Below are 58,779 nucleotides of genomic sequence, written 5' to 3'. Positions count from 1 at the left end.
GAGGAAAAAAGCTCCCACATCATAAGCAGGTACAAGCTATGTACTGGATGTGCAGACTGCATTTATTTATCACTTGAATTTTCTGTCTCCTCTCACCCTCCACCCAGCTGCATAACCTCTGTCTCAGTCTCTGTTTTATCCTCCCCTCTTTTTCCTATCAGATTATCTTTCTTTCTGCCGCTTTTCCCATTTACTGTGCTAAGGGAAGCAGGAACCTTTTATTAGCTTGTTAGTTAACTTCTAACCAAAGGTGTTTTTGGAGATGCAGAAAATGAGTTTATTCTACTCTAGCATAGATTTACTTTCTATTTTTAATGTCCCTTGAGAGTTTTCCATAGCTCCTCACTTGCTGACCCATGTGCAGCCTGTCTGCCTACTCTTTCTGTTGTTTGGACGGTACAGGTTGAATGTACCTTTTTTTATGAAAATGTCTCCTGTATATCACTTGAGATTGCTTCTTCCTTGCGCAGTTTTCACTCTTCCAGTATATTACTTCCTGTTTGACTATTGCATTGTCTCCAGCCTCTTCCAATTTGAATGAGAAATTCTCTTCTTTCTGATACACAACCTTCTGGTGAATCAAAGAACTATTAAAGAAACAGTCCTTTAAAACCATGTCCACCCTCCTGTTTCAGATGGAGAATACTATCAAGCAGTCAGAGAATGACCTCAACAAGCTATTGGAATCTACTCGTCGCCTGCATGAGGAGTACAAACCCCTGAAGGAGCACGTAGATGCTTTAAGGATGACTCTGGGGTTGCAGAGGCTGCCAGATCTTTGTGAGGAGGAGGAGAAACTGTCCCTTGAGTAAGTCTCCAAAGCAAACCTTATCTGGCCTTATACCTTCTCATGATTCTACTGGTTATTTTGTCATTTTATTACTGTTGGCAGGTGGAAGAAAGACGAGAGATGCATGAAAAGCAAAAGTTAACAAAAAGGGGATGTGGGAGCACATGTATTTGTTAACATTCAGTTTGAATTTGTTGGAAGTTAAATTTAGATTATTCTAAGTTGCAGACTCCAAATCTGACATGCAAACATTCAAGGGTGTTTGGTTCTACTGGTTCTATAGCTTTTTGTATCTTATGCTGCTTTTTCTAAAAGTGCTTTTTTTTTCCCCCCCCTGAAAATAATCATCTGAATTGCTTGTTTAGCAAGCAGAGGTATGAGGCAGTACGAGAAAGGGATACAAAAGAATCAACCTTCTGTTGGTTTGTGCTACTCTGAGTCAGAATTTTTCTTTGTGCTGCATACATGTGGTAGTACCACTTAGCACTGTTTAGTCATATACCTCTGACTGACAGCAAGTGACAAGTTACCCTGGATGTTTAATAGATTTGGATTATGGCCAGGTTTCATTTTTAGGGCATAACCTAGGTAGGGTAGGATAGCAGAAATAGCTACTAGTCAAAGAATAGTGTCCTTGGTTTAACAGAACTGTTTCAAATGCAAGTGATGTTTTTAGAAAGCTACATTTCTCTTAATGTCCAACACATTTGCCATCATTTTAACTAATACACAATTTTAAAGTTTTCTTTTGCATTTCTTACGAAATTCTATTTTCCATCCTAAGTAGCTTGGTACTACAAGGAATGTATTAATCCACTTCATTAAAAAGTTAGTAATTTTTAATAAAATAAAATGTAAAAATTAAGAGTTTTACAGAAAGCTGTTATAGATTACATGAATACATAGTGTATTTTCCAGGCTATCAGATTTGTATTTAGTTGTAAATCAACATGTCTTAGAAGCCAACAAGCATTGACATTCGTCTGGAATCTGGCTGAAGTGTACAAATGCAGAGGAAAATACCAGCAATTCTGTTTAAGAAGTAGTCCAAGACTTAAGTGTAGGTCATTTGACTCTAGTGGGGAACATGATAGGGAAATATGATCCATTATTTTTTAACACAAAATACCTCTTACAAGCTAACAGAATAGTCCAAAAAATGGTTATATTTTTGGTTTGTTTTTTTTCTAGTTACTTCGAAAAGCAGAAAGCAGAATGGCAGACAGAACCACAGGAGCCTCCCATCCCAGAGTCTCTGGCTGCAGCTGCAGCTGCTGCCCAACAGCTGCAAGTGGCTAGGAAACAAGATACCAGACAGACAGCAACTTTTAGACAACAGCCACCTCCAATGAAGGTCAGGAGATGGAACGTGCTGGCTTTTCTCTTGTGTCATTAGAATATACTATGTTTATAAAGTTGCTCAGTAGTTACAAAAAGAAAAAATGATTTTGATTTTCCTGTAATGGTTCAAATCAAGAGCAGCCCCAGTAAACTTAAACTAGTAGCACCAGTCATCAAGCGTTGAGGATAAGGCTCTGTTTCTTATTTGACTCCCTTATGACTTACAAATCCCTGTCAGCAGAGATGCAGCCAGTTTTTGGCCCTCTTGTGTTTCACATGGGAGAAAGGCACAGAAGTAAGAAAACACTGGACCAACCCCCCCCCCCCCAAAAAAAAAAAAAAAAAGGTAGCTGGGAGTTGATCCCAAATGGATTCATATTAGAAGCAATGCATGTATTCTATGAGGAGGAGTGACTATCGGTGTTATAGATTACCAAGAAAGGTGATAGGCTCTGCACTTCTTGGTGTCTTCAAATCAAAGCTAATATAAGGATTTTTACCTAACTGTAGGCACTTAAGTGAGATGTACTACTTAAACAGTTATACTCAGCTCCTTCTGTAGTTAGCAGAAAGAGCTAAATAATTCCAGGGGGGAGATTCATCACACTTATGTTCCAAAGATTCACTGATTGGAGAGGCAAACTGAGGCAAGTATACCCCTTACTTAGTTGCTTACTTAGTATCTTGAGATAGGTGAGATGAAAAGCCTTTCTGAAAGCAATACATTTCAGTCAAATGGAAGTTAAAGGGCACAGTGTGGAGAAAAGGATGGAGTTCAGTATCTTATGTTCAGTATGTGGGATTCATCTAAACGCCGTTCCTGCCTTAAATTCTGTGAAATCTCCTCGCTATAACTTCATGCCTTCACTATAACTTCTCCGATCCAGTGAAGTATTCCCCATGTAAACATTTTCAAAACATGTGAAAAAATAACAAATGGAATTTAATATCAAAGTTATTGATACAGGCCTGAACCATCTGTTTGCTGAATGTAATTTTAACTCAATGAGATATTCTGTTTTTTCAGTTGGTCTGAAGCTACTGTACAATCCAGAGACTTAGATATAAAATTTAGCACCAGTTTGCCTTTGAAGGCAAGCGGCCTTGGTTATTTTTCCTGTACTGGAAGTTAGAATATGATATTCAATAACCCATGTGTCAACAGCACTTAAATGCTTTTAACAAGGGGTTGCAATGTTGCATTTCAGGCATGTTTATCGTGTCACCAACAAATTCATCGGAATGCACCCATATGTCCACTCTGCAAAGCAAAAAGCCGATCTCGGAATCCCAAAAAGCCCAAGAGGAAACAGGATGAATGAAGAAGGACAGAAGATTGAGAACCACACATGTGACCAGTCCCAATACCTTTCCAGTAGAACTGTAAATGTAGCCAGATTTTATTAAGTGCAGACTCAAGTACGACCTACCCATTGTTTTCTATTTAATGTTATGTAAGCACAACGTTTCTGTTCTATCTTAATTTCCCTCCAGTCCTTGAGATTTGGTTTTAGGAAAAGAAATATTAATGGTGCTATGGTTTAACATTTCAAACATTGCACCTTTTGGAGTCCTAAAGAAAACAGAAGTCTAATGCGAGTATCCTAAATGTCAGACTATTCCTATATGCCAAATGTAATTACCACAAATTCTTTTATGTCCTCTTTTTTAAGCAGATGTTACTAAAAGATTATTCTAATTTTCTCCTGATAACAGGAGACTACTTGAAGTGCAGAAACAGCAGATTGTCTCTGTTTCACTAAAGAACAACTTGTTTACCTGGCTAGTAATACTACATAGGCTTGAGTATCAAGTAGAACTGTTTTTATAATGGACATGTTCATGAAAAAAAGATTTGGATATACAGGAAATCAGTGTATTAAGGACACAAGTGATTTTTGATTATTTACTGGAGTTTGACTGTACTATTCTTTCAAACTTGGCTTAAAATTTGGAAGGCGGATCAAGTTGTAGGATGTGTATGAATTACTAAAAATTACATAATTTATGATGCTTTACCATCTTAATGTTGTATTATTTTCAGCAGTCAGAAGACTAACTGACTTAAGTATAAGGCTCAAATGAACTGCATTAGTGGTCTTCCTAGGATCTAAGGCCAACAAGCTCACTATGGTTCTCCAGGGATCACACATCAAATAACCAACATTTCTTTGCCTCTGTGACAGCAATATTAGCCATTCTGCATGTCTTCTCTTCCTGGTTTCTACTGCCAAAATCTCCCTTAGCAGACTTATCCTCCAGTAGATCACAGGGAAATTCAATAGCACGCACCAGAAGCAATGTTAACTGAAAATTATACCTTTCACCAGAATTGCCTGTTTTGGGTTTTGGGGGGTTTTTTTGTTTTTTTGTTTTTTCCCTAAGGAAAACTTACTAGTTGTTTGTCTTTTTGTAAGTCATTTTCAAGCTAGTTTTATTGTAGCCCAAGCTAGTTTTGTGCTCTGTACACGGGCCAAAAGTACCCTGATTAGAGGATCCTTCAGACTTCTCACTGTATCTGCGTCCTCCCATTGTTTCCTCTCATGTAACAACGGCTCCTCCAAAGGGGAAGATGGTGGTGATTCAACTACAGAACTGGGGCTTAAAACTTACTGGCTTCTAATTCCAGTTTTATCATTGGTTTTGTTGTCTGAACTGATACTAAGTCTTAAATATTCTTTCCACTAACTTTAGGAGGCAGGGACTGCCTGTCTAGACTCTTCCTCTCTTTTTAGCCCAATTCTTTCCTCTACTATTATGCTACAGTGGTTATAGTGAGAATTTTGCTTGTTAAAAAGAACAGGGAAGCCCCAAATCTCTGATCAGAAGACTTTATCAAATACTGGGGACTATCCAAATCCACATAAAAAGATTTTTTGGCCAAATCACATACATCACCACAAATTTCCCAACTCTACCATAAAGCACATGAGTATTTTATCAAAGATAGTCCTATAATTTATGGCAAGTTCAGTTGGAATTGTTCCATTTTAATGTTTCACAGTCAAATAAACATCTCTCAACAGCAGAGACAGAACACGGACCATGTGCCCCTGAAAACAGGTAAAGAGCAGTTTCTGTTAGCTGCATTACTGGGACTCAATCTCTGTATTATGGAGAGGCTAGTCTGACCCCAGGCTCTCTTCACCAGATGGCAGCAGTGCTCTAACTCTGTATCCTTACACATATTTCCTGACACAAATACTGGATTCTATCTTCGACTATCAGAGTGGCCATATGGTGTCTGCCCTGCTCAGAGCATTTTATTGGGCTTAAGGAAAAATGTGCACAGTTAAGAGGATAGCACATAGGCTCCTCCTAATTGCAAGCATGAGAACAGAATACTTCTGATAATGGAGGTACATAAATTTAAAAAGGAGTGACAGTGCACAGTGGGTGAATGGTCTGCAGTGAAGTAGTGTGTAGAAAAGGATAGATTTGTAGAAACTTGGATTTATAGACCTGAAGGTCCTAAAATAGATGGGGTTAGTCCTGGCTGCTCTCACCTCATTGCTGCTTTCCAAGGTTACTTATTTCTTGGGGATCTCTAGAGCTCTAAACTGAAGCATGCTTGAGGATTGACCATTTTCTAATTCAGTATGTCCATTTTGTATTTTTACTTTTTAAAAATAGTTTTTTTGTGCCCTTATGTTTTATAAGGTTTTGCTTTTTTTAAAAAAGAAAGAATCTAACAGCCTGTGTTTGTATCAGTCATGGATTAGTATTTACATATCTGTTTTCATGAAGCTGTGCCATATGAATTGTGTGCATTGCTGAGAATCAAACTATTTCAAGGAGGCAAAATCTGTATTATACATTAAGGGATCCTGGGTGGGGGGGGGGGGGGAGCAGAATCCTTTTTAGGGAAATGGTATTTCTCTTTTCTCTCACAGATTAATTAAGCAAGTTTACATGAACAGTTTTTCACATGACAGCCCTCAGCCCTTTTCTCCCTGTCGTCCTTCTCAAAAGACTACAGAGATAATACTGATTTTTGTTCTTTTAGGCATACAAGGAAGCTGTCTGAAGTACAGCTTTTATCACAAAACTTCTGCATTTCTGATCCTTGGAGAACCAATGGTGTTTCCCTTTGTACCTAAGGTTCTTTGAGGTTATTTCATCACTAAGTTCAGTTTAACAGTTTTACTTGGGTTAAATTCTCTTAATAGTCACACAGAGACCCTTCTCATGTACCCTGAGAGGCTGTTCAAGCCCAAATAGCTTACAAGACTTTATATTACTGAAGTCTGGTGTAACTCTGGCTTTGTCATCCCCTTTGCAATCAGTATTCAAGCAACAGCAAAATCACTGAATTCTTTTGTTGCAGTTACTCACTTGCCTGAAAGGACAGTCCTGTTTTTCTGCAACTGAATAGCAAAGAATACACAAGCATCTCCCTCCTCTCCCCGTCCCCCGCCAAAGCACATTGAAAAAGCAAGAACACTGTACTGTGCGTAAAGGCTTTGCTATGGAAATATTCATATCTAAGCTGGGGTAACTCAGTTGCTCAGACTTTAGTGCCAAGCACCTCATTAACAAAATAGAGAAATCATAAGCCAAATTCTAATACTTGCACTTAATGAGTTCAACTTTAGCTTTCTAAACAGCACACTCGTGATTGACTGAACCTGCCAGTGGCTTCGAGTTGGAGAATTAGATCCACTTTTGAAAGAATAGCCATTGCTGTGTTACTGTAAATACCAGACTACTCAAGAAGTTAAGACTTTACCAGCATTTTAAATAAAGTGCTTTCCTTTATTTTACAGTTTTCTAATTCCAACTTCATGGCTTTTATTTTAGCATTTAGAAATTTTAGCAATACCTTGAGTTTCATTGGCTTCTGTGTTCTGAATATTTTACTCCTGTGCCCAGTCGGAGTAACAGTGTGCTACCTGTTTAACTTGTCTGTACAGTCCTTTTTAATAAACATTTGTTTCATGTTAAACTTTCTTCCTGAAGGATATTTTCACATCTGTTACTTGCTTATGTTACTGACAAGCAGCCATACCCTGAAAGGTAAAACCTAGTTCTTTAATTTTATATTATGCAATTAGACACACTTCTGTTATATCTTTATAGCAACTTTATGAGGCTAAATATGGTGAAAGGAATACCTGTTTTAATGAGCTTTGTAAAGTGGCAAGTGGAAAGGAAAAGAAGATAGCAAGATCAGGGTTAACCTAGCCAAACTTCTCAGTCACATTTCTGGAACACAAATTACTATGTGCTTAAGCACCATGATTTCTGCATCTGCGAAAGAGTCACAGAAACAGTGTCTAATTCCCCAAACCAGGTATTTCAGCAGTGAAACTATCCTCTGCTACTACTGGCTACTAACACCTGAACTGGACAGTTTGTGTGAATATAAACACTTAACTTGCACTTGCAGGCATGCAGTTGTGAAAAGTCAAACAGAACTAGAAAAATAACAAGGAAATCATTTTCTGCAGTGATACGACTTTACATATCTCTGCTGCAGTTCAGCCACTGAAAAGCTCCTGCTGGGGTATTTATTTCAGTTTGTGTCTGATTTACTGAGCTTCAGCTTGAATCAGCTCCCAGTCAATACAAACTAATTCAAAATAAGCCACTCTTAAATGAACGCATTCCAAACTCAGCTTAAAAAAAAAAATAAAAAAGGAAAAGTCTTCTTCAGACTGGTTTCAGTTTAAAGAAGTCATACCAAAAGCTTATTTTCAGGTGCCATTTTACCAAGGGGCCAAGAAAAGGGCATATTCTGCACAGTTCCTCACTGCTGAGGAATCTCCTGTTTTGTTTTGCTTTCTAAAAGAAGAAAGAGGCATGATTCCCTCCTTGCTTGAAGGCAGGGGATAGATGTCTTCCAAAAAGTCCTGCTTTGCCATTAGGAGATGGTATCTTCCAACAGTGCTTGCTGCAAGTTCCTTCTCTCATTAAACTGGTGACAGAGGAGCTTATGGGAGCACTCCCTTACCCAACTGAATCGGGAAAGCTCACAGATGACATACACTGTGAGCAAGGGAGGTAACCTGCTACATGGGAACAAAAACAGCTCTGGGAAATAACCTATTGCATTGGCACACCTGGATTCAGAAGAGAATGTCTGTCCCAGACCTCACAGAGCTCAGACCCTGAGCTTGCTTAAATATAAGGAAAATGAGTTTTCCATAGGTACTAAGCGTCTTCAAACACACAGAAGCCACAAAACCTAACCATTGCCCTAATCTTCCTTTGTACCATGACAGACATCCCAAGAAAAAAGTGACTTCTATTCATACTTACTGACATCTGAATTGTTCAAGCTTTGAAACATCCTGCACTAATCTCAGCTCATCCAACTGCTCTTTCCAGTTCCCTAATCCTAACCGCAACTATAACTCCACTTATAACATTAGTCATAAAGCTAATGCACTCATACCTTCCTGAAAACTAACATCGAAGTATCCCTCATAACTGACACCGGCCTCCATTTTATTTTCTTGAGCTTAGCAAGATCCTGTACCAAAATGAGCTCCCAAATTCCTGATCGTCTTAACTCAAAAATTCAAGTGTGGCATTAAGTATTGCCTACTAATATATTTCAAGGCAAAAAGTCAATAGCTGAAGCTTGTCCCAGCTTTAAATCCACTCCTTCGAGATTTCTACTATACAACAATCAATTGGGCTCCTCAGCCTTTATTCTCACTAACCTTAACTGTAACTTCCCTCTCTTCCCAGGAGCCAGTAAGAGAATGAAAGATCAGTGATATTTACTCATTTGTGATACACTAAAGATCTTCAGTGTCTTCTAGTACCTGAGTTGTTCTGCTTAGTCTTTCCCAATTCCTAATTTTAATTCCCAAATCTGACCCTCAGTATGATGCTAATCATGAAAAAGTGTTTTGCCCTTCTTTAACTGATACTATGTTTTACTTGCTTGCCACTGACACAAAAATTGTCCTGTGTAACAGCAACTGATGAGGAGGAAAGGAGATTATTAGCAATACAGCCTTTTTTAGTTACAGTCAGAATGGTAATTTGTACCAACAACTATTTTAAAGTCTCATTTTCTGAAAGGAAACAGAGCTTTAAAGGGGCTTTTTCTTCTGTTCCTGATACACACAAACTTTTATTACTGTATAGACATTACATATATGCAGTTAAAAAAAATAATTTCTTATATAGGCTTTCTCTAAGACGGCCACAGCATCTCAGTTCTTTCAGTTTGCTATTGAGTCAAGTAGACAGACTGAAGTAACATTCCAGTGGACTAAGCTTCAAAATTAATTCCACTTAATATAAACATCATCAAATACAAATTCTCATCACTCATTTAAACCCCATTTAATTCAGCCAAACAGAAGTACACTCATCTCTGTTGATGCTCTGACTAATGCATGAAGACTGCAGCAGTTTCTGTGTCCATTTTCTTCCTTAACACTTAACCAAGACATACTTTTCTAAGTCATGCCTTCCCTGCACAGTCCCCAATGTACAGTGCAGTTTCAAATTCTTTTACTGAATCAGAGCAGCAAGGCTTAATGAATCCTTTTTAAAATGGAGTAGAGCATCTTGAAGAATTACAACATCCACAAAGTGACAAGGCTCACTCCAGAGAAAGAAGCACGTTACCATTCACTGGAAAACTTTTGAAAACAGTAAGAAATATTGCTCAGTGGTTCCCCCTGAGATAAATCACCTTTATAAAATAGGCAGATCAGCTCAACATGCAACAGTTTCATACAGGAAACCTAATTCCACCATTTGCAGAACAAGATGTGACTGTATTACAAATACATCAACAAAAGCTCACTTGGGTACCAAAACCCTTGAAACCCCAGCAGTACGGGCCTCAGTATTGAATGAGTGGCAACTTTGATTGTTGAGCATCATAGGTTTGGCTCTGAGCCACACTGGCCTCTGGATGTTCCATTTCCATAGCTTTATTAACCACTAGTAATTTTCACATCATTTTGAAAAAAGAAGTAGCATAATGATCTAAAATATTTAGTTCAGCAGCAGACTTTTCTGCTTCTGCTTATCTGCTAAATCTGCTAAATGATCCCATGAAGGACATGAAGCTCAAAAAATGTGCACGTAAAATAACTGACTTTTTTTGTTGTTCTTGCAAAACCCCTTCTCTTGTTTCCATCCTTAAAAGGTCCCTCTCTGAAATGAAGCCAGTGGAAGTTGGGCTTAAAAAAGATCTACCATCTTATATTATTCTGTGCTGGAGACTTACCCAATACTATCTGAAAGACCTTTGTCCAGCTTTACTGTTTCAAGGTAACTTGTCCATTAGCAATAGAAGCTGCAACTATAGTTAAACAAAAATAAAGAAAATATGACATTCTAGTATTCTAACAAGGGTATCAACCAGATCTTCAGATGGCAAAAGCTTTTTTTTTCTTCATAAACCAGAGTGTTTCTACAGATATTTATTATAATAGGCTGGGCCCTTTTTATAATCCAACGGGATAGTTATTAATTTCTATTTAGCATTTTTGAACCATCAGTACAAATGTAACATATTTCAAAATATAATCCTTGAAAAGCTCTAGGCTTTATGCCTACTATTAAAAATTAAATTAAGAAAAACAGATATAAATGGATTATCTCATTTGCAGTGAAAGGGAGAACCTAACTCTTCAACACAGATGAGTTAGCTCTGAAACCCAACACTGATATGCTAAGTGTCAATACTAACAATCATTTCACAATTCAGAAATGCAGCAGAATTACAAAAGCAGTCATGTGCTTTTGTTAAGGCATGCAGCACAATAAACACTGATCAGAATAATCTGAATTTAACAGCAAAATAAAGACCAAAGAGACACTGCCTTTGGCTGCAGTATACTGAAAAAGGAGAGGGATATTGCCACACTATAACAGGGCATATGCTGCATGGAACATGAACTCTCAATTATGTTCCCTTACACAGATTAGTAACTGTTGAAAAGTCACAATTAAGCTCTTTGGCATTCAATATACGGCTTTTGCTCTACAGGAGCCCAAGAGCTAAGAGAATTCTTCCGACTTCCAGTGTAACCTTGTGTAACTGTAAAATGTCGACTACAACAAACTCAGAACATAGCCCTAGAAGTTTGTAGCTCAATACCACCAGCAATCCTATTGATTTCAAAGCATCAGGACCAACTGGGTTTTGAGGACTGGCATCTTTAAATCTTACTTATGGCACATACACTTGTCCCTAGAGAGCTTTGCAGGGACCCTCAGAATTCAGACTTCCCAAGGGTGGCCTGTTACTCTTGTTCTGCCTTAAACACAGTGCACCTAATGATCAGCTCAGAGTTCACAGTCCTGCAGCAAACTGGGGCTTCTCCTTAAACCATATTTTCCAAGACTACAAAAAACAGAGTAGTGCCTTGTCCTGTATAAGCAGGTATGGTGCCTTCCTCCCCTGTCCTTAAGACAGAAATCTGGCACTGCTGATACTTCAGATCTTGAGATATGGAAGGATAAGGCACTTGGCTTTTTCTACGTGGGGGCGGAAAAAGCCCAGCACTTCCCTATTAAATACTGCAGAACATCAAACACAGAGAGGTGGCACTAGGTGACCTGTATCTCAGCTCAGGAAATGGCAGTTAGCCTCCATTCTCTCATGAGGCCATATTCCTTTATGACGACTGTTTCTATCTAATACAGAACCTTATTTCAGCCTCTCCCACAGATCTAATTTTCTAGTTTTATTCTGTCCTCAGGAACACCATTCTTTCTTCTCTTATGACACTGACCTCTGACACATACTCTGCCTTATACCACATGATTTCCTCATCAACAGCTTGTAACTCTACACTGGCCTCTTCATAAATAAGACTGTGAAAGTCTTGCTTCACCTGCCTATTGTTTTTCCCCACTCTCAAGGATGTTTATCCTCTCGTTCCCTCCATATCCCCCCTCAAAACAGTAAGCAATTAGTTTTAAGAGATATGGAGAATTTTACTGCTGGGAAATGAGCTGTGAAACTGAATGATGGAAATACTTGAATCATTTATATCTATTTTAAAATAAACTTCAGCCATTGGACAGCCTTTAAAATCTCTTTCTTTATTTCTCTTTGGTCTCTTATGACATCTAATTCTGACCAAAGAGCACTGAAGGGATAAAGACGACGAGAATAATAATAATAATTTTAAAAAATACAAAGAAAATAACCGAGTATCCCAGGCTGAGGAGATCTGAGGAGAATATGAAGAGACGGGACTGGCTCCTTTTAAATCACATTCCCTTTCAATTAAGAAACCTCACTAGTCTGAGATCAGCTTTGAAGCTTCATTGTAGAGAATGAGTCCTTTGAACTGGGACATGGTTCTATTTTATCCACTCTGAACCATGCATTTGAGAATAAAATTTCTGAAGAGCTTTTACTTTTCTATCTGCTTTTCTGTTCTTTTTTTTATTACTTTAGATGATTGAGCTTCTCCCAATCCACATTCACAATTAAAGGGTAACAACTTCTTTAGCATGAGGAACTTACTGAGACTGGTTTACATGTAAAAGAATGCTGAGATATGAAAACTTAGCCCTATTTAGAATACTAATTCTTAAGTTTAGTGGTTTCCGTTTTGTTTTCTGGTATTTTCAGAGCCTGCAACAAATTCAAAGTTTAGCAGGCATGGTAGTTTTTTTCTAAGGGTGGTTGTAGGCAAACATATCCCAAAACCGTATGAGCTAGTGATTTGATGGAATACATTGGAGCAAAAGGTAATACATCCCAGATGCAAATATACTACAAAGTATTTTGCCAAAGTGAGATTTCTGAGCTGAAAGAAAAGAATCTTTGCACATGCACAAAAATTACAGCCTGATCCAGGAGAAGCGGCCATTCATTAACTGAGTAGATTTGGAGATCAGAACACAAAAGTCATGGCAAAAGAAAGAATTTTAGGATGCAATGTCTGTTGAAACAAAATGAAGAATTTCCTAGCTCAGCCACTGGCAAAGATGGTAAATAATCCTAAAAGCTTGTTTGTGGAGTGTTAAAGATTTCAGCTGTTTAAAATGAAGCAACTGGGCTCTTGGACAAACAAATTCCATATAGCAGCACCCAAAAACTCACTGTTGAAACAGCACTGTCTTATCCTGTCTTGCACATTATCTTCAACATATTGCAGAGTTCAGCTTACAAATATTATATTACTAACTTTATTTTATTTAGCTCTGTTAAACTATAACAATACCTCATATCTGAGCTAGGGAATTGAGAGGAAGTTTAGTGAAGCACTGAAGCAAAGAGGTATATTAAAAGGTCAAAATAACCCCCAATTGTCATGGCTACAGATTCTAACAGTATTTTAATTTTATTTCATAGAATCATAGAACAGTTGATGTTAGAAGGGACCTCTGCAGACTGTCTAGTCCAACCCCCCTGCTCAAAGCAGGATCAACTGGAGCAGGTTGCTCAGGACCTTGTTCAGTCTCTGGGAAACCTGTTCCAGTTCCAGTTACCCTTACAGTAAAAAAGTTTTTTCTTATGTTTAAATGGAATTTCTTGTATTTCAATTTGTGACCTCTGGAGTCTGGCTCCGTCTTCTTTACTCCCCACCACCAGGCATTTATACACATTGATAAGATCCCTCCTGAGCCTTCTCTTCTCCAAGCTAACCAGTCCCAGCTCTCTCAGCCTCTCCTCGTATGAGATGCTCCAGTTCTTTAGTCATCTTTGTAGCCCTTCGCTGGACTTGCTCCAGTACATCCACGTCTCTCTTTTACTAGGGAGTCAAGAACTGGACACAGTAGTCCATATGTGGTCTCACCAGTACTGAGCATAGGGGAAGGATTACCTCCCTGACCTGCTGAAGATGTTCCTCCTAATGCAGCCCAGGATGCTGTTGGCCTTCTTTGCCACAGGACACATTGCTGGCTCCTGCTCAACTTGCTTACATCAGAACCCTCAGGTCCTTTTCTGCCAAACTGCTTTCCAGCCTGTCACTCCCCAGCCTGTACTGGTGTACAGGGTTATTCCTTCCCAGATGCAAGACTCCGCACTTCCCTTTGTCTTACTTCATCAGATTCCTGTCTACCCATTTCTCCAGTCTGTTGAGGTCTTACTGGATGGCAATACACCTATCTGATCTATCAACCACTCCTCCCAGTTTTGTATCATCTGCAAACTTGCTGAAGGCACACTCTGTTCTATTGTCTAGGTCATTAATTAAGATGTTAAACAGTACTGGACCCAGTACCAAACCCGGAGGGACATGGCTGGTGACTGGCTTCCAGCTGGACTTTGCATCACCAATCACAACCCTTTGAGCCTTGCAGTTCTGCCAGTTTCAATCCACCTCATGATCCACTTATCTAGCCCATACTTCAACCTCTTGTCTATTAGCATGCTATGTGAGACAGTGCTGAAAGCCTTATTAAAGTTGAGATAAACTACATCCACTGCTCTCCCCTCATCCACCAAGCCAGTCACCTCATCATAGAAGGTTACAAGGTTGGTCAGGCATGATTTTCACTCCATAAATCTATGCTCACTACTCCCAAACACCTTTCTTACTCTTCATATGTTTGGAAATGGTTTCCAGAATTAATTGTTCCATCATCTTCCCAGGGACTGATGCGAGGTTGACTCGCCTGTAGTTCCCCAGATCCTCCTAGCTTCCCAGAACCTCCTTTTGGCCCTTCCTGAAGACAGGAGTTACATTTGCTCTCTTCCAGTCCTTAGGAACCTCCTCCGATTACCATGACCAAGTAGTGACAGAATTGCCATACATTGAAATAAAACAGTTCCCACTGAAAACCATTCTTAGACAGTTTGTTCTTGGTGCAGGCATGATGGAAAAAAGGAAGGGAGAACAAGGGAGCAGTGCTGTACTTTCCAAAGCTGATAAGAGAACCATAGCAGAAGCACTACTCAATATGAAGAAAGTCTCTTGTTCTTGTTAACTTCACTCTTTTTCCAGCTCTTGGCTTCAGCGCCCTTTCTGCTGTCAACAAACTAAGGCTAAATCCTGCTATTTTTCTTAACTAGCAGTTTCAGGTCTTCTTTGCTCTTCCCCTTTCCCTACAAAGGCGCATGACGTCCTGTATCAGTCTTGCCTTGGTAAGTGCAATCTCTGGCCTTTCTAAATGAGCTTTGCTCCCTCTAAGTTTTGTAGAAAACTCTGCTACCATAGTTATTTTTCTTGCTCGCAACTGTGCCCACTTTTCTATCTTTTTCCAGCCCCTTCAATGAAAATTGATCCTAAATATTGTCAGCCCATGAAACCAATGAGAAACAAAAAAGCATTTAGTTGCCGTGGAGGCATTTTTTAGTTTGAGGTTCTGAAATATTTTGCTAACAGTTAACTGCATCTCACAGCGCTGCTTTAAAAGTAGCTAGGGGTTATGATTTTTATTGCACAGATGAGGCGGAAACAAAGGTAAATAAAGATCAAGTCACATCCCAGATTCACATGCTCAGGGTCCATGATTCAAAGGCCCTTAATTTTATCTACTAGAGCAAATAAAGAGCTCAGAATCCTGAAGATGGAAGAGGTAAACACTATTTGGAATTTGGATTATATAGGAAGAAAGCTTGTGCAGAAAAACTCTTCACTGTACAAGCAGAAAAGTACTGGGACATCAGTAGGAAGATGTAGAACATGAAGGTAATGCTAAGGCAGCTTTACAAAACAAAGCACGGAAGTGATTGTACCTGAGATGAAAGATAAATTCAAAATTCATGCAAATTAGGCAGATTGTGTACTATCCATTACAGAACACAGTACACACAACAGCAAATCTTCTAAAAGTGACTATAAATAAACCTTACTGATCATATATTTATCACATACCAAATTATAGGGGGACTATAGTGCAGAAGAACAGCAATATAGTACCTAAGAGCTGAAACAGCCCTATTCTGATGAAGAAGGATCTCTAGCCTTGTAGCCAGAACAACACTAAATGACATGGAAGTCTGTTACATCTTAGCTAGTGTTAAAAGATAAAGGTTTATCAGCTTTTCTGAGAAATCCATGCCTGGTATTACCTATGTAAAAGAAAAGGAAAAACAAAAAATCCCTGATCTTACTGGGACTTTCATACTATGCAAGGTGTTAGGACAAATTCTTAAGGAAAGAATAGTTAACGACAAGGAGGTAAATGGAAAATGGGATAAAATGAAAGACAAGTTTAACAAAAATAAATTATCCCAGACTAACCCAATACATTCTTTGATAAGAGACCTGATTGTCCAGACAAGGAAAACGCAGTGAATTCCATCTATCTACATTTCAATAAAACACTTGAAACCGTATCGTACGGGGAATTATTAGGTAAATTGGGCAGATAGGACAAGAGTTTCTGCTAAATGCTGGGATCTATTAGTTGAAATTACCGAGCAGGAGAAAGACCTGAACAAGCTACTTAATCTCAGAGGACCTTGAGATAGTTATATAGTGCAACTGTGAAAAAGAAATGTGATCCTAGAGCATATCTGGTAAGGTATTTTCAAGAGAAATAATGAAGCATTAATACCATTGTTCAAGGCTCTGTAAGATATCATTTGCGTAATAGTGCACAACTCCAGTCATCCAGGTTCAAGACAGATGATTTCTAACTGGAACAGATGAACGGAAGGGCTACTACGACCATGGGACCGGAGATCTTGTGTACAAAAGGAGACTAAAAGTCTGGATTGCTTTGACAAGAAAACTGGAAGTTAGGACATGACTGCTCTTCCAAACACACTAGCGGAATATGTATCAGCGAGAGAAAAGATCAATTTTATCTAAAGGAACGTCAGCACAAGCACAAATATAAATTTTCACTGAAAATTGGAAGAATATTTGTACTAGTGAGAGGCCTTCTAATAGCACAAGGGATACAACATGTAACGCCTTAGAAATGGTGCTTGATAAATTTATGAAAGATTACAGTATAGCATGCTTTAACTGAAATACAATGTTTTGGACACGATGACCACAGAAGTTTCTTCTAGCCTTGTGCTCTTGTGCAGCTAATACAGTTCTTTGCCACAGCTGTAAGATATTAGCACAGCTTTCCTCTTACAATGTAGATTCATTTCTTAAGCAGCCACTTTAAAATATCCCAAAGGTTTCCAAACCAATTTAGCTAGATTTTGTTAGCAACCCTTTCTGACATTAATCTGAATTTTGTTGATCTTGCAGGTTTTCCCTTAGGACAGGTTTCATTATATTGTAGAAGAATTAATGGAAACTACTGTAGTTAAGGTAGCAAAGCAGTTAATGAAATTTTGGTTAGCAACTGAAACATGAGGATTTTTAATGTCTTGATCTAAAATTTTCAACATTTATTGTCAGCCCAGTAAAATTAATTCAACTATTTCCAAGCTTGGAGTTTGTGTGCATTTTAACTGCATGCAAGGGAAGAACCTTGTCCCTCTTGATTCTGAACCCCCTCAGGTCTTAAGGGTGACAGAATCCATTGTTGAAAGGAAAAGCCTACCTTCTAAGTAAATGAAGTCTATAAAACAAGCAACAGTTGCAGAAATTAAATCAGATGGAGAAAAAAAGCAACCTGAAGAGAGAGAGCAGAAGGACGTCAGAGGACAGTTTACAGGAATGCGTAGAGCTGGTACTAGCATAAGGAACAGAGAGCACAACATTTGCACCATGCTTGTTTGTAGGCATTTACAGATAATTTCCTCACCATAGACACAATTCTAAAAGTGACTGCAAGAACTGCAATAAGTTTCAGTGAAATGGGATGAAAGGACTGCAAACAGTCACGTTTTTGTCTTCTTAGAGAGAGACCAAACATTTCAGGAGAAAAAGAAGGGGAGAGAACTTGAAAAGTGAAGGAAATTGTTAGCATCAAAGTATCACACGTATGGGGGAGAAAAGGTGACAAGAAAGGAGACAGATAAATAAAGAAGAATCAGAGCTGAAGAAACAAATGAGCAGCCCATACAGGGGAAATGTTTACAGTGGCAACAGAAGCACAGAAGTTCAACACATATCAGTGTGGCACTGACACTAGAGGAGATGGAGTCTGAGGTTCTGAAGGCTCCAGGGATTAGTAGTGTGATGGGTTGTACTTGATTATGTTGCTACCCTATGATACAGGCAAATAATATAAACCACATTTTGCAGATGAAAAAATGGAAACTCAGGAGGAGTGATATGAACAAGATCACACAGCAAGGCGATGTCAGTGCACAGACTTAGCCACAATTCTTTTGACTTCATCTCAAGTTCTTTCTGGAAATTAATAATTAATAATACTCTTGTAAATTTTGTGTGGAATTGCTATACAAATCCAGACTGACATGGAAGCAAAATGATATTTGACAACATTCAGGAAAATATAAATAATACTGAAATTCAATGAACTGTAAATCACTTGTTTAAGCTCAAGGAAGGTGGTGATCAAACATTATTTGATTATATTATACTCCAGTAAGAAAAAGCCCTTTTCTAACAGCAGACTTCTTTTAAACAAGCTCTCTCTCAGTTTACTTGTTCTTTGTCTTGCACTAGTTTCAGGTCACCTTTAATAATTCCTCAGTAGTACACATAGGATACTCATAACTGCTTGCTCTGATGTTGATTTTTTTTTTAATGTAAAATAATGTAGGAAATTGGCAAATCAAATTACTTTGATAAGATATTTTGCTTCTTCTTTCATTCTCCTTCATAAATACACTTCCTCCCAGTGGAAAATAACTTATCCTTTCCTGCTCATGTATATTCCAGAGACTTTTGATTGACAAAGTGGAGAATATAAAGGAAAACATATCTAAAATCTGTGTGACATGACATTCAGAATAAAATACATCTGGATGCAGAGTTGATCAGTGATCCTGGAGATCAAAGTGAAATTCCGGCTGAACTGATTGGTTAAATAGTTTATTAGAACATCTGGATGTCATATAGTACTGTGAAACACTGTTTTATACTATTGTGAGGAGTAAAGTTCAACTTAGTGTATACTTTTAAACTGATACTAGAGCAGGAAGGACCACAGGACTTCTAACTTTCTGTTCCTCTGCCCTAATTATTATCAGGCTGCTCACTACGCACAAACATAAGCAGACTACTGCAGCGTAAGGAAAGTGCAGGTAAGGCTTGAACTGACAAAAGAAAGGAAGGAAAGCTCTTTCTTGAGAACTCTTCTGCCACTTTTCACATCAAACTGATTTGTAACCTCTATGCAATCCACTTTTCAGCTTTGTTGTTTCATGTCTAGTCTGTCATCACCTAAAATGATAAAGTGGTAAGTGGGGGGTGAAGCAAACCATAATGAATGATTAGACATGTGTAATGGTGGATTGCATAGAGGTATAAATTATATTGTAGACAGTCTTCCAGATGTATCCTCTGGCTTCATGCTGAGATCTCCCCTTCTATTAGCTTTTTTTTGAAGTCTCAACATTGCCTGTGCTTTGAAAGTTATGCACTCTGTCTCCATACTGAGACTTGCTCTTAGATTCTTGGCTGCAATCACATTTCCCTTTTCTGCAATATTCCTTTCCTACCTTCCACTTTGAAGACAAGAACTACCCCAGAACCATTTCTTAAAGCGGACACAGTCACACAGAGGAAATGGTCAAACTATAAAGAGCTTGCAGAACTGTGAACACAAACTGGGATGCCGAGTGTCTCTGCTTTAGCTCACAGATGTGTATTTAGCTTTAAATCAATACAATATTCACATTCAAACGGATGGGCAAAAATGAGATGAACTATTCCTACAGGAGTCATTCCTACTCTATTGATGCAACTGTCCTGGGAAATCTGGTGGGTCTGTAAAAGTGAGTGCTGAACTGTCGGTGTTTTTATCTCTTTAAAGATGAAACTAGCAAAGATTTTGGGGAACCTAATCTAATGTCACTGCTGTCTCTAGCAATATCTTAACAGAAAAAAAAAAAGTGTGCTGACAGTAGTCTAGGAACAGAAATGTCTTTGCTCAATAGCACTAAGATCCACACACACCATACAAATAAATCACAACTTGAGGCAGTTCTTTTCAGTTGGGCCAGTAAGCCAAGATTTTAGAACTGGCTGCATTACATTGAGGCTTTTATAGTGAATGATTTTTTACCAGGATTGTCACAGTCCTTTAGATTAGACCCTCTCCATCTTCTACACATTAAAGACTATTTTGAACATGGTGCTTGTCATTTCACCATGGCCACTTCAGCTCTTCCCCTTCTCCAGCTGCTACCTTTGAGCTCTGTAATAGAAATGAAATTGCACTCTGAAACACCTAAGAAGCCACCTTGCGCACATCCCTTGTCCAGATCTATTAAAGTTACAACCAGAGCCAACCCAAGACAACACACAGACCACATGTTTAAAAATACAAAAAGAAGTTGTGCTGTGAGCAAGAAACCTAACAAAATGCAATGCCTATGCCTCCTGTAATCCACTGCTCTCACTAGGCATCTCCCACATTCCAAGTTATAAACCAAGGCTACCAGCATATCCTCTAACTCCGCTCTGCAACAAGATCTATGGGAAAGGACACAAAAGCACATTATGTATTAGCCAAAAACAAGATAAAGACGCACCTGAAATCAGAGATTGTGTTTTAAGATGTTTAGGGCACAGTAATGAGGGAGCAACGGTGTGGCTTAAGAAATGATGAGGTAGTGCCAAGCTCGTGGGGAAACACTAGACAAAATAGTTACATGGTCAACACTGTCATGAAGGTGATTTCAGAGGGATTCAATTACAAAAAAATACAGGAACAACTATAAAAATACCTGTAGATTTTCTAATCTTTACAAGAGAGGCAGCAACTGCCAAAATCTAAACAACACATTTTGTATATATCCAAGCTCCTGCCAGATGTAATCCCCCCCTGCATCCCTCACCTCCAAAAACAAACAAACAAACAAAACCTTACCATGAATTTGGTTTCATCTTTAGACAGCATATCTGTGACAAAGTGGAATTTTCCAGTTGTTCTACAACTTGATGCAAAAGTTTTGGCTATGCACAGTGACAACACAAAAAAGAAGAAATTACAAATAACAGGAATATCTTACTTGTTAACCAGTGACTCGTGTAAGTACTGTACATCACTGTTATTGCTACATGACATCTAACTGGGGGAAAATATTACAACACTACTGAGAAAAGCTAACAAAATTACAACTGTGAAGATGTAAGAAAATTTTTCACTGCAATCTGTATCATCAGATTACTTTCATCAGAAATGACAAAACTTGTTTCCTAGTTTGAGTTTTGAACTTTCAAAGTCATGAATCTGCAGAAATAACACAAATGCAAAATGTCATGAGGAACTTTCCCAGTTAGCCCAGAAATATTACAAACCATAGTAGGATATTTGCTTTGCCTTCAAAGGATTTCAACTACATAAAGAGACACTGAGTTTGCCTTTAATCACTGTTTTATTTGGCTAGTTGTTACAATTAGAGGTTGTAAAAACAATACAAATTAATGGAGGTGGGGAGGAGGTTAAAGGAAGGGAAGGATAAGACTAAACATACTATATATTTCTGCAAGAAGAACATAACATAAAATACACAGACATGACAAGTGAGTATGTCCTCAAACTAAACACGTTGATCAAAGAGAATAGCTTACTATTACAGTAACAAAAAGAGATGCAAGAAAGTACAACACAATTCTGAGACTTATCTTCTGCTGAATTTAAAAAGCACACACTGTTCTGACAGTAAGACATAGTAGTAATCCATAGTAACGCAAAGATGTGTACCTGTTTAGATGATTCTGACATGAAACTTGGATGGGTTAGGAGAACATCCATATCCCCTGGCTTCACTCTGCACCTGGGAAAGTAAGAAGCAAAGAAAATCCTTCTGTGCGAACCTTGCTATTTGTTTTAACAAGACCAGCTAAAGTAAGGCTTTGTGTCTGAAATTTGGTTCTCATCACTGACAGAAACTACACTAACACTGACAAACATTCATCAAACTGTTCTCCCAGCAGAAAACACTCAGTGACTATCCAAGAAACTAGTGAAAAATTAATCTTTAAGTAAGAGAACACTGCTAAAACAAAAAGACTTGGCATCACCCTGCATCTCAGAAATACCAAAGAACTTCCTGCAATACTCTATAGTAATGAATGCTACTAAGGTAAAACAAAGTGAACAATTCATATTTTGTAATACACTAATCTCAGGGGAAGGGGGGGCAGGAAAGGGAGAGCAATGATGTTTGTGGGTGCTTCATCACTGAACCCACCAGTTCAGTTAATACTAAACAGAGCAGGGTTCTAATATAAACTGACTCTCTAGAAGAACGGCATGTATTAAAACAAAGAGTCAAACTATCAAATACCAACTACCATGTCTCATAAACATCAGTAAATTCTACATCTTATTAGCCCAAAATAAACACAACAAGATCACAGAGCACCAGTCTTGTCTAAAACTACTACAGACTGCACCAATAATAGTTTGGATCCAGTTTCTTTACCTCCTTTAGCACAATTTCCTGAAGAAAGAGGGAAGATTAGTCATTTGAGATGTCAGCTGCTCATTTGCCTTCACTGCCTTATGTCCTTGATAAAGATTTTCTTGTGTGCATTTTCAGCATTTCTTCCCCTGGGATTCTTTTCTCAAAATCTTTAAAATATCAGCATATATAAAAATAAAATCATCTGAAACAGTGGTAAGGGCAGCATCTTAAAACTGTAGTCAACTAAATGTATATCAGAAATAACAATACAATTTATATTACTGTCATGTTGCAAATAAAGCTCCCCTTTCTCACCACCAACACCTTAGAAAACAGCATCTCGCAGAGTAATGGCAAACCTCACAGTTGCAATTTTGGCAGATCTTAGAAGATGGCTTCATTGCATATTCTGAAGAGCTGCTATGAGGTGGGAGTAATATTATCATTTGACCAACTGATTTATATTTACAGAGCCCTCCAAAAATACAAAAGGTACTCGACAGAACTCAGTCCATCAGCAATCAGGAGGAAAAGGTCCCTGACCCATGGTCAGAGGTGCCAAAAACCAAACAGAGGCTGCATTGCCAAAAACCAAACAGAGGCTCACAAGCCTGTCAAATACAGCTCCTGAAGTGTCTATGCAGAGAGCTGTAGAAAAGACAGGCTGCCAGCACGCTGCTTGACTGCAGAGGGTAAAAGGCCACGTGAAATGGTGATGCACCGCCTGCCTGAGCAGCTGGCACATTCATCACACCTCCTGCCCCAGAACCATTGATAGGAAGCATTGGCAGCAGTACAATGGCCTGGGAACGCCACGTATACGGTGACACTCTGACCCAGCCAGCCCAAGCCCTGTAGACAGGGGTGCTGGATACAAGACACGAAACTACTTTTTTCAGGTGAGCTGTAATGGAACTGAGAACAAGAAAAGCACATTGCACTGAAACCATTCTTACAGTTCAGCACTTCCTGATGGCTCCGAAACAAGATCTGAACACAATGCCAGGAGCAGACCCAAGGGCCAGGCATGCACTAACAAGGTGCAGGAAACCTGGATATATAGGCTGGATTATCTCATATTGACTTTATAATGAAAAGTTTTCCCTTAAATGCTCACACATACATAAAGGCAGTGATGAACACCAGGTATGGGGCTCAGAGATGAGCAATGGTAAGACGACGATCATCGTGTACCCTTTCTGACTCACTGGCAGCCAGTTTGCTCAGGTCACACACCCTGCATTTTTACTACTGATGCAGAAACTCTAAAGCTGACCCCATGCAGAACCAATTCATATGTATCAGGATTGAGCAGTTCATTTGCAGCTTCTTGCAGACACCTTTAGTTCTTCCAGGACACCACCAGCACAGTGCAACAGCCACTTGGCAAGCAGCATTCAAACTAGCAAGTACCAAGGGAAAGGTGTGCACTCTGCATGGCATTCTCAAGCTTAGCTGTCACAAAGGCCTTATCTTGCATGCAGCACATGACAAAAATGGGTTGGGGCAATTCTGTAGCGCATGCTGAGAGGGCAGGCCCTTTCAGAAACAGATTGCCAAGGAACACAATGCAACCTTGCTAAAGCAATCCTCCATGAGCGAACTGAAAAGTCAGTTGGAAATAATTCATTTCTGGATGGAGACTAAGCCTACTGAATTTCAAACCCAAGGACACACAAGTTCTGAACTGCTGAAGAAAGCACAAAGCATATAGAATTGGAACTTATTTGGCCTCTTTAACCTCACATTGCATCCTGGTGTCAAAAGGAATCATTAGAAAAGCCAAACATTTGCACCCAGGAAAACTTACTTCAGCCCAATTTGCTGTCAATGGGTCAAGCTTACATTCATTATTTCTTAGAGCCAGAATAAGAAAAAAAAAAAAGTTACTCGAAAACTAAAATTCATACAGTAAATTTCTTATACTAAAAAATGATGCAACTGAAGAACATGCAACAAAACAGCAACCTCAAAGTCAAAGGCTAAGGAAGGCATTTTAAGCAGAGCCTGGTCAATATCTGGCTGTAAAAGTCAAAACACATACAGCAATGTCTGACAAAACCCTAAGACTTCAACAGACCTTCCACCTCTACAACAAAATCCATGTTATTTCCCAAGTACTCTGCAAGCATCTTACTCTAGAAATGTATACAATGCATTTACTTCATCTTTTTAATTTGAAAAGTTTCCTCAAAAACCTAGGCACAACTGCTATCACGGTATCACTGAGAAATAGGTAGCTTCACAGAAGAAGAATTATTTGAAGTGTGAATTGAGGACCCAAAGTCTGTGCAGCATATGACACGCTCACCTTCTAACATCTTAATTCTTTTCTCCAAAAACTTCCCAGCAGCAGCAGGACTGCAAAGGGACAAGGCAATCTGCAAGCAGAAACAGCAAAAAAAATCTCATGACACTAAAAAGCAACCTCCAGGCAAATTCTGGACCAGGAGAGGCATCTTTCACTTTCCTGAGACAGACACCTAAACTTCTCCCACTGCATCTGATCCTGATTTCTCACAGGTAATCTCAAACCACAGTACAACTTTAAACAAATCTTCAAATCACTTACGAACCATCATGGTCCCTTCTCTCATCCTCAAGATCCTCATAAACATTTTGTTCTCTGTAGCAACATTTTACCCAACATTTACCAGCTTTGTTTCTAAGCACAAATTAATCCCACAGTCTCTTTATTCAGCCAAACCTTCTTAGCAACCAGTATCACTGCCCTCCTCACTCCCAAGGGATCCATTTCAACCTCTGCTGCCTGTGATGAGCCTGCTACGTCCCCATCTGCAGGCTCAACTCTTCTCTGTTGGGGATTCACTAGGAACGGGACAGAAAATGGAACAAGCCTGGGACCTTCTAAAGCCCCTTCCTGAAGAGCTTTGGTGGTTTGGGTTTTTTTTTCCTTTCCCCCTCCTACTTCAGGGACCTCCTGCTCTACTTACAAACACTCCATGGAATAACATAATCCCTGGGCTAATTGCCCACCATATGTCCAAAGGCTCCCACTCCATCTTCCCCGTTACTCTTCTCAGTGCTTCATGGCTGTTTTTGATCAGCTCCTCTCTCCTTCCCCTCTCAGCTTGCACGCACAAGCTTGCCACTTCCATTTCCCTACCACAAAGCCCATAATGGGCAACCCTCTACCCTTTCCTCTCAGACAATTCACATCTTTGGTGTCTCCGTTTGGGCACTACGGCATCAGCCCAAACTCACTCTTCTCACAATCACTAGTCTCCTGGTTTCTGCTCATAACTTCACCAAATAAACAGAGCAGGATAACAAAGATTTTACCCAACGCCAGTAACTCACGTCAGGACCTTGGCTGATACACTAATATCACCCCGACAAATCTGCAGAAACAAGCAAACACCACAAATCCTTCCTCACCTCACTTGCAATAAAGAACTGGAGTGACCGCTCCCGCCCGCTGGTCACCGCACAACGGTACTGTGAGCGGCAGCAAGTGCATGCGCATGCGCGCCGAGACCAGCCCTGCGCACCACCCGCCCGCCTCCGCTCGCAGAGCGCTACTGCAGGCGAAAGGCGCGCGCATGCGCAGGGAGAACAGTGGCGCCCTCCACCGAGCAGGAAATGGGCTGTAGCCGAAAACGCCGCGTGTGCGCAGGGAGAACAGCGCCGCCCAGCGGTGCCCTCCACCGAGCATGAAATGGGCCTGCTGCCGAAAACGCCGCCCGTGCGCAGGGAGAACAGCGGTGCCCTCCACCGAGCAGGAAATGGGCTGCAGCCGAAAATGCCGCGCATGCGCAGGGAGAATAGCGCCGCCCAGCGGTGTCCTCCACCGAGCATGGACCTACTGTACAGCTGCCAGTCTCTACGGGAGGTTGTTAGTGAGAAGGAGAATGCTGTATTTCAACTCGTGACTGCCAAAGAGGTTCCTTTATGCCCACTTTCAGAATTATGACCTACTTCATCAGTCTGCTTTGACATTATTTCTTGGCAGGAATGCTAGTGCTTTAACTGTGCAGTGGCCAAAACCAGTAGTTTATAGGCCAGAGCAGTTATGCTGTACCTGTCTTTGATATGCATTTCATCCTTGTCTCAGGCTTCTGGGAAAATAAATTGTACAGAATTCCAGAAGGTGCGCCTTTAAAATAGGCGGTAAATCTAGAAGCATGTCTGAATTGCAAGGGGCTTGTAACTTCATATTTGTCTTCAATGTGTACTTTTCTTTCACTCTTATTCCGGGCTTACCTCCAACAGTCAGTATTACTGTGGTGTATTGTGTTTCACCAGCAGCAATATATTCAAGAAGAACATGAGAACTCCTGCACTCCCAGAGACCGCGGGATCCATGCTCTGGGCTGGTCATTTTAGGCCTTTGTGCAGAGTTTTCTTTCCAGTTACACACCCTGTGTGAGCCTCTGCTTCAGCTGTTTTCTCAAGGTATTGGAAATGCTTCTGGTAAATACTGTAGTTCCTGACATTTTTCACTGTGTCCTCGCTGGTATGGGATACCGTGAGAGCAGGGAGAGGCAGCCTACGTATATGCGAGGAACATTGTGGCACAGAGAAGTTACCTCTTTGGCCCACCTGACCTATTTTAGAGAGTTTTATTTTTGACCTAAAGATTGAGTGCCATGCACAGCATGCATTGGTTTCCCCATTCTTTTCACAAGATTATCTCTGTCCTTCAGTTGTTTCTTCTGAGGGGGGAGTTGCTGCAGGAACTGCTGGGGAGGCCCTGACAGTGGGACGTGAAAAAGATGCCTTTGACTACATTCAGCTGAAGAAATGTAAGCCGAAGGATCAGAGTAAAGAACTGCTTGTCTAGGCTTGTTACCCAGCAACACGTTGTCAGAGGTTTTTTTTTTTATGAACAATCCTACTTGATCAGGTGCCTATTCATTCCGTGAATGTTAGCGCAAAAACGTGTACGTTACCGATCCTTTAAACCGAGTCCATGGCACTGGGGTAGCATGTGCAGTGAAGACTAAATCCCATAATAACTCATTTTGATGGTGTTCTCTTATATGAAAGCACTTAGAGCAGATTAAAACATTTATCGTACTCTTTTGTTTGTTGAATGGACCATGATACTAAGAGAGACCTGCAGTGAAGGAGACGTAGCAGCCAGTTTCCTTAGAGAAGGCCTCTTGTCCTGTACTTTAGGGCTTACTGTACACTTTGACAGGTAGTAGTGAATGACAGGTTGCCTTTTAACCCCTGGGGAGCAGAAAGTTGTGACTTGGAGGCAAATTGCTTCTTGCAGCTGGGTTAGAAGAAGCTGGCTACCAGTCAAAAGTAATGACAATTCTGTGGAGTCACAGGAAGTGTTTAAAAGACTGTATTTACCTTTTATAGAAGGCTATGCACTTTCATTACTAATCCCTGTAGTAATCAAGCCAGGTAAGTGGTACACAGGTGATCGGACCATTAGTCTTTTTCACATAGTAATAGCCTTTAGGCTGTGATTGCTGTTAGAAAAGTCCAGCTATTTTAGAAATGGAACAAGCCTTTTTAGCTTGTTACCTGTAGTACTGCAAAAGGTGATCAGCATACTAATGTTTTCATGCTTTAACGTGGTGGACGTACTCTGTGCAAACATCTCTTACTGTTTAATGATAAAAACTGAGCAGTCTGTCAAGAAAATAGCGCAGCTTGCTTTTGGCTATTTATTTTGTTTAACACTCAATAAAGGCAAGAGGTTGAAAGTCCTAAAGAAGAGCGCTGCTAGTTTAATGGTTGCAAATTGTCCCATTAAGTAGGTTGTGTTTTTTTTAATGCAGCCTCTGAGTATTTTTTGCCTGTAGAGTATTTTGCAATGATGTTCAAATGAAAGCTGTTACTGAAGCCTCTAGGAGAAATGGCTTGAGTATGAAATACAGAGACTCTGTGCCTCACAGCAGGCACCGTAAATAACAGTAGATCAGATTAGGCAACAGCAGTGAAATATCTCCAAAGGCCAGTGCTGAAGTTGCATGTTGGCACGTAGTTATAGGATGCGAAATTGTCATCACAGCTGCTATCGAAGTATACAGCCATTCTGTGCTCGCACAGAAGAGCTAACGCGACTCGGTGCTGCCCTCGCCCGATTACAAACCGGTACTGCAGCCGAGCGAACAGCGCATGCGCGGTGCCCCCCCGACGCGCTCACTGCTGCCCAGGGTTGATGACCAGACAGCACTGCGGGAGAGGAACCGCGCGCATGCGCAGTAGTTCACAGCCGCGCTCACCGCTGCCCTCAGGACAGGCAAGTGCTGCACACAGCGGCTCGCGCATGCGCACTGGCTTAACATTGCTCACTGCCGCCCTCGGTTGTCAAAAAAGCAAGACGGCACGCAGCGGGGGGGGGGGAGGCGCATGCGCACTGCTTCCCGCCGTGCTCACAGCTGCCGTCGCGTTCCGAAAAAAATCAGTCCCTCCGTGGACAGTGTCGGGGGAGTCCCGGTCCGGTGTCGGGGATCGCGGGGCCGCGCTCCAGGTTCCGCGGCGGTATCCGGGTCCCGAGCGCGGGCGTGCGGCGGACAGAGGGGCGGGACGGAACGGAATCGCCAGAGGCTCAAACTCACAGAACGGTGCGGCACCCACCCCCACCCCGGGCATGCCGGGAGCAGTAGTCTTCGACACCGGGCTTCGGGGCGGCCATGTTGGCTTTTGCGTGGCATGCCGGGAGCAGTAGTCTTCCGGCACTGGACTTCCGGGGGGCCATGACGTTATTTTGCGCGGCATGCCGGGAGTAGTAGTCTTCCGGCACTGGGCTTCCGGGCGGCCATGTTAATCTGCACGGCATGCTGGGAGGTATAGTTTTCTGGCACACGAAACGCGCGCGCACCGCTGCCCTCGCGTGTCCAATAGGCAGTATTGCACCCGTAAGGCGCACGCATGCGCACTGTTTTTCCCATGCTCACTGCTGCCCTCGGGTGTCGACACGCCAGTACTGCAGCCACGACTGCCCTCCCCGCGTACAAATACTGCAGCCAGCCGGCGCGCACACGCGTGTGCCGGTCGCCGTGTTCGCCGCTACTCTCCGCTGTTTCGGTAACGGGTAAGCGAATGGGCCGTGCTCGTCGCCCCTCCCCGATGCTCGTAGATCGGTAGCACAGAAAGCTGTTCCTTGTCGGTGCTTCCTGCCGTCGCGGGGACGGGTGGTGGTGTCTCGGAGCTGCTCCGTGGTGCCCTCTCACCGGGGCATCACCAGAGCCTGTTCGCTGATCCCCGCCGCTCTCTCGGGTACGGGCAGCCTCGGGGCGCTTGCTGCTCGGTGGGAGCCCCGCGGGGCCGCGGCGGGCTACGGTTCGCACGCGTGAGCCGGTCGGCTGCAGCGCCGCGCCGCAAGCACGCGAGGGCGCCATTGCGGGTCTCGCCTCCCTCCCGCTCCCCCCCCCCGCTCCCGCGGCCCCTCCCTCTCGAGCCGGTCCATGCGCGGCGGCGGGGAGCAGCATGGCGGCGAGCAGGGTCGGTGTTTTCGTTCGGCAGCGGCGGGTTGAGGGCCGAGGCCGCCCGGAGTCAAGGATCTGGGGGCCCCGGTGAGGCGAGCGGGGGACGTCGGGTTGTGTCCTGCCCGCTGCAGCCGTTGGTGCGTGGAGGCGGTGGTGCGGGGTGAGGGGGCGGGGGGCTGGGGCCCGGGGCCCGGCTCGGCGCTGCGCCAGGAGCGCGGGGCCAGGTGTGCCGGAGCGGGGGTCTGACTTTCCCTCTTCCGTGTGTCGCCTTTAGGGCCCTGGTTCCTCCCTAGCGCGGGCTGGGGCGCGCGCTCGCCCCTGTGGACGCGACCCGGAGGAACGGGGAGGCAGGCGGGCTCCGAAGTGGGCTTGTGGCGCGGCGTCCACGGGCGGACGGCTCCTGTTATGGCAGGCACACCCGAGAGTGCTGGTAAGTCCCGAGGAGGTTTAAAACCTCTGGACCGAGCAGGTTGAGTGTCAGTTTGAGTCAGGTACGATTAGTACGGCCCCATGTTATTTCCTTGAGACTTGTGGCTAGGCAAGCAAGAAGAGGGATAGAGGAACGACACTCCCAGGCACCCGGAGGCCTCCCCCACCCCCAGGCACAGAGTGTGGGCGCCAGCCAACGCAGGTACCAACTGACTGAAAACCCCGCTGAGCCCTGCTCCCTCCTGTCTGGCTGCCCCAAAGCCACGGGCTTCCCCAGTGCGGTATGTGGTGACGGGTCCTCCGTTGCCTCTGACGTCTCCCCAGGCAGAGGGCAGCTGCACGTATGCTGCACAGGGGTCTGGATGTCTCCAGCGGTAGCACAGCAGCCTGATGTCCCAAAGCCCCAAACAATCTTAAAACCACTCCCAGACCCAGTGCCCACAGCAGTGAGGTGTTCTCATAAATATGGGGGGTGATCTGTGTCTCCCCTTTGACTCAGTCCCACTTTAGAGAAAAGGGAATTTACAGCACTTCTCGGTGAAGAATGTTGGCGGGTGGGTGCACAGATGACAAACAGACTTTTCTCTCTTTTCTTCTGAGCCACCTTTTAGAAGCCTCTGTGCATGCAAGAGGACTCTGTTAATGCGACTAGTCTGGGATAATTGTGCTGTGCACAGTGCTTAAGGAGAACATTAACATAAAATTGCAGGCTAAGGAATAACCTTAAAAAAATACAAGGCTTGGGAAGAGCCTAAGAAAACACTGGTGGGCTATGGGAAGCCCCAGTGATGCTACTTCAGAAAACAGCATGGCTTTTAGGCACCTCCTCAGAGCAGGAGAAATGACTTCCTCCAGCCCATAGGACAATGGGTGCTTTTAATTCCCGCCTTTAATTACCGAAAGTATTGTGAAAGCAGAAGGGGCTAGAGATGATGCGTAGCGGGTTATGGACTATGTGTAAAGTTTCAGCAAACAGCAATCCCCTCTTAAAATAGAAACAGTTTAGTCTTAGGTAATAGATGAATGTGACTTTGAGTAACGTGAAGAGAAGCGGTTACGTCAATCACCCAGAAAGCCTTGGAGAAGTGATCCAAAGATGTGATACCCTCACGGCCTCATCAGTCGTCTTGGTTTATTTGGCAGGGTAGCCCACCGAGGGGGGACATCTTGAAGAGAAGCAGCTAGACCTGGTGATCCAGTTGTTCATTTTGGCCATCACTTGTGAGGCCAGCATCTGAGCATAAGGGGAATCTAGGAGCTGTATCAAAAAGGTGATAGTTTTGAAACAGAGAGAGGCAAATCAAGTGCTATCATTCTTCCATGTAGTTAAAAACTGAGGGAATTGTTGGTTAAGCATGTGTATGTAAGGGTTTGAAAAAGGATACTGAACAGTAACAGTAATACCGAAGCAGAATAAAAATCAGGTTTCATGGAAGATGGCATAGGTAAGTATTAAATGATGTGTTTGCCTGTCTAATAACCTAGCCCTAATTGCTGTATGTAATGTTTCCAAACTGTTTACCCTGTAGTGTATGATGCAAAGTGGTGTATTAAGACCTTTCCTTAAAGGAAAAGGAAAAAAAAAAAAGAAAACATGGTAAAGAGAAAAAGAATACGCATGAATCTAAGGGTTTCATTGAAAGTAAAATGCAAGTTTCTCTCTTTGTTACAGAGATGGAACCAATGATAGCAAATGCTGACAGAGAGAAGCTGGACAAACAATTTTTTTGTCATTAGTACCTAGGGGACAGGATGAAACAAGGAAGCAAAAATGCAGTGGACCTTGATATCACCAGAAACTGCTACAGAAGGAGGTGTTCTGGCATGGGTAACTAAGGTAACTATTGATAATGACTGTTAGTTATTTTGGACTCCCACAGGCAGCACTGAGGACTAAGTAACCCATTCCTACCCTGTGGATAGTGTTAACTGTATCTGCTTTAGTTTTGCTTTGGTTGTTTCTATTTTGTTTTGTTATCATATATGCATATATAAAAAGGGAAAGATATAATACTTACTTTTTACATTAATTGCCATGGCTGAAGTAGAAGAGACCAGAAAAATGTAAGCAAGCTGAAGTAATGAAATCAAATGGAAGCAACTGAGAGCTGTCTCCATCGCCCAAAAAGGGAAAGCCCATTCCTCCTGGTGAGGAAAGATCACCATTAATAGTGATTGGAATAATAGATCACCAACATATAACGGAAGGTCTGTATGCATTACAAAAAGTATGCTACGTACGTATAGTTCTGCGCATGTGACTTTATGTGTATACAAGGCATCATACTTTAAGAGCTACAAGACAGCAAACTATTATCTTAGGGTAATGGTGGTCAAGTGGCCAGAGTTACTGAAGAGACAGAGAGACAGAAGTGTGCGAACTGTAAAATTAAGAGATCGCTTTCAGGAAGGCTTGGTTAGCATGCCCCCAGGTTAATTAATCCTCACATCCCCTTTGGGGCCACAACAGAAATTCTCCGGCTGTGAGAAAGACTGTTTAGCAGCAACGTGGTCTGTAACTGTCTTTGAGACTTTTGCCTTTGAGAGCACCGAGGCAATCCCATCTGCTCAATTCCCTCTGTAGTAGCTAATGTCAGGGAAGCAAATAGACAGCGGAGTATCATCTATCCAAGTGGCACAGGGGGCACTAATCTTAACGAGCGGGGTGGGGGGGTTACTGTGCAAACATTACAAGAAGTGGATCTTCTTGTGCGCATCTGAATTGACAGAGCACGGTTGTGCCAAAAACGTGGACGTGGAAGGTTTCCGAAAGATTAATCTCTAGCGGCTACTTAGTCTAACTTCCCTTTCACAGCAAGCGCGACTGTCATCATAGCTTCCAAAACAGGGTTGGGGGAAGCGGTATTTGTGGCTTGCGTATTCTCATTTACCTTGCTTGTGTGCGTGTATAGAGATCCATTTTTTGTGCTTATAAACACTTTTGGATTCTTATTATTTTCTGCAGAGCTTTAAATGTTTTATTTTGTTTTGTGCTTTGCTTTATACTTTTGTAGGGCAATGGATTTTACTATGTCTCCATCAAAAAGCACTGGCTGACAAAGTTGTTATATCCCAACGGAGACTCTTAGGCAAGACAGAGGAGTTCAGGTACGCAGCCTGCCAAAAGAATGTTGCCCAGGAGGGGTTGCTACCCTTGAGCTATAGGCGCTGATGCACACGGCTCGTTCTGTCAGACGTGAAGAGGTTTTCTTTGGTTGCGGAAATTTTAGCTTGGCTTTACACCCTATAGCGGTGGTATTTTTGTATTTATGAACTGTGTTAATCCTAGGCGTTCAGAACATCGGGGAACGACTATGTGCTGCCATGAAGAACTACAGGCTACTGTCCTCAGCCCTTTGTTAAGTTATCAGGCATCAAGAGCGGCCAGGAGACTCCAAATGCCAGCGGAAAGGTTCTCTGCCCGGTCCTGACGAGGAGTCTTCGGCTGTAGGAGGGTCGGCCGTGTCCTTACCGGACTCGTGAGTAATAAGCCGCAATTCACGGACCAGCAAAGGAGGGGGGGAACAGCGACTGGTAGCCCAGTGGCTACGGCATTGCTGTTGCTAGCAGGGCCCCAAGGCCCGTGTGAAGCCTCAGCTGCCTCTTTGGGGCTTTATTTTGGTCTGTTTATCTGGAAAAAGCAGCGAGGCCTCAAATAAGAATTTTCGTGGCTAGATGGGTAAGCCGTGACCCCAGCTGTCTTTGCCTTGCTTTGCTGCTTAATGTCGTAACAGCAACTCAGGACCCCGGAATAAAAACTGTTACAGTGCTTAAGGGAGGATCTGTGTTTGCCCGGGTTAGGGGACCATCGTTAAAGCTTTGGGGGGGGGGGATGGAGCTCCAAAACGAGACTCTCCCGGTGACCTTGGTGGTTTGATTCATTTGCAGGCTAACGTTCTGAGGGCCGGCAACTTGAAGAGGAGCAGCTCAGCCCGTTTTGTTGATTTTGGTGATACTGTTTTAAGGAAGCACGTAAGTACAGATGGGGTCTGGGAGGGTTTTTGAGCAACACATGAAAGAGCAAGGAAGATTGGAGAGTGTGGAAAAACTAGGTGCTGTGAACGTACTGAAGTTGTTAAGGGCTGAGAGAATTTGGGGTTAAGCCCCTGAAAGGGGCTAAGGCGCAAGGAGCAGTGAAGTACCGTCACTGAACACAAGGTTCCTCCCCAGTCTGGACCTGTGCGCGCACCCTCGCTCTGGCAGACGCAGGCACCCTGGAGCTGTAGGGAAACAGGCTAGCAGGCCCGCAAGTGGACTTTGGGCACAGTGGTGTGGAGAGAGCTCTGCGTGCTCGGCAGGCGAGTGGGGTTGGAGCGTGGTGAGAGCTGTTCTGGGCTGACAGGATCCATCCGGTTCTGCTCCGTGTCCCTCTGTCCAGCTCACCACCATTCTCTTTCTTTCCCTGTCACTCAGTCCGGTGCCAGCAGCGACCAGTGGGTCCCATTGATCTGCCTGGCTCGGGTCACGTTAGACACCTCTGCAGGGACTCTGCGGGCAGAGGGCTGTGGATGTGCAGTGGGGGGGCTCTAATGGGCCAGAGATGTGGTGGGGGAGGTAGTAGGCAGTGAAGAGGCTCCTGGGGAAGGAAGGTGTCACAGAGGCAGAGAGCAGCAGAGGCTCTGAGTACTCGGGTGTTAGGACAGGTGCTTGTGGTAGGGCGGTCTGGAGCTGCTGTTGTCGTCTGTCCTACTCGTCAGTGCGGCCTGCAGTTACTGCGTCTTGTCTGCCTGTGCGCAGACAGGGCTGCCGCATGGCGCAGCTCGAGTTGTGGTCGTGGCGCTGGCATTGAGCCTGCTTTTCTGTCAGGTCTGCCTTTATGCAAACTGGTGTCTTCTCTACATCAGCCTTGCTCTGCTCCTCTTCCAGGAGCCTGTGCTTGACTCTGCTTTCTGGCACACTGTTATGTCATAGGGCTTTCCAGCAGTATCTGTCTGACTTGGGCCACTTTTGTTGTCCACTAGGCAGCCTGAGCGAGTGAAGCAAAATCCTCCTCCTGTCACTGTCCCGGCCAGAGTCAGTTTCCCATTAGCTCAGTCTCTCCAGAGTTTGGAGTTTTTGGAGGCCTTAGTTTTTATCCTGCCTTGGCTGGACAGCACTTTCTGAGAGTGTCTGTCAGTGGCAGTTTCCCTGAGGCGTATCATCTACTGAAGGCTGGAGGTGGCCAGGTGCCTGACCGAGCCTGACTGTACGTGAGGGTTGCTGTGACATCCCTGCGATGAAATGGAGCCAGAGAGGGTGAGTGAAGCAGCACAGAGGGTCAGTCGTAATTGTGGAAACAATTATGGGCCTTGGACTAGGGAGTAGTTCTAGGAGGGCTGTGCCTCTCAGTAACTGTTCTGGCCGCTTTGCAGTTGCTGAAGCATAGTCCGGCAGTTGAAGGAGTGTTGTCACAGCTGGGAGCTCTGTGGAGATCTGCGGCTGGCCATGGAGGATGAGCTCTGACTTGCAGCGTGGACACGGCTAAGTCCTGGGACTGCACTGTATGTGAGCAGGGCTGGGAGGTGGAAGCTGGTTTTGCCCTAGGTGGTTACTGGTGTCATTGGCTGTGGATGTTTGCCCATGGAGCTGGGAGGACCAAAAATGTAATTGTCTGTAACACAGATGAATTAGTGCTTGTGGTGTTTCAGGTAGGTTCAGTGGAAGTGCAGCTTAGTACAGTTCAGTGGCATGATTCTTGCACATGCTCACATTTGAACGGTGGCTAAAACCAAGCCTATAAACAGCAACTGTCACATGATTTTTGTGCGTGTCTTCCTGTTCTGCTGCCATTCTAAATGAAGGGGAAACTTCTTAAACTGTGGGCAAAACCCCATGGCTTCTCTGTACTGTTCTCATGCTCATGGGTGCTTTGGTGTTTCTTGCTTAAAACTGAGGGTTTGAAGTTTTTCACTTAAGGTTTATTGTTTAGTTTGTTGCTGAGGGTCTGTCACTCAGGGGTTATGGTGTATTACTTCATTTTGTGGGGCTCAGTCTTTATCAGTCAGAGTTTACAGTTTGTTCATTTAGCGATCAGGGCGCAGAATTTAAAATCCAACCTCATCCCTAAATTTTAAAGCTTTGGCAACCATTTGGATTCCAAGATTTGCAGTTTGTCACTTAGGGTGCAGGGTTTACAGCTTACTGATAAACAAAAAGGGCTAAATCCTTGGATAATAAACTGTAAGCCCTGAAGCCTAAGCAGCAAGCTGCGAACCCTCCTTTGAGGTTTGTAACCTTCCCCTGTACCCAGCGTTCAGCTCTGTGCGCTGACCTGAGGTCTGGGTTTCACGCGGCGCAGGCCCATCACACCGAGACTGGCGATGCGACGGGTGAGCTGAGCGCTGTGAAAGTGTCCTGCAGGGCTCTAGTCTGGGGTAGGGCAGAAGCGCAGGCAGGCGAGATCAGGCATTTTCCTGTCAACTCTCAGAGCTGGATCTTATCCCTGAAGGAAAAAGCAGAGGGGGTAGGTTGTTGACTACTCAGAAACCTGCCACGTCAGGGGCAGCAGCAGGAGCTGACCCTTCCCTGACGGATGGATGAACGCTGGTGTGGTCATGACTCTTCAGGTGTCACAGGATAAGGGGAAGCATGGCAGACTCGCGCCCAGGTGTTGTTTCTGTTCAGTAAAACAATAAACAGTTGCTTTATTCTTTGCACTCATGTCTGTGGTTCCTGCCATCACTTTGCCTGAAGATGATGCCCAGGGGAGGAGGTTACACATTGTGTGTGGTGCTGGGAGCTGGTCCCCGAGTCCCTCGTACTTTGGTGTCCCTGCGGTTCCCAGGGAACCCAGTGCTGTTCGCAGGGCTGTGGGGAATTTCCCTTGCATTGCCTGGACCTTGGGGCAGTGTCGGTGGCGTTTCTCATCATCCTGGGGGCAGCCAGGGCCCCTCCAGGGCTGCGTGAGGTCCCCAGGCTGCTTCCGGATTTGCTTTCAGCACTTCGCCATGTCCCTCGTGTGTCTGGGGATGAGGCCTATGTGCCTGGAGCTGGGAGATAGTTTCTGTGGGGAAAGGGGGAGCCTGCAGGCACCGTCCCATCAGCCACTTCGAGCCGTGTGATGTGCCTTATGGCCCCTTTTGTGTGCACCAAGGCCCTTCGTTTGTATTTTGGTTTGCCCCAGAGCCCTGTGTTTGCCCTCTGATGCCCTCAGGAGCCCTCAATTCACATTTTGGGTTGCCCTCCAGCCCCCTGTGTGCCTTTTGGTGTGCCCCAGGGCCCTGTGTTTGCTTTGCAGCACGCCCCAAAGTTCTCCATTTAGCTTTCTCCCCTGTCCCAGAGTTTTCTGCCGTGCTTCTTGGTGTGCCCCAGGGCCCTCCCTTTGCTTTTTGGTGCACCCAGAGTCACTGTTTGCTCTATCATTGCCTTTTTTTACTTTTGTTGCACCCACAGCTCTGGATTTGTTCTCTTGTCCCCTGAATACTTCCTTTTCCTCTCTGTACACCCCAGGGGTCTCCCTTCAGCTTTCAGCAAGCTGCTCTCAGGAGTGGGGGTGCCTCTGCTACCCTGGGTGCCCCAGCTGTCTGTGATGGGGCTGATAGCCATTCCCCCTCCCCAGTTCCTGATGGGCTGCAGCTGTGGGCCCTAGGGCTGGGACGATCCCCAGGTGGGGCTGGGGGGACAGGATGAGTCCCAGGTGGAGCTGATGGCAACAGTGGGTACGCACCGGGGTTGGGGTGCAGTTGGGGGAAGCCTGTGCTGGGGCCAGTCCGGGACAATGGAGCTGCTGCCGAGCACCGCCCGCTGGGACCGGCAGGGCGGCTGCACCACGGAGGAGGTGAGCAGGGCGAGGGTGTCCACACTCGGGGCTGCGGGTCCCCCACGTGCCGAGGGTCCCGGCAGATGGGAGCGTCCCGGGCAACGCGGCACAACCAGGGTGCACCGGGGCTGGGGATGGCGGTGTACCGGGGCAGTGGGGGCCGGCCGAGGACGTGGTGGGGAAGAGCGGTGCACTGAGACCATGGAGAGTGGGGAGGGAGGGTGTACGCCAGGGTTTTGGTAGTGCGGGGGGGTAGGAAGGGGGTGCGCTGAGACTGTGGTGGGGTGGGGGGGTAGGAAGGGGGCGCGCCGGGTTTGTGCTGGTGCTGGGGGGGGGGGGAGGGAGAGAGGAAGGGGGTGCGCCGGGGCTGTGGTGGGGTTTATTGCGCGGTCGGGGGGGGGGTGGTCCTGGGTCAGACTGGGAGCGTGTCGGGGAGGGGGGGGAGGGATCTCAAGAGAATCCCTGGGGAGGATTGCGGGGGGGGGGGCCAGAGGCAATGTCGGAGTTGACCCGGGGCCGGTCGCGGCGGTGTCGTGGGAATCCGGTGCTGGGGATCGCGGGGCCGCGCTCCCGGCTTTGCGGTGGTATGCGGGTCCCGAGGGGGGGGGGAATAGGGGCGGATCGGAACGGAATCGCCAGACGGTCAAACCTCACGAAGCGCTGCACAACCCCCCCCACGGCATGCCGGGAGCAGTAGTCTTCCGTCACGGGGCTTCCGGGCGGCCATGTTGCTTTTCGCGGCATGCCGGGAGCAGTAGTCTTCCGGCACTGGGCTTCCGGGCGGCCATGTTGCTTTTCGCGGCATGCCGGGAGAAGTAGTCTTCCGGCACTGGGCTTCCGGGCGGCCATGTTGGTTTGCGCGGCATGCCGGGAGCAGTAGTCTTCCGGCACTGGGCTTCCGGGCGGCCATGTTGCTTTGCGCGGCATGCCGGGAGCAGTAGTCTTCCGGCACTGGGCTTCCGGGCGGCCATGTTGCTTTGCGCGGCATGCCGGGAGAAGTAGTCTTCCGGCACTGGGCTTCCGGGCGGCCATGTTGGTTTGCGCGGCATGCCGGGAGCAGTAGTCTTCCGGCACGGGGCTTCCGGGCGGCCATGTTGGTTTGCGCGGCATGCCGGGAGCAGTAGTCTTCCGGCACGGGGCTTCCGGGCGGCCATGTTGCTTTGCGCGGCATGCCGGGAGCAGTAGTCTTCCGGCACGGGGCTTCCGGGCGGCCATGTTGGTTTGCGCGGCATGCCGGGAGCAGTAGTCTTCCGACACGGGGCTTCCGGGAGGCCATTTTAGCCTGCACGGCATGCTGGGAGGCATAGTCTTTTAACAATGGTTTTCTTGGTGGCCATTTTACTCTGTAGGGCATGCCGGGAGGTGTAGTCTTCCTATATTGGCCTTCTGGGAGACCATGTTGCGCCTCTCGAGGTGGCAGGAGGTGCAGTTCTCTGTCAGCGGGATTCCCAGCAGCCCTCCGCGTTGTGCTCTGTGGCAGGCCAGCAGCTGTAGTTCCAGATGCCTGTGCCTTTTCTGCCCTGCAGCAGTGGCCTGCTGTGTCTGGTCCTTACTGGACATGTGCCACTCACGTGAGAGTCCCCATAGGTCATCAGGGACAGTGGAATTTCCCAGTTTTTCCCTCGTACAGGTCAGGAAATGTTTTCCATCTCTGGTGTGACCAGGCAGGGTTGTCCCCAGGGGCTGGGGCTGTCCCTCTTGGCAATGGGGAGGGCAAGGAGAGTGCGAGGGGCTGTGTGGACTGGTAGTCATAGCTTTGCTCAGAACTGAGGCTAGTTAGGCATCAGCTATGAGGAGCAGCGGTGCTGGGAGGGCTCAGTGCAGAGCTATCCTGTTATGCAGCACAAGAGAAAGTCCTCAAGGAAACGTGATCAGCACTGTTTCTGTCCAAGGAGCCTAGAACAGCCTGAGAGACCCTGGAACAGCCACAGGTACCTTACAGCAGCCCCAGGGACACTGTGTCACTGCCTCCCAAGGTCATTACATTCAGGTACCTTTAACTGTGCAGAAGGAGCCTGTAGGAGGCCTGGGCATGCATACAGAGAATCCCCAGTTGCCTCTAAAGACCTGGAACTATAAGTATTTTCTTTACAAAGATGTGATCTCTTTGATGCCTTGCTGCTGCTTCTGTGTTGCTGGGTGCCCAGGTCTACTATGTTCAGAGCCACCCTTCTTGCTGCCCTCTGCTCTGTCTCAGCTGCTGGCCAGACGAAAAGGGATGTGTGTCTAAACACCAGGCCAGGGTGTCTCGGCTGCCTGCTATAGGACAAACAGGAAGGGTAATCGGTGACCGGAAATGAAAGTACATGTGGATGAGAAACAGCTGCTTTAGAGGACTAAGATGCAACTGAGATGCAACAGGGGCAACGGAGAAGAGTAGAAGTAGCAGGGGAAAATGGTGATGAGGAAGGTGCGTTGTTAGATGCAGTACAGTGGAGAAGAGAGGGAAAAATTGCTCCTATGATGAAATGAAAACTGTGCTTAAGAGATATTTGCTTTTGCTCTTCAGGTTATGAATCTGCATGACTTCCTGAGAACTGTTCTGAGCATGTGGTGTTGCGGGTCACGACTGCCTGGGCAGTGGTCCTCAACTTGTCTGCCAAGACTACGCAACAGCTGACAGCTGCCTGTAGAATAAAAGCAAAGGCCAACCTCTCAGAGGTAAGAGACAGGGTCCAAGCAGGAAGATTATGGCGGGTGACTTAATGCCCCAGAATCTTCAGTTTTGCCTGTTGTCTCCCCAGCACTCTCATATTTGCTCCCTAGTTCCCTCAGGACCTATCCACTTGCCTTTAGGTGTGCTCCAGGGCACTGCATTTGTTCTCTTGTCCCTTAAGAAGTCTTTGTTTCTCTCTAGATCGTGCAGGATTACAAGGATCCTTCTGGAGCCCTTCTTCATGCTCTGGAGCCCTCTGTTGGCCATCCAGTCCCTTTAGCAGCCCTCTGTTCTGCTTTGGCCCCCTCCTTTGGCCTTTCAGTTTACACCCACAGACCTCCATTGTCCCTCTAGACCCCTCTAGCACCACTCTAGTCCCCTTAGAAACCCTTCTAAAGGCTTCTGTCATGCCCCAAAGCTGTCTTGTGGCCCCCCAGACCCCTGAGGACCCATCTAGTCCACTCAGAACCCCTCCTGACATCTTTGTTGTGCCTCGGAGCCTTCTTTTGGCCATTTGCATTCCATCGGACCTCTCCTGTCTCCTCAGAGCACCTCCGGAGGTCTTTCTTGTTGCACTGTTTTTATTTCTTGGCCGTGTAATCTCCTTAGAAGCCCTCTGGTCTGCTCAGAACCCCTCGTGGGGTGCTTGTTGTGCCCCAGAGCTGTCCGCTGGCCCCCCCCAGCCCCCTTCGTAACCCTCTAGTCTCCTCAGAAGCCCTCCAGATGTCTTCCTTGTTCCCCAGAGTCATGTTTTGGCCATGTAGAGCGCTTAGCACACCCCTAGTGCGTTCTGGACTGCTCTTTCAGCTTCCTTCTGTCCCCGAGCTCTCTCTTGGCCCTCTAGACCCCTTAGGACCCCTCTTGTTCCCCCAGAACCCGACCGGAGACCTTGGTTGTGCCCCAGAGCTGCCTTCTGGCCCTCCACACCCTGCACAACCTCTCTTGTCCCCTCAGACCACCTCCGCAGGTCTTCCTTGCTCCCCTGTTTTTACTTTTTGCCTATCTGGTCCCCCTAGGACTCCTCTAGCATGTTCTGGACTACTCTTTTGGCCTTTCTTGTTTCCTAGAGTTGTCTTTTGGCTCTCTAGCTCCTTTAGGATTTCTGCAGTGTTCTCAGAACTCTTCCTGCAGCCTTTTTTATGCCCTAGAGTGCTCTTTTCATTGTTCAGCTGCCTGAGCACCCTGTTTTCCTCTGGACCCTTTGGGAGACCTTGGTTGTTCTCTTCTGGTTTCTTTTAGTTCTTCTCTAGTTTCTATAAGAGATGTCTAATCTGTTCTGGATTCCTCTTTAGAACTTTGTTGTTTTGCATAGATCTCTGTTTGTCCTGTATAGCTCTGAGGAACCCCTTTCTTTTACTTTGGACTATTCTTTCAGCCTTCCTTTTGTTCCCAAGCTCTGTTTTGGCCCTTTAGACCTTGTAGGACCCCTCTAGTGATTTCAGAACCTCTTTTGGAAGCCTTTTTTGTGCCCTAGAGCCCCGTGTTGGTTCTCCAGTCCTCTTAGCACCCCTCTTGTCTCCTTGTGTGTCTCATTCATCTAGAGAAACAGAGCTCGTGTTCCCCTGGAGATCTACCCATTCTGCCCACTGACCCCTTTTTCTAATTACTCTAGGTACTATATAGGAAACATCTCTCTTTGGAAGTACTCACATTACAGAAGCACACATGTTCCAGGAGTTTATTTTGATAACTTGCTTCACCCTACAGGAAATGCTGCCCTGCTAGAACAGCTGTACTATCTGCAGGCCTGAACCAATCACAGGAGTGTGGTATAGTGTGCCCTTTATAGGTTATGTGGAATGTTGGAGCTTTCTTCCTAAGCATAAGCAGAAGTGATTTCTAGTTTTTAATGCAAAGGCTAGTGTAGTTAGGGTAAAAAGAGAACATACCTCCTGATATTATGGATAGAGTACATGAAGTCTCAGTAACCAAGTAGATGGTCCGTTTCATCAAAGAGGTCTGTTTATCCTTTCTGTGCTCTCCTTTCTAGATACCGAGCGGAAGAAAAAGCCTTGCTTCTGCCTAGCCCTGTGTATTTATGGCTGCCGGTGGTTTGCCCCTCCCCTTCCAAGGGCTTGTGGGTGGGTCAGTGGGTGGGATTAGTGTTACATAAAGCCAGGGTCTCGGGCCAGGGAGTTCATTCCGCTTTTGTTCTCCTATGGGAGCAGTGGTCTGGAATTGCCTTGGCAAATAACAGCATTTGAGGAAGTAAAGCTACTCAGGAAGATTTATTGCTGTGTTTGGAGAAGCAAAGGTTGTTCCTTGATGTAAGAGCAAGGGAATGGCTCAAGCTGGAGCTGTGAGCATGCCAGAAAGCTGCTTATGGCAGACAGTTTTTTTCTTGGGTCAGTATCTCGGTGTGGGGTGTTCAGGGGTGGAAGAGGGCTTCTGAGTCTCCAGTTGTATCTTCTGTTACCTGTCAGTATTGTTTTCTGGTGTTTCTGTGTTTACCGTGGAAGGGATGGAGCTTCACCACTGGACTCTTTCAAGAGGATCACACTTGAGGAATTGTTGTTCCTCTCCTGGACTGCAGACAAGAGGAGACAGCAGAGGTCCTGGGAAAACATTTCCTCCTACATTTACACCCTAGAGGGGTGTGTGTATGTGTTTTTATTTGTTTGTTTGTTTTTGTAGCATTTCTAGTAATTGGGATGTGTGTGAGGTATCGCTCTCATCAGCTAGTCTGGTTTCTGGCTCGCTTGCTGGATGTTTTGCTGCTCCTCAGAAATATTGTCAGCCCTGTTCAGGGAGAAACCATGTGGGATTTTTGTGGTATGTAGACTTGCAGAAGAGTCCCGACTTTATCTGAAGAGGGAAGGAAGCGTCCTCCCACCCTGCAAGTGCAGTATGATGAGAAAAGAAGTCACATCATTGGACACTAAACCCAACTGTAAGCACATGTGCCCCAAAGGCTCAGAAACTATCCTACACACAACTAACGAGCTCCCCTCTTTTCCTGCCCAAGCCTCGGCGCTGAGAGGGAAGAAACTGTTGGACTCCTCTGGACCACGAGGAAACCATCGGCAGTCTTGCCTGCCAACTCCTCTGTTCCGTCCGTGCCCCTGAACCCACTGCCACGTGCTCTTTTGTGGGTCTGCTTCTGACCCCTACCCTGGGTTCTGGGGCTGTATGCTTTGCTTTTTCAGGTAGCGTGTGGGCCTTTTGCAGGAATGGTTGAGGATTTCAGGTGAGGTAGAATGGGCGATCAGAATGGTGTTTTAGTTGTTCTAGGGCCGGTCAGTGCTGCCTGGCAGCATAGAAACTTTGTTTTGGTTTTCCAGGTGCTGTGGGTGTCCCTCCAGCCTCAATTTCGGAGTTTAGAATTGGCACGGCGCAGGCGAGCGGAGCGCCCGTGGGGCTTTGACGGAGGAGTCTTGTCTTGCGGACAAGACTGGAGCCGACCGGCCCGGGGGTGACCGCTCGCGCTCTGGGTTGGCAGGCGATGATGGCAAACGAGGTGACCGGAGGAAGATCAGAGAGGATGCGGCTGCCATTGAGGATGCCTGTTGAGGATGTCTGGTGACCCAGAGCACTGCAGAAGCTAAGTTGAGGGGCCACGGGTGTTGGTGTGTCTCGGCTGTGTGTGCGCTGACATAGCATAGTATGGGCTCTTCCGGATGAGTGCTGTGAGGCAGAGACAGTGGGTGTGCATGGCAGAAGGTGAGGGTGTGCTAGGCAGGGCAGCTCCAGCCTGTCTGTGTTGTTGCGTAGTCTATGTGGTGTGTGTTGTAGCTGTGCTATCTTTTGCTCGGGTCTTGACGCTGCTCTGCTCCTTTGTGCTCAAGGAGCACAGTCCACGCTGCGCAGTACTAATGCGGTAGGCATCCGTTGTCTTTTGCTTGGCCTGACTCATCAGCTTTGTGCTAATGGATCATGTCTCTTTCTGTGCAGTCAAGTAAAAGCGGTAGTCTGTCGCACTGGCTTTGCATCGTAGCCATTTGTTGCCGGTCATCTTTGCGGCCATCTTTGAGATCTTGTCGGCCATTCTTCTTCCGTGTGTTTCTCACGTTCTTTCAGGGTTTTCTTCCCTGCGTTGTCATGAACTCAGGTCTTTCTTGCCGGCCTCTTCTGCATCAATATTCCCGACTTTGCCAGCCCCTTTCCATCACGGGCGGTGGCGTTTGACTCTCTTCTGGGCTCGTCCAGAGCGTCAGAGCCGCACGGTTGTGGCATCATAGGGCTTTCTGGCCGGCAGCGTCTTATGCGTGGGAATAGTTCTTTTTGCGTAGGGCTCTCCTCCATGTTTGTGTCTGATATTTGTGTGTATGTCTGTCTGTGTGGGGCTGGAGCTGCCGTGCTTGTGGGTGTTAGCAATGGTAGCGTGCAGAGTGTGGCAGTGATGAACTGGAATGGTGATTGGTCAGCTTCTGCGTGCACCTTATGTTGTTGTTTTTGTAGATGTGGTGCAGCATTCCCAGCGGGCCCGAGGGAGATGGAGGAAGAAAGGGTCACGCCCCTAGGAAGGTGAGCTAGAGATTTGTTGCTGGAAGCGGAGTGTTGCGGTCAGCGGTTCTCTGGTTAATTTTTGCTTTGTGCTTATAGGTGTGGAGCAATGTGGAGAGTAGGTTGCTTGCATGCAGGAGGAGCACAGCAAGGTGAGTGTCAGTCCGATAGTGGAAGTAGAGCCTAGGGTAGGGCTGTTGTCTCGTTGGCGCTGTCTGTGTTGCCCACCACTGTTTTGGTTTTACAGGTGGGTGGCAGGCCTCGGCCTGGCGACCCGTAGCATGGTGTTCGGGATGGGTGAGCAGAGCAGGTGAAGGTGTGGGAGCAAATGCTTGATGTGGGTGGGCTGTGGTTTTGCAGGCATGATCTGAGCGCTTGCTTTCTGTTTGTGTTTGCAGGTTTTGCTGGAAGTTGTGGAGAGGAGAAGTTGAGTGCTGACAAGAGCCTGAGCAGATGAGAGGGGGAGCTTGTCGGGTCAGAGGTTTATTGTGCGGTGGGTGGTGTTGGGCTGCCTGTTGGTGATGTCTTTTGCTCTGCTTTTTCAGGTACCGTGTGGGCCTTTTCCAGGCATGGCTGAGCATGTCAGGTGAGTGGATTGGTGTTGGGTGTTGTAGGGCTGGTGAGCACTGCCTGGCAGAGGAGTAATTTTGTTTTGTTCTTTCCAGGTGCTGTGGGCTCCCCCCAGCCACAGTGTTGGAGTTTGGAATTGACACAGTGCAGGTAAGCGGAGTGCCCATGGCACTTTGTGAAGGGTATTTTTGTGGATGAGGCTGGAGCTGCCTGGCCTGGGGGTGACTGCTTGTGCTCTGGTTTCGCAGATGATGGCGAATGAGGCGATGGGAGGAAGATCAGAGAGGATGCAGCTGCCATTGAGGATGTGTCTTGAAGACAGATGGTGACCCAGAGCACTGTAGAAGCTAAGTTGAGAGGCCAGGGGTGTTGGTGTGTCTTGACTCTGTGTGCGTGAGTGTAGTGTGGAGGGCTCTTCTGGATGAGTGCTGTGTGAGAGGCAGAGGCGGTGGGTGTACATGGCAGAAGGTGAGGGTGTACTAGGCAGGGCAGCTCTAGCCTGTGTCTGTGTTGTTGCATAGTCTATGTGGTGTGTGTTGTAGCTGTGCTATCTCTTGCTCAGGTCTTGATGTTGCTCTTGTTCCTTGTGCTCAAGGAGTACAGCCCACACTGTACAGCGCTAGTGTGGTAGGCATCCGTTGTCTTTTGCTTGGCCTGACTCATCAGCTTTGTGCCAATGGATGGCATCTTGTTCTGTGCAGCCCGCTAAAAGGGGCCATCCGTCACTCCGTCTTTGCATCGTGGCCGTTTGTGGCCGGTCATCTCCGTGGCCCTCATCGAGGCCTCGTCGACCGCTCTTCTTCTGAGGCCGCCCTCGTTTTGCATCTTCCCAGCCTCCTTTCAGGGTTTTCTTCCCTGCGTTGTCACGTCCTTAGGTCTTTCTTGCCGGCCTCTTCCGCATCGATCTGCCTGGCTTTGTCGGGCCCTTTCCGTCACGGGCAGTGGCGTTTGACTCTCTTCTGGGCTTGCCCAGAGCATCAGAGCCATGCAGTTGTGGCCTCATAGGGCTTTCTGGCTGGCAGTGTCTTATGCATAGGAATAGTTCTTTTTGTGTAGGGCTTTCCTTCATGTCTGTGTCTGTGTCTGATGTTTCTGTCTGTCTGTTTGGGGCTGGAGCTGCCTTGGCTGTGGGTTTTAGCTATGGCAGTGTGCAGAGGAGAGTAGTGGTGGACTGGAACGTTGACTGGTGTTGGGTGTTGTGGGGTTGGTGAGTGTTGCCTGGCGGAGGAGAAATGTTGTTTTGTTTTGTTTTTTGCAGGTGCCGTCGGTGCCCCCCCAGCCACAATGTTGGAGTTTGGGATTGGTGCAATGCAGGTGAGCGCAGTGCCAGCGGGGCTTTGGCGTGGAGGGTGCTCTTGCAGATGAGGCTGGAGCTGACTGGCATGGGGGTGACCGCTTGCGCTCTGTTTTGACAGGTGATGAAGGCGAATGTGGTGACCGGAGGAAGATCAGAGAGGATGCGGCTGCTGTTGAGGATGGATGGTGACCCAGAGCACTGCAGAAGCTAAGTTGAGGGGCAAAGGGTGTTGGTGTGTCTTGACTCTGTGTGTGTGTGTGTGTGTGTGTGTGTGTGTGCGTGCGCTGACAGTGAGTGTAGTGTGGAGGGCTCTGTGGTGGTGTGCTCCTTCCCCCCCCCCCCCAGCACTGATGTGCTCTGTCCCCCTCAACCTGATTTCCCTGTAAACAGCACGTATGTAGGGGCTAGTTGAGCATGTGCCGACTAAGGCCTGTCTAGTATGCCAATGTGACTATGAGTCAATCATCTCCCCCCCCCCCCAATAAATAGGGGGCAGCCCAGAGCCCATTGAGCCCTCCTGCAGGGCAGCGGACTGCACTGCAGAACCTCCTCTTGAGCAGGGACGCCTCTCCAGGTTACTTCTCGAGGTTGAGAGAGATTCCTTGCCTGTGACAGATCCTCAGCAAGTGATTAATAGCATACTGAACTTTTGTGAACTTTGTGAAACTTTCCTGAGTTATAGCTCTGACTAATTGCGTGCATAATTCCTTAGACATAAACTGTTGACCAAGTCTGGGAGTAGGACTGGATCCAGCCGCACCTAGGCTCCTCTCGGAAGGAGTTTAGAAAGCAAGGGGGTCCAGTCTGAACCTCGTGACTCAACGGGAGTGTTCTCTTTGCACTCACCCCTTTAGACATAAACTGTTGACCAAGTCTGGGAGTAGGACTGGATCCAGCCGCACCTAGGCTCCTCTCTGAAGGAGTTTAGAAAGCAAGGGGGTCCAGTCTGAACCTCATGACTCAATGAGAGGGTTCCCTTCGCACTCACTCCTTTAGACATAAACCATTGACCAAGTCTGGGACTAGGACTGGATCCAGCCGCACCTAGGCTCCTCTCGAAAGGAGTTTAGAAAGCAAGGGGGTCCAGTCTGAACCTCATGACTCAACGGGAGGGTCTCTGTTGCACATGCATCTGACCCTGTCCTTCATGCAGTAAATAACTGAGTGAACCTTGCCAATTGAACCTCATTAAATTGTTCTTATTTAATTGTAAACTTTGTTAAGTTGCTGTCTTACTGCAATAAATGTAGTGCTGCTTCCCTCTTAGGAGTGAAGTGCATTGCTCCTTTGGTGACAGGCTCTTCTGGATGAGTGCTGCGTGTGAGGCAGAGGCGGTGGGGTGTGCAAGGCAGAAGGTGAGTGTGTGCTAGGCAGGGCAGCTCCAGCCTGTGTCTGTGTTGTTGTGTAGTTTATGTGGTGTGCGTTGTAGCTGTGCTATCTTTTGCTCAGGTCTTGATGTTGCTCTTGTTCCTTGTGCTCAAGGAGCATGCTGTGCAGCACTAGTGCAGTAGACATCTGTCTTTTGAGTGGTCTGACGCATCAGTTTTGTGCCCATGGATGGCATCTTGTTCTGTGCAGCCAGCTAAAAGGGGCTGATGGTTGCTCCGTCTTTGCATCAAGGCCGTTTGTGGCCGGTCATCTCTGTGGCCCTCATCAAGGCCTCGTCAGCCGCTCCTCTTCTGAGGCCTCTCTCGTTTTGCATCTTCCTGGCCTCCTTTCAGGGTTTTCTTCCCTGCATCGTCATGTCCTTAGGTCTTTCTTGCCGGCCTCTTCTGCATCGATCTGCCTGGCTTTGCCAGGCCCTTTCCATCAGGGGCAGTGGCATTTGACTCTTTTCTGGGCTCATCCAGAGCATCCGAGCCATGTGGTTGTGGCCTCATAGGGCTTTCCGGCCGGCAGTGTCTTACGTGTAGGAATAGTTCTTTTTGTGTAGGGCTTTCCTTCATGTCTGTCTGATGTTTGTGTGTGTCTGTCTTTTTGGGGCTGGAGCTGCCTTGCTTGTGGGTTTTAGCTATGGTAGTGTGCAGAGGAAAGTAGTGCTGGCCTGGAATGTTGACTGGTGTTGGGTGTTGTGGGGTTGGTGAGTGTTGCCTGGCGGAGGAGAAATGTTGTTTTGTTTTGTTTTTTGCAGGTGCCGTGGGTGTCCCGCCAGCCACAACGTTGGAGTTTGGGATTGGCGCAGTGCAGGCGAGCGCAGTGCCAGCGGGGCTTTGGCGTGGAGGGTGCTCTGGCGGACGAGGCTGGAGCTGACCGGCGTGGGGGTGACCGCTTGCGCTCTGTTTTGGCAGGTGATGAAGGTGAATGTGGCAACTGGAGGAAGATCAGAGAGGATGTGGCTGCCATTGAGGATGCCTCTTGAAGACAGATGGTGACCCAGAGCAGTGCGAAGGCTAAGCTGAGGGGCAAAGGGTGTTGGTGTGTCTTGGTGGTGTGTCTGTGTGTGTGCTGACAGTGAGTACAGTGTGGAGCGCTGTTCTGGATGAGTGCTGTGTGTGAGGCAGAGGCGGTGGGGTGTGCGTGGCAGAAGGTGAGTGTGTTCTAGGCAGGGCAGCTCCAGCCTCTGTCTGTGATGTTGTGTAGTCTATGTGGTGTGCGTTGTAGCTGTGCTATCTTTTGCTCAGGTCTTGATGTTGCTCTTGTTCCTTGTGCTCGAGGAGCATGCTGTGCAGCACTAGTGCGGTAGGCATCTGTTGTCTTTTGAGTGGTCTGATGCATCAGTTTTGTGCCCATGGATGGCATCTTGTTCTGTGCAGCCAGCTAAAAGGGGTTGTCTATTGCTCCATCTTTGCACCGTGACTGTTTGTGGCCGGTCATCTCCGTGGCCCTCATCGAGGCCTTGTCGGCCGCTCCTCTTCCGAGGCCTCCCTCGTTTTGCGTCTTCCTGGCCTCCTTTCAGGGTTTTCTTCCCTGCATCGTCATGTCCTTAGGCCTTTCTTGCTGGCCTCTTCTGCATCGATCTGCCTGGCTTTGCCAGGCCCTTTCCATCAGGGGCAGTGGCATTTGACTCTTTTCTGGGCTCATCCAGAGCATCAGAGCCACATGGTTGTGGCCTCATAGGGCTTTCTGGCTGGCAGTGTCTTCTGTGTCTGTGTGCCCGTGTCTGTGTGCCCGTGTCTGTGTGCCCGTGTCTGTGTGCCCGTGTCTGTGTGCCCGTGTCTGTGTGCCCGTGTCTGTGTGCCCGTGTCTGTGTGCCCGTGTCTGTGTGCCCGTGTCTGTGGTTGGAGCTGCCTTTTTTGTGGGTGTAGTAATGGTTGTGGCCAGAGCAGAGTAATGTATCCATGAAACTTTTTGAGGGGTTTCAGTAAGGTGTAAAAATATTGTTTTCTTTAAAAAAAAAAAAAAAAAGAAAAAAGAAAATTTGCCTTGATTGGTGTGGGCATTTTGGGGGATTCTTATTCATGTTGATACAGTGTTGTGTTTAAAAAAGGGATGGAAGGTGGTGGTTATCTTATTAGCAGTGATGGTGGGAATGAGTGGGCAGTTGTGTGGTTGTTGGGTGGGCTGGGTATTGAATGTGTCTAACTTTGTATGCATGTGTGTTGTTTTTATTCTATTTTATTTTCCTCTAGGGTGGAGTTAGCATTTAGAATTTTTTAACTATTTAAAAAAAAAACCCCAGCCGGGGGATTTTTTTTTTTTCCCCTGGCTGGGTTTTTTTTTCCTGGTCCCGGCCACTCTGTGAGGCGATGATCATCGCCAATAGTGCTGCAGAGTTTTGGCTTGGGGCTGGGTTTTTCTAGGCAGGATGGTTTTTGGAGGCACTCGGTAACCCTGTTACTGGGGGCTGTCTAAAAAACCTGTGGTGCTTGCTTGTTACTGTAGGAAGGTAGAGTATGTGTGGGTGGATGTGAGTGGTAGTGGTGAGATTGTAGAGATGGATGCTGAAGAGTATGGGCAGCTGATGCAGAGTGTGGGCTTGTTTGTGATGTTTTGTCTGTTGCTTTGTAATGGATTGTGTAACTGAAATGTAACTTTGTTGTGCTCGTGCAGATGCTGAGTTCCGGTAGGGGGAAGGGAAGGCTGCTGGTTTTGTGGTGATGGAAGGCCAAGATTTGTTTATGATGTTGTAATAAAGAGATTGTTGTGTATTTTTTTGAGCAATAAAGATGTTCAAGATGCCTGAGTTTGTGTCTGCTTTCAAATAAAGATGGCTTTGTTGTTTGTTTCTGTTGTGTTATTTGAAGTACCTGCGCCACACATTTGCTCTTGCTGTTTTCCCCTTTGCTCTTGGTCCTTTCTACTTTTAGAATAAGAGGAAGACAGATTTTTTTTTTTTTGTCATCCTCTTATTTTAATCTTGGTCCTCCTCTGTCCTCTTTTTTTCTTAAGGAAAAGATTTCTTTTTTTTTAATTTTTGTTATTTCTTTGTGTCTCTTATTTTGTCTCTTTCTTCTGTTCTCCCAGTTTCTTTGCTTTACCCCTGTTTTTCTCTACTTTTCTGTCTTTAGTCTTTACTGTTTAGTCTTCCACTCTACCTTACTTTAGTTTAGTGCTTTGCTCTTTATTCTTTGCTTTGTGCTATCCTGCTTTACATTTTTTGCTTTGCTCATTGCTTTCATCTCTTTGCTGTTTGCTCTTTCCTCTCTGCCTAATTGCCTGCTTCCCGCTCTGTGCTTTGCCCTTTGTTCTGTTTTCTGCTCTTTGCCTTGCCCTTTGCCCTTTGTTTAGCTTTGCTTAGCTTTGCTTTCTGCTCTTTATTCTCTGCTTTGTTCTCTGCTCTTTGCTTTTTATTCTTTCTTTTCTGCTTTTTTCTCCTTTATTTCTGCTGTTTTCTGCTTTCTGCTCTCTGCTGGTTTTGCCTTGCTCTTTGTGCTCTGCTCTCTGCTCCTTCTTGTTTTTCTCTATATTTTCTGTTGTTTGCTGTTTTTCTACTCCCTCCTCTCTTCTCCTTTTTTCCCCTCTTTCCTCTCTCTTTTTAGTCTTTCCTTTCTTCTCTTAGCTTTTTATTCTCTGCTTTTTTTTCTCAGCTGAGAATAAAAAGCATTTCCTTTGTTCTTTCCTTACTTTACTTTTCTGTCTGCTTTTTTTCTAGCATACTGGCTGGGAGTAAACAATTTTACTATACAATTTAAAATAAAAAAAAAATTATTTACTCCCAGCCAGTATCCTACTTCTGCTAATGAATTCATTAAATATGCAAATTATTTCTTCCTATACTTATTATTTTTCTTTCTTTTTAAATATACTACTCACACAAAACACATTACTGCATGCATGTACAGCATAACATACAGACACATGACAGACTACAGAAACTACAGACCACAAACTAAGACTACAGCCAGCACTCCACACAGCAGTACACAGGTTAGACACCCATTAGGACCTCAAACCCAGGGAGGGTGCAGTCACCTGAAGCTGTGATCATCCAGACATACAGACCCATGCACTGCCCAAAACATGAGAACAAACACAAGACCTAGGACTTACAAATACAGGCCTAGGACTAATTCCATTAAGGACAAAAGGGTAGGGCTAGCAGCAGGACTACAGGCACGGATAGGGGTAGGGGTAGGGGTAGGGCTGGGGGTAGGGGTAGGGGTAGGGGTAGGGCTGGGGGTAGGGGTAGGGGTAGGGCTGGGGGTAGGGGTAGGGGTAGGGGTAGGGCTGGGGGTAGGGGTAGGGGTGGGGGTAGGGGTAGGGCTGGGGGTAGGGGTAGGGGTAGGGCTGGGGGTAGGGGTAGGGGTAGGGCTGGGGGTAGGGGTAGGGGTAGGGCTGGGGGTAGGGGTAGGGGTAGGGCTGGGGGTAGGGGTAGGGGTAGGGCTGGGGGTAGGGGTAGGGGTAGGGCTGGGGGTAGGGGTAGGGGTAGGGCTGGGGGTAGGGGTAGGGGTAGGGCTGGGGGTAGGGGTAGGGGTAGGGGTAGGGGTAGGGCTGGGGGTAGGGGTAGGGGTAGGGGTAGGGCTGGGGGTAGGGGTAGGGGTAGGGGTAGGGCTGGGGGTAGGGGTAGGGGTAGGGGTAGGGGTAGGGCTGGGGGTAGGGGTAGGGGTAGGGGTAGGGGTAGGGGTAGGGCTGGGGGTAGGGGTAGGGGTAGGGGTAGGGGTAGGGGTAGGGCTGGGGGTAGGGGTAGGGGTAGGGGTAGGGGTAGGGCTGGGGGTAGGGGTAGGGGTAGGGGTAGGGGTAGGGCTGGGGTAGGGGTAGGGGTAGGGGTAGGGGTAGGGCTGGGGGTAGGGGTAGGGGTAGGGGTAGGGGTAGGGCTGGGGGTAGGGCTGGGGGTAGGGGTAGGGCTGGGGGTAGGGGTAGGGGTAGGGGTAGGGCTGGGGGTAGGGGTAGGGGTAGGGGTAGGGGTAGGGCTGGGGGTAGGGGTAGGGGTAGGGGTAGGGGTAGGGGTAGGGCTGGGGGTAGGGGTAGGGGTAGGGGTAGGGCTGGGGTAGGGGTAGGGGTAGGGGTAGGGCTGGGGGTAGGGTAGGGGTAGGGGTAGGGGTAGGGGTAGGGGTTAGGGTTAGGGTTAGGGGTAGGGGTAGGGGTTAGGGTTAGGGTTAGGGTTAGGGTTAGGGTTAGGGTTAGGGTTAGGGTTAGGGTTAGGGTTAGGGTTAGGGTTAGGGTTAGGGTTAGGGTTAGGGTTAGGGTTAGGGTTAGGGTTAGGGTTAGGGTTAGGGTTAGGGTTAGGGTTAGGGTTAGGGTTAGGGTTAGGGTTAGGGTTAGGGTTAGGGTTAGGGTTAGGGTTAGGGTTAGGGTTAGGGTTAGGGTTAGGGTTAGGGTTAGGGTTAGGGTTAGGGTTAGGGTTAGGGTTAGGGTTAGGGTTAGGGTTAGGGTTAGGGTTAGGGTTAGGGTTAGGGTTAGGGTTAGGGTTAGGGTTAGGGTTAGGGTTAGGGTTAGGGTTAGGGTTAGGGTTAGGGTTAGGGTTAGGGTTAGGGTTAGGTTAGGGTTAGGGTTAGGGTTAGGGTTAGGGTTAGGGTTAGGGTTAGGGTTAGGGTTAGGGTTAGGGTTAGGGTTAGGGTTAGGGTTAGGGTTAGGGTTAGGGTTAGGGTTAGGGTTAGGGTTAGGGTTAGGGTTAGGGTTAGGGTTAGGGTTAGGGTTAGGGTTAGGGTTAGGGTTAGGGTTAGGGTTAGGGTTAGGGTTAGGGTTAGGGTTAGGGTTAGGGTTAGGGTTAGGGTTAGGGTTAGGGTTAGGGTTAGGGTTAGGGTTAGGGTTAGGGTTAGGGTTAGGGTTAGGGTTAGGGTTAGGGTTAGGGTTAGGGTTAGGGTTAGGGTTAGGGTTAGGGTTAGGGTTAGGGTTAGGGTTAGGGTTAGGGTTAGGGTTAGGGTTAGGGTTAGGGTTAGGGTTAGGGTTAGGGTTAGGGTTAGGGTTAGGGTTAGGGTTAGGGTTAGGGTTAGGGTTAGGGTTAGGGTTAGGGTTAGGGTTAGGGTTAGGGTTAGGGTTAGGGTTAGGGTTAGGGTTAGGGTTAGGGTTAGGGTTAGGGTTAGGGTTAGGGTTAGGGTTAGGGTTAGGGTTAGGGTTAGGGTTAGGGTTAGGGTTAGGGTTAGGGTTAGGGTTAGGGTTAGGGTTAGGGTTAGGGTTAGGGTTAGGGTTAGGGTTAGGGTTAGGGTTAGGGTTAGGGTTAGGGTTAGGGTTAGGGTTAGGGTTAGGGTTAGGGTTAGGGTTAGGGTTAGGGTTAGGGTTAGGGTTAGGGTTAGGGTTAGGGTTAGGGTTAGGGTTAGGGTTAGGGTTAGGGTTAGGGTTAGGGTTAGGGTTAGGGTTAGGGTTAGGGTTAGGGTTAGGGTTAGGGTTAGGGTTAGGGTTAGGGTTAGGGTTAGGGTTAGGGTTAGGGTTAGGGTTAGGGTTAGGGTTAGGGTTAGGGTTAGGGTTAGGGTTAGGGTTAGGGTTAGGGTTAGGGTTAGGGTTAGGGTTAGGGTTAGGGTTAGGGTTAGGGTTAGGGTTAGGGTTAGGGTTAGGGTTAGGGTTAGGGTTAGGGTTAGGGTTAGGGTTAGGGTTAGGGTTAGGGTTAGGGTTAGGGTTAGGGTTAGGGTTAGGGTTAGGGTTAGGGTTAGGGTTAGGGTTAGGGTTAGGGTTAGGGTTAGGGTTAGGGTTAGGGTTAGGGTTAGGGTTAGGGTTAGGGTTAGGGTTAGGGTTAGGGTTAGGGTTAGGGTTAGGGTTAGGGTTAGGGTTAGGGTTAGGGTTAGGGTTAGGGTTAGGGTTAGGGTTAGGGTTAGGGTTAGGGTTAGGGTTAGGGTTAGGGTTAGGGTTAGGGTTAGGGTTAGGGTTAGGGTTAGGGTTAGGGTTAGGGTTAGGGTTAGGGTTAGGGTTAGGGTTAGGGTTAGGGTTAGGGTTAGGGTTAGGGTTAGGGTTAGGGTTAGGGTTAGGGTTAGGGTTAGGGTTAGGGTTAGGGTTAGGGTTAGGGTTAGGGTTAGGGTTAGGGTTAGGGTTAGGGTTAGGGTTAGGGTTAGGGTTAGGGTTAGGGTTAGGGTTAGGGTTAGGGTTAGGGTTAGGGTTAGGGTTAGGGTTAGGGTTAGGGTTAGGGTTAGGGTTAGGGTTAGGGTTAGGGTTAGGGTTAGGGTTAGGGTTAGGGTTAGGGTTAGGGTTAGGGTTAGGGTTAGGGTTAGGGTTAGGGTTAGGGTTAGGGTTAGGGTTAGGGTTAGGGTTAGGGTTAGGGTTAGGGTTAGGGTTAGGGTTAGGGTTAGGGTTAGGGTTAGGGTTAGGGTTAGGGTTAGGGTTAGGGTTAGGGTTAGGGTTAGGGTTAGGGTTAGGGTTAGGGTTAGGGTTAGGGTTAGGGTTAGGGTTAGGGTTAGGGTTAGGGTTAGGGTTAGGGTTAGGGTTAGGGTTAGGGTTAGGGTTAGGGTTAGGGTTAGGGTTAGGGTTAGGGTTAGGGTTAGGGTTAGGGTTAGGGTTAGGGTTAGGGTTAGGGTTAGGGTTAGGGTTAGGGTTAGGGTTAGGGTTAGGGTTAGGGTTAGGGTTAGGGTTAGGGTTAGGGTTAGGGTTAGGGTTAGGGTTAGGGTTAGGGTTAGGGTTAGGGTTAGGGTTAGGGTTAGGGTTAGGGTTAGGGTTAGGGTTAGGGTTAGGGTTAGGGTTAGGGTTAGGGTTAGGGTTAGGGTTAGGGTTAGGGTTAGGGTTAGGGTTAGGGTTAGGGTTAGGGTTAGGGTTAGGGTTAGGGTTAGGGTTAGGGTTAGGGTTAGGGTTAGGGTTAGGGTTAGGGTTAGGGTTAGGGTTAGGGTTAGGGTTAGGGTTAGGGTTAGGGTTAGGGTTAGGGTTAGGGTTAGGGTTAGGGTTAGGGTTAGGGTTAGGGTTAGGGTTAGGGTTAGGGTTAGGGTTAGGGTTAGGGTTAGGGTTAGGGTTAGGGTTAGGGTTAGGGTTAGGGTTAGGGTTAGGGTTAGGGTTAGGGTTAGGGTTAGGGTTAGGGTTAGGGTTAGGGTTAGGGTTAGGGTTAGGGTTAGGGTTAGGGTTAGGGTTAGGGTTAGGGTTAGGGTTAGGGTTAGGGTTAGGGTTAGGGTTAGGGTTAGGGTTAGGGTTAGGGTTAGGGTTAGGGTTAGGGTTAGGGTTAGGGTTAGGGTTAGGGTTAGGGTTAGGGTTAGGGTTAGGGTTAGGGTTAGGGTTAGGGTTAGGGTTAGGGTTAGGGTTAGGGTTAGGGTTAGGGTTAGGGTTAGGGTTAGGGTTAGGGTTAGGGTTAGGGTTAGGGTTAGGGTTAGGGTTAGGGTTAGGGTTAGGGTTAGGGTTAGGGTTAGGGTTAGGGTTAGGGTTAGGGTTAGGGTTAGGGTTAGGGTTAGGGTTAGGGTTAGGGTTAGGGTTAGGGTTAGGGTTAGGGTTAGGGTTAGGGTTAGGGTTAGGGTTAGGGTTAGGGTTAGGGTTAGGGTTAGGGTTAGGGTTAGGGTTAGGGTTAGGGTTAGGGTTAGGGTTAGGGTTAGGGTTAGGGTTAGGGTTAGGGTTAGGGTTAGGGTTAGGGTTAGGGTTAGGGTTAGGGTTAGGGTTAGGGTTAGGGTTAGGGTTAGGGTTAGGGTTAGGGTTAGGGTTAGGGTTAGGGTTAGGGTTAGGGTTAGGGTTAGGGTTAGGGTTAGGGTTAGGGTTAGGGTTAGGGTTAGGGTTAGGGTTAGGGTTAGGGTTAGGGTTAGGGTTAGGGTTAGGGTTAGGGTTAGGGTTAGGGTTAGGGTTAGGGTTAGGGTTAGGGTTAGGGTTAGGGTTAGGGTTAGGGTTAGGGTTAGGGTTAGGGTTAGGGTTAGGGTTAGGGTTAGGGTTAGGGTTAGGGTTAGGGTTAGGGTTAGGGTTAGGGTTAGGGTTAGGGTTAGGGTTAGGGTTAGGGTTAGGGTTAGGGTTAGGGTTAGGGTTAGGGTTAGGGTTAGGGTTAGGGTTAGGGTTAGGGTTAGGGTTAGGGTTAGGGTTAGGGTTAGGGTTAGGGTTAGGGTTAGGGTTAGGGTTAGGGTTAGGGTTAGGGTTAGGGTTAGGGTTAGGGTTAGGGTTAGGGTTAGGGTTAGGGTTAGGGTTAGGGTTAGGGTTAGGGTTAGGGTTAGGGTTAGGGTTAGGGTTAGGGTTAGGGTTAGGGTTAGGGTTAGGGTTAGGGTTAGGGTTAGGGTTAGGGTTAGGGTTAGGGTTAGGGTTAGGGTTAGGGTTAGGGTTAGGGTTAGGGTTAGGGTTAGGGTTAGGGTTAGGGTTAGGGTTAGGGTTAGGGTTAGGGTTAGGGTTAGGGTTAGGGTTAGGGTTAGGGTTAGGGTTAGGGTTAGGGTTAGGGTTAGGGTTAGGGTTAGGGTTAGGGTTAGGGTTAGGGTTAGGGTTAGGGTTAGGGTTAGGGTTAGGGTTAGGGTTAGGGTTAGGGTTAGGGTTAGGGTTAGGGTTAGGGTTAGGGTTAGGGTTAGGGTTAGGGTTAGGGTTAGGGTTAGGGTTAGGGTTAGGGTTAGGGTTAGGGTTAGGGTTAGGGTTAGGGTTAGGGTTAGGGTTAGGGTTAGGGTTAGGGTTAGGGTTAGGGTTAGGGTTAGGGTTAGGGTTAGGGTTAGGGTTAGGGTTAGGGTTAGGGTTAGGGTTAGGGTTAGGGTTAGGGTTAGGGTTAGGGTTAGGGTTAGGGTTAGGGTTAGGGTTAGGGTTAGGGTTAGGGTTAGGGTTAGGGTTAGGGTTAGGGTTAGGGTTAGGGTTAGGGTTAGGGTTAGGGTTAGGGTTAGGGTTAGGGTTAGGGTTAGGGTTAGGGTTAGGGTTAGGGTTAGGGTTAGGGTTAGGGTTAGGGTTAGGGTTAGGGTTAGGGTTAGGGTTAGGGTTAGGGTTAGGGTTAGGGTTAGGGTTAGGGTTAGGGTTAGGGTTAGGGTTAGGGTTAGGGTTAGGGTTAGGGTTAGGGTTAGGGTTAGGGTTAGGGTTAGGGTTAGGGTTAGGGTTAGGGTTAGGGTTAGGGTTAGGGTTAGGGTTAGGGTTAGGGTTAGGGTTAGGGTTAGGGTTAGGGTTAGGGTTAGGGTTAGGGTTAGGGTTAGGGTTAGGGTTAGGGTTAGGGTTAGGGTTAGGGTTAGGGTTAGGGTTAGGGTTAGGGTTAGGGTTAGGGTTAGGGTTAGGGTTAGGGTTAGGGTTAGGGTTAGGGTTAGGGTTAGGGTTAGGGTTAGGGTTAGGGTTAGGGTTAGGGTTAGGGTTAGGGTTAGGGTTAGGGTTAGGGTTAGGGTTAGGGTTAGGGTTAGGGTTAGGGTTAGGGTTAGGGTTAGGGTTAGGGTTAGGGTTAGGGTTAGGGTTAGGGTTAGGGTTAGGGTTAGGGTTAGGGTTAGGGTTAGGGTTAGGGTTAGGGTTAGGGTTAGGGTTAGGGTTAGGGTTAGGGTTAGGGTTAGGGTTAGGGTTAGGGTTAGGGTTAGGGTTAGGGTTAGGGTTAGGGTTAGGGTTAGGGTTAG

General features: G+C 46.4%; 1 protein-coding gene and 3 long non-coding RNA genes across 4 annotated transcripts in view; 3 read left to right on the top strand and 1 right to left on the bottom strand.

Moving 5' to 3' along the window:
* ZC4H2 (zinc finger C4H2-type containing) overlaps positions 1–7,076 on the top strand; it is a 15,656-nt gene extending 8,580 nt beyond the window's left edge. The window contains exons 3-5 of the mRNA XM_013953931.2: positions 636–808; positions 1,982–2,144; positions 3,340–7,076. Of these exons, the coding sequence (XP_013809385.1) occupies positions 636–808; positions 1,982–2,144; positions 3,340–3,453 (450 nt within the window). The 3' untranslated portion in view covers positions 3,454–7,076. The remainder of the gene's footprint in view (positions 1–635; positions 809–1,981; positions 2,145–3,339) is intronic.
* Positions 7,077–20,935: 13,859 nt separating this feature from the next.
* On the bottom strand, positions 20,936–22,545 carry LOC106493672 (uncharacterized). Its single transcript, XR_001294178.2, has 3 exons — positions 22,494–22,545; positions 21,770–21,842; positions 20,936–21,018 (listed from the first exon to the last, which is right to left on the bottom strand). It is a non-coding gene; the product is annotated as an uncharacterized lncRNA (long non-coding RNA).
* Positions 22,546–32,403: 9,858 nt separating this feature from the next.
* LOC136993278 (uncharacterized) lies at positions 32,404–36,951 on the top strand. Its single transcript, XR_010885533.1, has 4 exons — positions 32,404–32,524; positions 33,331–33,424; positions 33,606–33,795; positions 34,205–36,951. It is a non-coding gene; the product is annotated as an uncharacterized lncRNA (long non-coding RNA).
* Positions 36,952–44,511: 7,560 nt separating this feature from the next.
* Positions 44,512–45,451, top strand: LOC136993289 (uncharacterized). The gene is made up of 3 exons (XR_010885553.1): positions 44,512–45,174; positions 45,253–45,305; positions 45,401–45,451. It is a non-coding gene; the product is annotated as an uncharacterized lncRNA (long non-coding RNA).
* The last annotated feature ends 13,328 nt before the right edge of the window (positions 45,452–58,779 follow it).

This window comes from Apteryx mantelli, chromosome 13 (genome assembly GCF_036417845.1).
Source record: "Apteryx mantelli isolate bAptMan1 chromosome 13, bAptMan1.hap1, whole genome shotgun sequence".
Lineage (NCBI taxonomy): Eukaryota > Metazoa > Chordata > Aves > Apterygiformes > Apterygidae > Apteryx > Apteryx mantelli.
The sequence above is the reverse complement of the archived record's forward strand: the minus strand, read 5'-3'. Positions and strand labels throughout refer to the sequence as shown.